Source organism: Drosophila suzukii, chromosome X (genome assembly GCF_043229965.1).
Source record: "Drosophila suzukii chromosome X, CBGP_Dsuzu_IsoJpt1.0, whole genome shotgun sequence".
In the NCBI taxonomy this organism is placed as follows: Eukaryota; Metazoa; Arthropoda; class Insecta; order Diptera; family Drosophilidae; genus Drosophila; species Drosophila suzukii.
The window spans coordinates 18,490,051-18,562,139 of NC_092084.1; the positions used below are offsets into that span (position 1 = coordinate 18,490,051).

Consider the following 72,089-nt stretch of genomic DNA (forward strand, 5'->3'; position numbering starts at 1 on the left):
TTGCAATTAAAGTGGATTTAATATATCCGTATTAATAGGTGTACGAGAGTGAAATTTAATGCATGTCATTGCCCTCGGGGTCAAGATTTGGGGGCATCTGTTGTAAATATCCGCTGGAATATTTACTTTGCCCAAAACTGATTGATCGCAACATTGACATGACGTATAAACAACATTCCAGCTTTACAAAAGCACAATTGCGGTAAAAATAACAGCACAGCATACATATGAGTAAAATAATATGTGAAAATTTAATTTCGATAGGAGTATAATCTAAAGAAAATTCTATTAGGTATAATGTCTTTTTAAAGAAATAAAATTTTAATTTATTAATTTCAAAGTACTTTTACAAAAGAAAATATTTATTTATTAATATTATTCCAGAATTTTGCATCTTAATCTTACAAACTGTGTATATTTTTTTGTTAGCTTGGAATCTTTTTAAAAAGGTATTATTCGGGTTATTTTAAGGGTTAGGAACTAGATTTTTTCGAGTGTATTTACTATATTGTTTTAGAAGACATATTTGGGCAAACATTATTTAATATTTGCTTGTTAAAATCGAGTTCCTTCTGGGATTATACCATCTGGATTGGGCTTAAAAGTATCGCAGGAGTGCGCGGCTAGTGCCAGCTGTTCTGTTGTGGTCATTAGCAGATGTTCCACTGGTTGCGTGTTGCCAATTTGGTTCATTTCGTTTTTTGTCCTTTTTTTTGTTGACCATTTCGAGCAGTTGCCGTCGCGCTTTTCGTGACTAATTAGCAAATTCGCGACACCCGTTTGGGGAGCATTTTTTTTTGCGTCTGTCGTTTAGCGTTTGGGGTCATGGGTTAAAACCCCCTTTTTAGCCACCGATTAACGGTTAATAGAAGCAGCTGATTGTCATGCCTGCGGCTCATCAGCGGGCTCATAACGGTGCTTTTGGAGTGGAGGGCTCTGATTTGAGTGCTCCCCCAATGGGCCACTCTCATGCGAGAGAGAGCGAGCGAGAGCACACTTCGCCCGCGAGCCGCCAAACTCCCCAATAAGTGCTCCACTTACGCGTCACTCTCTCCTATTCCTTTTCAATTTCCTTTTCTCCACTCGAGAGTGTGTGAGTCACGCACCCAACGAAGAAGAGAGAGCTGCACTGTGGGCCAGGTGGCATATATGTATGTGTGGGTAAAAAATTAAAGGACAAAAAGGATATAAATTCAATTTTTATACTCTTTAAAAAATCTTCGCATTGGAATAAAATCCAAAGAACTTAGGCCTTAAGTAGGCGCAGCAATATGCAGAAATGTTATAAAGTCAAAATATTAAAAAAAAATCGTGTGTTTTATATAATTCCAAGGTACTGTATTTATAATTATGAAACTTATTTATCGGCAGCCTTTGTATTACAAAATATGATGTGCAAATCAAAAGGCAGAAGCATATTAAATAACTGCTAATGGACATTTTCTCTTCCGCATGTTGAATTAAAAGTTGGTTTTAAACTACAAATTCCCTTACGTTTTCTGAGTTTAAGACCTATTTCTAGTTTAACATGCGGATAGGAAAACGGCCGATGAAGTTATATTTTACCACAGCTTATTAAAAAAATTATATTTTATATTTTAAATAGTTTATTACCAACTATAGTCCAGCTCTATACATGCATTTTAAAGGAATATAAAAATAGTAAACATAATAGTCTATATTCCAAATTATTTTATTTTTCAATATATTTAGTTTTTGTTTTCTTTTGCAGAAATACATATCTTAAACAGAACAGCTTATGGGATGAAATGTTCTAGTCAATTAGAGAAGCACACCCACTGTGCGGCGCCCAGAAATTCTTGGAGAGCAGAGCGTGCGCCCTGTCGTCCGCCGGGAGGGGGCAGTGGAAGGGGGTGGCGTGGCGCTCTCGCGGCGAGAGAAAGAGCGAGCGGGACTGGCGGCAAGATCGCTCATTGTGCAATTTCGGGCCGTATTCCGCGGACGTGCGCGCATCGTTCAGGTTCAGTCGCATCGCAGTCGCCGTCGCAGGCGTTCAGTTTCTGAATATCTGAATATCTGAATTTCCCAATTTCAATCGGAAGGCGAATTTATTTTGAAATTCCCCATCGCTTTCGAACCGTGCACTTATTTTTTTTATTTTTATTAATCTTTTTTTTGCTGTGAAAATGCCAAATTTGCCATGAGTGTTGAAAAATCGTAGAGATCGCGTTTTCCCCATTTCTTTGGGAAGTGGCAGAGAAGAAAACTCAAAATGAAACTGTGGAAATCGAAGAAGCCCATTGTGGGCTGTGTGCCCGGAAAGTCGGCGGCCCTCAAACAGGACCAGCAGCAGCAGCAACAACAACAGCAACAGGATTCCTTCAACGGACACCATCATCCGCCGACGGACACCGCCTTGGCGCCCATGTTATCCGGTAAGTGTTTGGGGGGCTTTTCCCATTTTTCCAAGATTTTCCAACATTTTCCCCCCAGCCCATTCACTTCCTATACCAGCGATAGTCAGCCGCATTGAAAATCTACCAAAGGCGCCCAACATGTGCGCTCCCATTTTCCGCTTTTCCGACTTTCCGCTTTTCCCCGCCCACTCAGGGTTATCGCATTTCCGCCCAAGGTGCTTGCGTACGGCCCTCAAGTGCCCGACTTTAGATATAGATTTGTATACAAATATCCGTCGGCGTATTTGTATCTTTATATCCAAGTATCGGCTAGCTGGGGCACTGCTGAAAGTTTTCTCTTCTTTAAAATAAATAATGCTAATTTTTTTAATGGTTTCCTGATACAATCCTGCGAGTTCTAGCTTAAAAGCACTATATCTTAAGTTTAGCTTTTTATAGACTTGATCTTTAAGAACAACTTATAGTTTTAAATGATATATCTATAAATAATATAAAATATAACAAGTTTTGTAATTCACTCTTTATTGGAAACTCCATAATTTAATTTCTAGATATAATAGTTTTTTTTCTCAGTGTACACTTGCGGGCCAAGACAATGTTTGACATTTTCAATTGAAAGTAATTGCTCGCATTTCGTTTCCATTTTCCGATCGCTCGAAATTTGTCAATTGCAACGCCCCTTCTCCCCCCCATGGAGCCAATGGAGCTGGTTGACCTGACCCCTGATTTCCCAGCGATCGGTTCATTGGGATCAGTAGGCAGTTTGATGGATTACCCGGCCCTCGAATGGCAATCGAATTGAATTGCCAAATCAGTGGAGTTCAACGGATCGAGCTATATAGATATATATATATATATATGTATCATGGCTAATTGGAGCTGATCAGATAAGCAGATGATCAGATGCATTTGCCATCAATTGAGACGTAATTGAATGGATTGCGCAATCTGAAAAAGGAATACAGAGAATTTCAGTTATTTCAACTCAAGCCAATAAATCTAGCTACAAGAAAGGAAAGAAAATATATTTCAAACAGAATTTCCCACTAAGCTTCTGTTTCAACTTTGACCTATCAAAAGTGTAGATCTAGATGGGATCCAAAGAAGGTTATACCCCTTTTAAGAGGATCTTAAAGGCCGTTCCGCGAACGCTGTTCTGTTCTGCTCTTTTGCCGATCTTTAGCCGATCTTCCATGGATTAATGATCTAAAAGTGCCGCCAGGACGGCTGGGATTTATGTCAGTTAAGGATAAGAGGGGTAAAATTATGGCCCAACTCCAATTGCAACTGCAGTTGAACTGGACTTTCCAATGAATGAAAAGCAGAGAACAAGATACACCGATACGGAATGGTTAAAGTAGAGAGCCCAAAGAAGATACAAAAAAGTATCTGCATCTGTTCGTGTGCGCGGGCTTAAATTGCATTTGATGAATTTATGGCATGGCAAGCGTAATTAAGCATTTAATTAAATATTTCTGATGTTGTTGTTGTTGTTGTTGTTGTTGGTATTGTTGGGTCTGCCTGCCCCTTTCATTGCTTAATTTTCTTGCGCGGAATGCCACAGATTGTATCTGGTAGATAAGGCCAAGTGCCTAGCCAGAATGCAGCTTCTGCTGGTGGAAAAGTTGGTGGATGTGGCTGCTTACTGGGCCAGACAATCGCCCATTGATGCCAAACGCCTAGAAAGAGACGAACAGTTGTGGTCAATACAATAGCACTGTACTTTTTTTTGGGAATAATCCTAATCCAACAAGGAAATAGATAGTATTCATTCATTAATATTTAAGATGTTTTAATAAGTCCAAAAGTCTTCTTGTAACGTATTGTATCCTTTTAAGCATTTATTGTATCTTTAACTAATACAAGCTTCAAATGTCCTTAATTTAATTTTGGAGATCTCCTATAAATGGGATTTTTATAAGTAGCTAAAAGCAGATACATCTTAAAGGTGTATCTTTCTGCCTAACATATACGTTTAAGTAATTTTTAAAGCACTTTATGTGTACAAAACATCCAATTTATTTGCACAGCCTGATAAGAAAACACATAACATTTGATCTGCTATTGTTTTGACCCCCTCCGTAAAGCACATACAATGCATTTGAGATGCATCTGCAATTGCTGACTGTCTATCCCATCCAAAGGCAAACAGAGGCGTGCACTCATCCATGGATGGGGGATCAAAAAGGGGGGAGGATGACCAGATGTCACTTGTTTACACAGTAATGACAGCTACAACAGCAAAAACAACAACTGAAGCGATTGATTTGACTGCTCTTTTGACTCCCCCGAAATGCAAACAAATGCCTGAGAACAACGAAAGGTGTTCAATGTCAATGCATCCAAATCAGACCCAAAAACTGAAACCAACGAAATCAAACAGATGACAACTCCCCCCAAAACCAAAAAAAAAATAGAAACCCTCAATTCGAAAGCCCCCTCTCTCTGTTGTCCACTTTTATGGCACATTAAAGGCCCATAAAATCAACGACAAAACATTGGAAATCGTAAAAAGAGTTGGAACTACTCGAAATATGTCGGAACGAAATAATAGATCAGCAGATAAAACTATAGGCGTTGACAGGCGATGGGAATATGATCTAAATTTGCAGGGCTTCCTCTTTTTTTTCTGCTATTTTGATACACTAGAACTGGGAAAAAGGATAGGAGCATTTAAGAAATTTATTAGATAATGTTATGCGGACTTATACGAGTTCTTAATTCAAGTATTGTCATATAAAAATTACATTGAGGTCAAAATGGTTCGGTTTTTTTTGTGCTGTCAAATCGAAAAAAGATCACGTTTGACATAGAAAAATAGGTGAACTTATGAGGCGCTTAAATTTATGGAATTTTCATGATTATAATAAAGGCCATTGACAAAATTTGGAGTAAATCGATAGTAGATAATTCCATTTATGCTCTATATTTTGTATTTTGTTTTTCATTCAAACATTTTATGTTATTTTCGGTTGCATATGTCGACTTTTTACGAGTTGCATTGAGTACATCGAATAAATGTTTGAAAGACAAGTAAAACACCAAATGGAAATGGGTCGGGTACTATCTATTTGAGTATCGCTTTTGTTGCTCACTTTCCAGTTTTGTTCTCCTTTTTTTATGACCAGTAAATTGAAGTGTTTGAAGTTTACAACTGATTTGAAAGCAATTGTGATTTAACCATTTGTTGAGCGTATGTAAATTTGTTTTTTATGAACGGAGGGGGATTTCATGACAGGGAAAGCATAGATGCATTTTTTTATTCCTTCGCCTGCAATTGTACATGTTTCTAAAATCCAAATACATGGAAAAAATATTAGGAGAATACTTTTTTTAAGACCACACTTTTCTGTTTCTTTTTTATTATAATATGTATCCTAATTTTTGTTTAAGTACTTCTTATTTTGGTGTAATAACATATTTTCCTTTGTGTAGCTTCTGTTTCGATGCAATTTCTGTATCGTTGGCGACATTTCATTGTTGTTGATGGGTTTATTTCCCTCCCTGGAGACCCACACTTCTCCTCCGATTCCCAACACCCCCTCTCCGGGGATTCTATGCCATGCAGAAACAATAAAAATCATTAGTGGGTTCGTTCATCCAGGGATTTCCATAATTCCCGGTCTATTTCACTATTTGTACTCCAAGGAATTGGGTGATATGTGATGGATAAAACGGGGGAAATTGGGAGTTTGGGGAAATGAGTAGATGGGTATGGGTGTTAAAGTAAAGGAGCGGGTTAACTCATTGCACTGTTGCAGACGACAAGAAGTCTGTGCCTAAGGGTAAATATTTAAATTTTTGTCTTTACACCTAGAAAAAAGGTTTATTGTTTAAAAAATGCAAACTTAAAGTTTACACTTAAATTGATAATACGGGAAAAACCCTAGGGAAGTATATAGTCTTGAGAACCCTCTAAAAATATAATACCAACACATGAAAGGTTATTTCATTTACTAATAAATATATCTTAAAGATGTTCTTGATTTAAAAATAGATGTTTTAAAATCTTTTATTATTTAGAAAAATTAATAAAAATTTTTTTGAATGCTTGACAGACTTGTATTATTTTTTGTTGAGTGTAGGACAGCTAGAAACTGTTGCCATTGTCGCGCGGCACTTCCACGTTCGTCCCCCCACCCCCTTTGGACCCATCCAGCTGCACTTCCCCATTCGTTTTTGGGCAATCGAAAACAAATCTCCCCTTCCCCGGATTTTCCCACTTTTCCAATTTTCATGCCATGTGCGTAAGAGTTTTCTCCGCGTGTGTGCCCGTGTGCGAGTGTGTGTGTTTATTTTTCGCCACATTGCGGCCATCGAGTGTAAACAAAAAAGCAACAACGATGCGGCACGAACATGGGCGGGTGGCGAAGGGAGTCGTCTTCGAATGGGGGGGCGTGGCAGGGGATTCTGAAGAGAGTCGAAGAGAACTCAACAATTTGACGCAATTAAAACGAAATGAGCACAGGGCGAGTGGGATTCCTCGGTCCGTCCAACAGTTGGTATTGCTTATCACAGGGGCGTGCGCAGGGGGGTGGAGAAAACCCCCGAATGCCTCTTAACTTTTTTTCAAAATTTTTTCTACAGAAATTGAAATAATTTGTAGTTTTAAGGTTTTAATGATAATTTCTGAGAGCTCGCCAATAACGATTATCTCCTAACCATGGGCCAATATCTTCCATTTATAATGAAGATATGACATAGTACATCCATAGATATATCATTCAACAAAAAATATATTTGAAATAGTAGCTTCCAATGATCCCCTTTAATAAAATTCTGCCTATGCCACTGATTTTTGAGTGTTTTGTTTTCGAGTGCCAAAGAAGAGTACTTCTTTTGTTTTGGGAGGCGTGAAAATCCTTTGGGGCCTCCACATCATAAAGCTGCCAAATCAAACGGAAGCGACGACGAAGAAGCAGCACGTAAACAAAGCAGCACAGCGGGCAAATGACATTTGTGCCTGTTACCCCTTTTTTCCAACCCCACCGTGCACAGTGGGCCGCATGGGCACAATAGCTGCAGTGGAATAGAGTGGGTTTGGGGCATGAGGTGGAGCGGCAGCTGCTGCCAACTGATAACGCAAATAAAGTTCCGTCACAATAACTGAATAAAAGTTCACTGCACTTCCGTTGAACTCCGGCCGGTAAATGAAAACACACAAAACAGGGTTCACTCTAGTGAAATGATTTCATATGCATTTAATATTTATGTTCAAGGGTTTTTATAGAGGATTTGTACTTAAGTACAGCAATTGTTTTCCATTATCCTAAATCATTGAAATATAATATTTGAGGTTATTAAGTTATTTTATTTGTTTCATATTCTAATCAAAAAATGTAAGAGTATTTATTATAGAAACTTTTTTCTTTGACGTTTTAAGTAATTTGCGAAATGCAATTTTCCATTTTCCGGCATACTCTATTAAATTTTTCTTAACAAAAATATCTTTTGGCAATTTCCTGAAAAAATATATTTATTCTCAAGACACTTTCCTTTTGAAGTTTCTCAACTTTCGCTTCTTTTTGGCAATTACTTTTGTGCCTCCGTAGAACCAATTTCAAACCAATTTTTATGGTCACTTTTCCTTTGTGTGGTCTCCATGGTTGTTGTTGTAAACAAATTGCTTATGCATTTGTTGTTGCTGCTGCAGTAGCATGTTGCAAACATTTTGCTACCATGCCATTTATTTTTGTTTAATTTTCCTATTGCTGCCGCGAAATCTGCCACAACGACGTCACTCAGCAGCAAACATAAACAGAGACAGAGACATAGAAAGAGAAAGAGAAAGGGGGCAGAAATGGAGATGCAGACAGCAAGGGAATCACACATTTTATATACACAAACTGATATCTACAGTAAAGGTTCTTAACTTCACACCATCCTAAAAAATATGTGCAGTTTTAAATAAAATATAAGTATTCCAACCATTTATCTATTTATTTTTATTTATTAAGTGGAATTTCAATAATAAAATAAATTTTACAAGTATAAAAAAATATATAAATCACTCTTAAAGGATTTTAAATAGGTTTTTTTTAAATAGGTTTTAAGTAGACAGAACCTTCAATGTCAATGCAATATATTCAAAAATCATTACAAAACAGCAATCAATCTGTGAAAAAAATAATGAGAATAATTTTAAGTAATTTGCATTTTCAAGATATCTTATATAATTCTTTAACTGAGCTAAGAAAATTTCAAGTAAAGTATTTTCCTCCTTAAAGTAAATTGATTTTTTCGAATTTTTTAAAAGATCTAACGAAAAAGCGTGAAATTGAGAAATTAATGATATCTGTTTATCTTAGAGAAGTAACACTTTGGAATTGAAAATACATTTATTTTCCACGAGACGCTGTCCTTTGTGTGAGACAGTCCACAATGCGCACGATCCACACCCCCCTTTCACCGCTTTTCCATTTTCCCCATTTTCCTACTGCATCCAGAAATATGCGTAGAGAGGGAAAATGTCACAATTTCAACGGCTGATGGTGCAGCGCAGTGTAAAAATAGCAACAAAAACAGAAAACAAGAACAACAACAGTCATGGAGGCAGAGGTGTATACCAGAGGGATAAAGGGGGGGCTCAGAATGCCTTTAGTTTTTATTTTAAAAGCTGCATTCCATGTTCTCCCCTTATCTAAATACCAAAACGTGTTCAAAAAGTGTCTGTAGACTAAGCCCCCTATTTTCTATATCCCATCTACGCCACTGTTAGCAGCACACGTTTAATATAATTTGTTGTTGTTATTGTTTGTGTTTTGCTCCTTTTGTCGCGTCTACCACTTGAATTTTGGATTAATTTGTAAAGTCTGCTGTTGGATGACAACTCTCCTGTCTCATTTTCACTCCACTTCCCATCTCTTTTCTACTTACAGGGCAGTTGCCATAATTATTTGTTGTCTGTCTACTCCTCTACGCCCCCAAACCAAATTTCCACCTCCTGTTTTTCTCTCAACACAAATTATCAGGCATTCAAACTCGCGATTTTCCGTACTCCTCCATATTTCCATGCTGCGCTTTTTCTCTGTTAATTATGAATCAAACAAAAAACCTCTTAATAACTATCGCGAAATCAACATAGAAAAGTTCTGATATCAATTTTTATAATGAAAAATGCTTGTACATTCGAATATATGACTCTATGATTTGATATTATGATTCGACTCTATGATTCGACTTTATGATTGGACTATATGAATCGACTATATGATTTGATTCTATGATTAGACTCTATGATTCGATTTTATAATTCGATTCTATGATTAGACTCTATGATTCGACTCTATGATTCGATTCTATGATTCGATTCTATGATTCGACTCTATGATTCGATCAAACAAAAACACCTCTTAACGAGGGAAATAAAGAAATTCTCAAACAACTGATGATAGCATAAAATAGGCAATCCTATTTTAAAACTCTTAATATGGTTTTTTAAATTTTTAAAGACGATTTTATAAATTAACGTCGTTAACTATTTCCAATTTTCCTAATTTTGACCACCATAAAAAACATAATTTACCCTAAGTGAGCACACAAGATAAAATATTTACCATTACAAAAACTCTTTAGGGATAAAGTGTTATTTTTCAGCAAGATAACTCCCTTAACCAGCAATCAATCAAATTTCATAACGATCGAATTACTTTTATGAGGCGAAATAACAATAAAATGGGTGGTTGTGTACCCTGGTGGATGATGATGATGCTGTTCACTTCATGGGAAATTCACTTTAATTTCCAATAAGGGATTTGATTAAGCTGGCGTTCAGTTTTTGGGAAATTAGATTCCGCCCATCCAGTGATCTGTCACAGTCTCATTATGGGCGGCATAACACTTCATTACTTCTCATAACCGCCAGCATTTGCCCTTTCCGTCTATATCTCTCTATATGGAATATACATATATCTTTTTACTGGTGGCTCTTTAATTGAATTTTGAGCGTCATGAGATGTTAAAAATTTGTTTGCATCCTCCCCGAAACAAATTTAATGATGGTTCAGTTCGGCTGTTTCTTTTCTATTTTTTTCCAATCGCCCACTTGACAATCTGCCTGAAGTACTAACCCCAGCTCCTGCTCTACAAATCGGGGTGTTATCGGGGGCAAAAACGCCTTTCGGTTTGTCAACGGTAAAATATCAATAAAGATATCCGAAGTGAACCTTTTTTCGAGAACTGTATCCCGTCTTATCATCAATGGGAGATTTGTTCTGTGCGTGAGTTGTTGCAGCGGTCGGGGATTGGTTACGGGTAATTAACATTTGGGGGCATAAATCTGAGGCCCCTTACCGATACGCCAGAATATTGGGCAACTGGTGGAATTGTCGCACATGGCGAGCGATATGAGAAGTGCTGCTGAAATTGTCAAATGTTCTGTTTTCATTTGCTGATGTGCAAACGAAATGTTCTGTACAAAATTATGACTCTATATGCACTGAAAGTAATACTTTTAAGTGTTATTAATAAAGAGAATGGCAAATTCTTCAGATTTATTGGATCAATTTTTAATTTTTTGTGAAATTAAATATTATTTCATTTGTAAAAAGTTTAAAATGATGATATTTTATGAAATGATATTAATATTTCTTGAGTGTAATTCCCTCAGTTTTTGCTCCGGCATACTGTTCCTCCCCCTTTAAAAAGGCATAAAAAATACCGAAATGGTCGTAAATCAATTTTGATGCAAAGTTCCTCGACTGCAGTGCGACTTGGTGGCGGCTCCCCGCCCCTTTTCTCTCACCGCCCCCTTTTTAGCTATATCATCTGCGCCTTGAAGTATTTTAGCGAAAGGGTGTTTTTTTCGCATTGAGAAGGAGACACATAGAGCTGGAGAAGTAGCGACGGCTACATTTGTTACGATGTGCGATGTGCGAGCAGCCATGAACTGGCTTGACTGTCGTTCCAGGGATACAGCTCACAGGGAACACAGGGATCTGGATCCTTGGGTGTGGTAGGGTCTCCCAGGGAATGAGTTCTTAAATGCACATGCACAACATTGTATTTTTTTATTATATCAAGAATACCAAGGTTAACCTGATAGTATGGGCTTAAAATGGTCTGATTTTTATACTTATTCCAATTACGTTTTATGGGGATCTTATACTGAAAGTCTTTACCCACCTACCTATTTTATAAGAAAAGTTTTTTGGTTTATGTTTCTTTCAAGTTAGGAGTTATTTGATAATTAAACTTGAATTAAATATTATTTTTTAACACAACATAACAAAAATTGAATTTGAAACCTTTTCTTTAATTAAATAAAAATGTGCATCCCTGGCTGTTTTTTATTATTATTTTTTTGGTGTTGTGGCTCAGCCATCAAATGAATGTCAACATTTTGCTAAATACCCGAGGATCTCAATGGAGTGGCTGCGTTTTTCCCCTCTTTCCCTAGAGTTTTCCCCTACATCACTTTCCTTTTTCTTGCAGCCAAGGGTCGCCCTTTTTTTCGCCAAGTTCGGTTCATTTAAGTTGAGTTCGTTGCGGCTGTTGCACTTTGGCTGCAGGGCCTGACCCCCCTGGCAACAGAAACCCCCCCAAGCCAACGCCGCCCATGCAGGGCTGTCCTCGGAAATTCGCTTTTGTTGCGGCTTTATCAGATGTTGACATTTTTGCGGAACCACACTCGAGTTCATTTGCAATAATTGGTTTTTCTTGTTGTCTTCGGTCGGTGAGGGAGGGGGGAAAATAAAGGACGGGGGCGTAGAAGGGAGCCTTGTGCTAAATAGATTCCATTGTGAAATTTTTGACATACTCGCATTTTCACGCCCTGTTCTGCATGTCCATTAATAAATAAGTCTTTAGCACTTGGACAAAAGCAAAGCTAAAATACAGAACAACAGGAAAATAGTTTTTTTTAATGGTAAAAAAATTTTATTTAGACAGGAATTTAAGTTTTTTAAGTGCTATATGAAAAAACTGAAAATGCTAGATCTTGCAATTTAAATACTTAGGATAAATAATTTAAAAGCCAATGTACAATAAAAGAGCTAAGTATTTAATTATGCATATATATATGGTATTAAAACATTGCAAATAATATTTGGCTTATAATGTCTTAAATTATAATGAGTTTTAGCCGAAAAAATCTTACATATCACAATAATATCATTTGGAAAAAAGCCTTTTAGACTTTTCCAGGGCAATATTTCTTGTAGTGCAGACAAAGTCAGCGTTTTGTGGGTTAATGGATACATGGGCACTCACTCGGACGTAAAAACTACGCAGTTTCAGGTTCTGTTCCCGGTCCCCTTAACCCCTTACCCCATTAACCCCCTGGTGGCCGATTGTCCCCCCTTTTTGCCACAACACTTTCTCAGCCAAACACCCATTCCCTTTTTTGTGGCCAGAAAAATAAACTGGAAATTGCGTGGAGAGAAGCGCTGCTAAATGCAAACAATAACAGAGCGTCAAGTTGCCAATAGATTGGCATGTCAATCAATCAATACTCATCGCACAGTCAGTCAGTTGGACATTCACACACTCAATCAGTCAATTAGTCGGCTGCTTGGCCCACATCCACATCAAATGGATCTTCCAGCACCTGTCAATTGGATATATATATGTATCTCCAGGAACAACTCAATCAAATAGACGGATCTGATCAAAGGAGACTGACAGAGATATAGAAAAATAAAGAAGTGAATTGTAGGATCAACAGTTTATTATAGGGGTAGATATTAAAAACACAATCTAAGAAAGAGTATGGATTAAATAGGGAATAGTTTTAATTAATCTAATATTATATCTAAATATATATTATTATATTTATTATTATTACCAAAAAGAAGTCATTATTTAGTTATATGCCACAATGGTTAGGGAGTGGCAGAAGAATCTTAAGATCTCGAATTCTTCGAGAAGATTGGAATGCCAGTTTTCCCCTTTCTCCCTCTTTATAATGAAGAGATCGCGTTGGGCAGATTTCCCTTGAATGATGTCTATTTTGCAAGTAAATGTGGCAAATCGCTGGGGAATTCCATGCGGCAAATGAACCATTCCAGAAGACAACATAATCTACAATACCCATAAGTGCCAGAAAATCAGGGAGTAGGGGAGTTGGGCAGTAGGGGAATACGATGAGTACAAAGCTGGGAAACTCTGACGTTGACGACCCCCAGCGATGGAGGAGCTGTCTGTCTAGATCGGCACTTGTGCAATTTTCCAACCCCGAGTGGATCATCGCCTGGGGTCTATTTCAATCACGGAGCACACTATCTGTGCTCTGTCTAATTGCCAGGATGACTTCAGGAAGTACTCTGAATAACGGGTGGCACTGCCACTCCCCCTCGCTTTCACCCACCGAAATTTCTTCGGATGAGCGCAATTTCCGCTAGAGAAGGAATTGGCAACTGTCGCCGATAAATTTCCCTGCAACTTTTCCGCCAGTGGCCATAAAAACGAACGCACGACAAGCGGCAAAGGCAAAAATAGCTTTAACTGCCCCACCAATCTGGAGATCCGAGAGATTCAAATCCATTTCATCTTCTCCAGAACGGAACTGCAAATGGCAATGCGAATTTGTTAGCGTCCATAAGTTAATTTGGACCTAATGTTATGACACTTTCCATATCGTCGGGCTCTTCCCGGAAACACTTAATAGCTGCGGATCCATAAAGTAGAGTAATTATATTTATAAGTCAATTATCGTAGGAAGTCAGCATATTACCGAAATTTATAGATAGTATGAGTTTGATGATCACAAGAACATAAAAACATTTGCTTATCGATAGATAACTAAGTTAAAGGTGTGTTTTCTAAATCTATCGTTCAGTTCTGTTTAAGCTGATATGTTAACGAAATTGTCAATAAATATATAGATACTATAAGTTTGTTAGACTCATAAACAAAACCATCGATAACTAAGGTATAGGTGTGTGTATTTAAAATTAATCATTACATTCTTTTTAAGTCGATTACCAAAATTAGGCAATTATATATAGATAGTATGAGTTTGATGATCACAGGAACATAAGAACATTTGTTTATCGATAGATAACTAAGGTAAAGGTGTGGTTCTTGTAGTCTATCGATCAATTATGTTTGAGCTGATAGGTTAACGAAATGAACAACAAGTTATGCATAACATAACCATTTTCTTATCGATAGCTAACTAAGGTAAAGTTGTGTGTTTTTTTCATTAATCAATACATTCTATTTAAGCCGGAATATTACCGAAATTGGGCAATTATATATAGATAGAATGAGTTTGATGATCACAAGAACATAAGAACTTTTGCTGATCGATAGATAACCAAAGTAAAGGTGTGTTTTTCTAATCTATCGATAATTTCAGTTTGAATAAATTTCCTCATTGGTAAATAAATTTCCCCTAATCCAAAGCTTCCCCCCACTTGTAAACATTCAATGTTGAATTTGGGGAATGTGTAAATCAGTTCCGGAATCAAATCGGAACATATGTACATACGTATGTGTATGTTTCCAGCACATGTATGCATATTCGTATATAGTATTTCATAAATCCATACGCACTCCATCACATTAGTTGGCTATTTTATGGGCTCTTTTCGATTTCATTTAGCGCTTGGCTCATTTCGACTTGTTTTTCCCCCATTTTTTTTTGACCGAGGGGGAAATGGAAGGAAAATGTCGAGCACTTCCAGGGCATCTCGTGTTCGCCTTGTTTTTCCCGCTTTTCGCTTAATTCTGATTACATTTATTTATGAAAACGGGCGTACATATAATTTCCGCTCGCCGGCCCCAACGGCTCCACTGAATTATGTAAAAAAAAAGCACAAAAACAAAAAGAAAAGCACCGAAGAAAAATCAAACTACCAGAAAAAATAAAAAAACAACAAATCGAAAAAAACTAATAGCGCCTTTGCCTGCCAGTGGAAATCAAAATGAAAATGAAAAGCGCGCATGTAAAAATAGCAAATGAAAAGCGCATCCAAAAAAACACACAAGCCGAGGAGAGAAATGTGAACACTTCAAAGCGAATGCGAATCAAAGTGGAGACGGAAAGAAAGAATAAAGGAAAACGAGGGGGGAGGGAAAAGGTGAGAGATAGGCAGAAAAAATTACTATTTTACACCTGATATAGGTATATATATAGGTTTGATTCTATCAACATTTTTACTTTCATTTTCCTTTTTTCAAATTTTCCTCTTTGATAATCCTGAAAATAAAAACGTATTATCATATCTCTTATCTCTTAGTTTAGAAAAAGTGTTAGTTAGGGGGTGTCACTTTAAAATTCATATAAAGAATTTAAGAAAATATAAATTTTTAGTATATATACCTTTTTTTTATTCTTGCCAAAGGTATAATTGGTATATTTTTATAATTTCCTTTATCCTGTAGAAATAGTATTTTTAATGTATTGCATATCTTTTAAGGATTTAGAATTATTGTGTAAGTATTGTTATTATTATAGTATTGTTATTGATGTTAAATGGTTTTGTTGGATAATATAAAATTACCTAAATTACAAATTCTACACGACAAAGTGTGAAAAAAGCTGAAAATTGTTTCCAGTGTGGCCAAAGGTGCAACTGAACCAATTTGGCACACCTTTCCTTTGCCGAAGAAGAAGAAGAAGTAGGGGAGGAGAAGCCGAAACCGAAGAAAACAAATTAAATGAAAATAAATTATAGCGAATCAGCTCTCTATACATACATATATGAAAATTTCGTGTGTGTGTCGGACAAATGAAGCGAAACGTTACGTTTTTTAGCAGCTCACTGCCCCTGTTAGTTTTTCCCGTATTTCCATTTTCTTTCGGTGGGCTTTTGCCTAATTATTGTTGCTGCTTTTCATAGTCGGGCGGGCGCATTAAGAAAAACTTTATGCGCCATTGAAGCGTTCGAAAATAAAAGTCGCGTCCGCTTGCGTCAAACGTTGCCACGTGTGTTCTTATTTTTTTTTTTTTGATTTTTGTTTTTAGTTTTAATTTTTTTTGTGTATTTTTGCCAGTGTGTGTGTGTGTGGGGGGGGGGGGGGGGGGAATTCACTCGTTACGCACACACGGCGTAATTGTAGCAGATCGCGTATACGCCGCATGGTCCCCCCAAAAGAAAAACAAAAAGTGTTGCCACACAGAACACCAAAAAAAAAAAAACAAAAAATACTGAATGAAGTAGGGGTAGGAAATGGTTGAGAGGTATGTAGATACATTGTATGCGGTACAGTAGATTATCTTTTTTTTGCCACCCAAAACATTTGTGATTTAATTGCAAACAATCTTGAAAGAGTCGTATGTTCGTATTGTTCTTATTCATCAATTCTTTTTTTTCATTGCTCTCTGTAAAACAATTAACACCACAATTAAGTTTTGAGCGAACTGAATAATTTAATTTTGATAGTGTATTTTACTTGATTCGATTAAAAATATTTTGAAACTAGAGATTTGTTAGTAATGCTCGTACTCTCCTGGAAATATTATAAGCAAAGAAATACTTCCTTCTTAGATATCTCCTAAATTTCTTTACTTCCATATTTTGTAAGTATTTCAAAATTGTTTTTACTGTTCCTAACATTTTCTGACTATATATTTTACCAAATTTCCAGGGCTGTCCGTCAGTTCGAGTGGCCAAAGATGCGGCTCAAGTTGATTGAGTTTTTGGTCTCTATTGCAAAATTGGCCATTTCACAGGCATTTGTCTTTTATCAAGCCATTCGATTTGATTTCCCCATTTTCCAGAGTGATCTGCCACTTCTGCCCGTGGCTTCGTGTTTTTGTTTGTTATTGTGCCATATGTTTGGGGGCATCATACAAGATTAATTGAGTTCACATTTTATATGTATGTAAAAACATACTTGTACATGTCTGTTTTTGTGGTTTTATAATTCCTCGAGTGAGATTCATTCGCTGGCGGAATTTTAATTGAAGCTTTTTTGGCGACGTCGAAGGTCGTCGATTTGTATTGGGAATTCTCCGAATCGAATTGGATACTTTTTTTTTGGTGGAGAGGGGGTCTAGATGGTATGATGGGCGTGGAAGAGGTAGTGCCTCCTTTGAAGTCTTTTGGTGTGGCAGAATAGATTAAGAAAAGGCAAAGAAGAAGTTGGTCAACGAACGAACGAACGACTCTCCTTTGATGTGTGATCATCTCCCATGTTTACCCGTACTCTAATTTTCCCTATATTCTCTTTTTCATTCCGTTTCAGTGGACCGGGCGATGAGTCCGGCGCAATCGGAGGACTCCGGACTGGCACCGGAAAGGGGAACCACCTACGCCACCATCACTCTGCCACGGAATGCCCTGCATTTGGCCATCACATTCGCAGGTGAGAAGGGGGTCCATCCCACCACATCCCACATCCACTAATGCATCTCAAGTGGAATGAAAAAGGGTTGGGGATCTATGGGGTAAGTCGATATCTTTATGGCGGTTTTGGGTGGAAGCATGGAAAATCTTCTGACAGCTGTCATAGGAAATCAGCATTGATTATATAATTGTGTTAGACACAAATTGAGCCACGAATCAATCAAATCAATTGGCAGCGCACTCTATGCGGGTCGCTAATAATGATTGCTTCACCCATGGAAATCTCTGATCTAATCCGATTTTTTATTGATGGAAATTGAAGTTGTCAGATTAAAGTTGAGATACAAAATGGGTACTTGTAATGATTATTATAAAGTCTCCCTTTTAAAATATTATATCATATTTAATACCAAATGACCCAAACGTTCGGTATTAAATATGATATACCAAATTACCCAAACATTCGGTATTAAATATGATATGATATGATAAACTGATCAAATAAATATCATATTTGTATGTATCGCATTTTCTAACAACTAGGTTTTTAATATCTAAAACCATATAGATGGTTAGGGAGGCATATATCAGATGGCTGTACTAATTTCTGGGGCTCAGCATTGATTTATCGTATTGTCGATGGGGTCGGGTCCATGATGGGCTGCCCTATGATTTCGTTTGCAATGGGATGGGATTTGGTATAAGTTGGCATGGACAACATTTCGGGGTGGTTTCTTGTCTGCGGCTATATGTAGCTCTATATAGCTGTTGCCATATAACGGTATTGCTATTGCCGTATTCCGCCGATCGCCAGACAAAGTGGGCCGGCCCCGAATCATTCGATTTGAATGCGGAACGCGTCTCCGTCTCCGTCGATTCGATAATGCCGTTGCTCCGTATTCTCCGTCTGCCGTTGTCGCTGCCAAAATAAATCATCGTTCCAATCTAGAGAGAATACCCACCCCCAGGGGCAAGTTGAGGGGGCGGGACGAGGAGCCGATGCCAGACATAATAATGAGTATGTACACGTAGGCACAGTGACATTCAGAGCTATAGTTACCATCCCCAAAAAATATTAACCCTATTTAAAACCGTTTTGTTGATAAAGAATGAAGTATAGCAAATAGAAATAGTAAACTGATATTGGCTACAATTATTCAATTTTTATGTTTCAATCATCAACGGATTTTTAAAAAATATTACCTAAGTCTACAACATTCAATATTAGTTAAAAATTGTAAATGGAACATTTTACAACCATTATATAATATTGGAAGAATAAAAAAAAACAAGAGTGTACGTAAACTTATTTCGGCTCTAATAGTTTTTTTTTTAAACTCAATTATATATCTAAAGAAATAGGTTACCTATATAGTTGCAACCCTAATTTTATGAAATGGTTATAATTTGATTCACTTTAAATTTGTCTACTTGATGATAAATATATAATCCTAACCCCAAGTAATGTTTTTGAAATATCTAAATAGAAAATATATTGATTTAGGGTTCTGTTTTAAAAGTATATTAGTTTAATGTTGAATTTAGACATAGGCTTTGGCAAATATTTTTAATACTTAAAATACTTTATTAAATATTTAAAAACCTAGTAACTCGCCTCGTGCTGTAGCTGTGACTGATTTCGTCTGAATCAGAATGTAAAGTCCACCCATTCGGATTTTGTACTCTTGACTAATCTGCCGCGTTGGGGATTTGGCGAGTGTGTGAAGTGGGCAAGGGTCGGCTGTTTCTTTTGGGGGGCGTGTTAACCTTAGACTTAGACCTCGGGTACTTCTGCTGTTCTTTCCTGACGTAAGCAGCGCCTCCATAAAGCCCCAACCCAATCCCCAACCCAATCCCCGACATTAATATCATCTTCTCCGTGGTCGCCAGTCTGCAATGTATGTTGTCATAAAGCGTCGCGTCGGTTTTTCCCCCTCATTTTCTTGCAATTTTTTGGTTTTCTTTTTTGTATTTTTCGGCGGCTAGTTTTTCAGTGTTTTTTTTTGGCAATTTGCCAGTTGTGCTCCCATTGCGGCTGGCCCCAAACTACTGGCCGCCGTATTTTTTGTACTTTTTACCCGATTTCTTTATTTACGCCCCGCTGTACGAGTATCTTGTGCTTTCCCTCCCCGGTTTTCATGCGTTTTTCCTCTGTGTTGGCTGACGAGTCGCTGACAGAGTCGCCACAGGAAATCCAAATGGTGGATTGTGGGGAGGGGGCTCTGGTAGCCATATACCATCTCCAGAAACCTCAGTCATCGGTAGGAAAATTAATTAATTCAGCAAGGTGTTGGCCAGTTAGGAGGGATTGATCTCTGATATATTGGTTATCAGATGTCTTTGACATCGTTGATAACAAATTTAAGTATCTGAAAGTAGTCTACAAAATATATACCTTAGCAATTTCTTGGGAAATGTTTTTAGGAAATCAGTAGCTGAATCTTAATGCAAATAAAAATATAAGTCTGATAAACTCCTTTATAAATGATTTTCGAAAATTAAAAATCTAGTTGGAAAAAAAAAGGAATAGATAAATAAAAACAATCAGGCGAAAATATTTGTTATGAATATATATATATGATTATATATTATGAATGTATATATTTATATATATTTCAAGCATTTATATTATGTCAATATAGAGAAGAATTTTATATTAAAATCAAAGTCGAAATATTCAAAATTAACTATAATCATTTTATTTAATATTTAGTATTTTATATTATTAAAATCAGTAATGGATTGAAAAAATATTGAATATAAAATTAGAGGGTTTATTACTCTTTTCTATAAGTGTATACATATAATAAAAAATACAAATTAACTTATAGAGATTTTCAGATAAAAATATTATAATGTATAATAGTTTTGAGTCCGTCATTTATATGGTTTAACATTTAAAGTAATTTACGAACTTGGTTGAATACTCAATCTAGTGATTTCACTAAGATGTCAAGTTACCATACATTTTTGTGCCCCAGAACGCAACGATCTGTCATATCCGCCGGTTGTGGGTTCCCTGAGTCCGGTGGGTCATGCGGCGGATTTCCTGGCGCCCGGCGATCGTCTCCATCAGATCGACGGGATCTCGACGATTGGCTTGAGCAATCAGAAGGTGATGAATATGCTCTGCGCTGGAGGATCGGATGCGGGTCCTGCCATCGTGGAAATCGAGTACTCGCTGCCTGAATACAGTAAGTGAGCCTATAAGATTTCGCCTACTTATAGGAATTTCAGGTCACCTCTATTAAACTTATCACTTTACCAATTCCCGCGGCGCAGCAGTTTCCCAGAACAGCCTTTGTGTGACCTCGAAGCTGGCGCAGATCACCGTGGAGCGGGAAAGTGGATGCCTGGGTCTGACGTTGAGGGGCGGGGCCGACTATCCGCTGATCGTCACCCATGTGAGGCCCCATGGACCTGTCTATAAGACCGGTCGCATAAAGCCCGGCGATCGGTTGTTGCGCGTCGATAATGTGAGTGAATTTTGATCTGGAGTGACACTTCCGTTTCCGTTTTAGCTTTCTTTTTTTTTGGCTTGGAGCGTATTTTCCTCCAGTTTCTCCAGAATTTTGCAATACCGAAAGATATTTGACTTTTTCTTAAAATATATTTTAAGTCCCTAAAGGAGTCTTTGTATTTTGGAGAACAAATTTAACAAGCAACTGTTTAGTAACTTTCGAAACAGTTTTTCGAACTTAGAAATTGTTTTTTTCTTGAGATATTGTAAATCCTTAGTCTTTTTATTTTGGACTAACTATTTGAAAAAGTGTTTTTAAACATTAAATTTAAAGGAATATTTTCAATACTAACCTAATTATGAGACTTTTTTTCTTCTTTAATAATAATTTTGTAACATTGCAATGAACAAAGAACTGGGATACTTTCAATAAAACTCGACATAAAATATTTATATTCTTCATGTATAATTTTAAAGGTTTCACTTATTGGCAAAACTTTGGCGGAGGCGCAGCAGATCATCAAGTGCGGCGGTCATGTTTCCGGCTATACCAACCTAACCATCGAATATGATGTTTCGGTTGTGCAGAGCGTTGAGTTCTCGATGGGACCGCTGCTCATTGAGATCGAGCGGCCGATGAACGATAAGTTGGGCCTGGTACTTTGCAACTATACGGCGGCGGTGCCCGCTTCCGGTTCCGGTTCCAGTACACCTTCCAGTGGGGAGAAGATCGAGGAATCGACGGGCGTCTTTATAGCCAGTATCCTGCCCGCTAGCATTGCAGATCGGTAGGTTTTATTTTTTGGGGGCTCTACCAAATCCATTCTCATGTCCCCGTTTTTTCCGTTTGTGTTCCAGTTGCGGCGCCTTATCCGTCGGCGATCAGGTGCTCTCCATCGACGACACCATGATCGAGCACACCGCCTTCAGTCCCGACGAGGTGATGACCATATTGGACACCAGCACGGGTCGCGGCTACACGCAGATGCAGATCATGCCCGCTCACGCGTTGGCCCGTCGCGGTGAGTTTTGCTTTTGGATTGGTTTGGTTTTGGTTTGGGAGACCCCCTCCCAGATCTCAGCCCCCCTGCTATATTTATTCGGCTATCTGGCAGTCGAAATCTGCAAGGCCAAATCAGCCAGGCTCCCAAGCGACGCGACGAAGGTCTGGCGTGGGCGTCACGGCTAATGAACAGCAAAAAAAAGAGCAGCGGCGGCTGAAACAATAGAGACGCCAGGCCTTATAAAGTATGAAGCGAGGAGAGATCCAGGGGTTCCAGCTGAAGTTCTATAATATATCACAGGAAACTCAGAAAGGAATAGGGTTAAAATAACATTTTTTGCAAAGGGCTTGTAAGTTATATTGTTTCAGGTAACGATTCGAATTTTGATATTTGGTTAGCATAGAGTGAGAAGAGATCTAGGGGTTCCAACTAAAATTCTATAATATACCACAGGAAACTCAGAAAGCAACATGGTTAAAATAACATTTCGTGCTAAGTATATGTAAATTATTTGGCTTCAGTTAACAAATATAATTTTGTTATTCTGCTAACAATTTTGTTAGCATAGAGGGAGAAAAGATTTAGGGGTTCCATATGAAGTTCTATAATATATCATTTTTTTTGCAAAGGATTTGTAAATTTTATAGTGTCAGTTAATAAATAGAATTTTGTTTGTTTTGGTAGCATAAAAATAATGAGCCTTAAGCTAAACATTTAAAAAGTAACACTATAATTAGAAACTTATAAACGTAAATAGTTTATTTTCAAAAATTGCACTCATTAAAAAAAAGAAATATGTTCTTAACATACAACTTTAAAGTTATATTGAAAATAGCCTAAAATAAATCACATTTTCACTTGATAACTGGTTCCCATCTTTCAAGCAACACATTTCGTTTAGAGAACTCCCCCAAGAACCGATCGAACCACCCTCGCTGCAGCCAATCAATTGTTTTTCCAAGTTTTTCCCTCCATTTGCTAAGCAAACACGCAGAGACGCAGTCCAAAAAAAAAAATCGAGTTCTCCCCAAGAGGAGAGAAGCAGCAGTCTTTTTGACAATCGATCGAAACCAAATCGGAAATACCAAATGGAATAGAAAATAATAGAGGAGAGTGGAGGTCATAAATAGTGGTCTGGGCAGAGGACACGCAGCTGGCTAAGCTGCGGATCAGTCTCCCCAGAAGAGTCTTCGGCAAAAGGTCTTAAAAGCTTCCATAAGTTGGCATTGGGGGAGGTGTGATTGAATGTACTAGATATCAAAAGGGCAGGGGAAAACTACTTAAACAACTTGGAGGAGGGAAAAATGGGAGGAGAAGGCACCAAGTCCATTCCTGTTCTAATGGGGGATCTATAGAACTTTAGCTGATTTTTTGGTGCATGCAATAACACCCAGGTTTAATTTTATTAGTGAAATAACACTAGGCATGTACCCGTTTTTTACAGAGAGTTTGGATCAGAAAACCCAAGAAACTAGTAAAACCTTCCCCTATACCCCCTATATTTTGTAAATTTTTATCTTATCTTAATTATTTTTACCATCCCCAGGACACACAGCACTGGGCAGTCCCAAGTACAGCTTTAGCACCCTGGAGTCCCGCAAATCCTCGACGGCGGGTCGTCAGCGCCAGCGTTTTGCCCGGAAGAGTTCCCTGCCGCTGGAGAATCCAGCCAGTACTCCGGGAACCACTGGAGGATCGAGTGGTGGCGCTGGCCTCCATGGCAGTAGCAGTTTGGGCATGGGACTGGGTCTTTGCCGCGCAGAGAGCTTTCCCGTGCTCCTCGATTGCAGCCAAGGAGCAGGGATTATCCTGGCCGAATCCGGAGGTGGAACTGGAGGAACTGGTGGATCTGGCGGAGGAGGAGGAGCTGTGGCCATTGCCCAGATACTGGCGGATTCGGTGGCCGATCGCAGTGGCTGCATTCAGGCAGGAGATCGCATCGTGGCCATCAACAAGATGTACAGTTTGGATGCGGCGGCCATGAGGCAACTGCTCGAGGGAGGATCCAGTCGCAGTGGCGGGAATGTGGGAACGCCGGCCAATTGGCTGGAGCTGGAGATTGAGTTCGATATGCCGGATGCCGTGGTGCCCTCCAGTGGAGTCTTCAGTGTCAAGCTGCTGAGGGCAGGTAAATGTGGACTGGGACTGAGTGTGAGTGGCTCCAGTCATGGAGGCCTGGTCATTTCGGACGTGAAAATGGGAAGTCCAGCGCATCGCAGTGGTTCCCTGCGATCGGGCGATATCCTCCTGGCCGTTGACCAGCATCCAGTGCAGCATTTCAATGTGGACGCACTGCTCAAGGAGGAGGGCAGATCGCCGAATCCCAACCACAGCTCCTCGGACTTCACCACGCTGACAATCAAGCGGATCGTCCTGCCCGACTTCCTACCCATGTCCAGTCCCATCTACAGCAATTGCCCACCCAGTGGCATCAACTTGGGCATGGGCATGGGTGTGTCCTCCAGCAGCACGGATCACGATCTTTATAGCAGCGCCTATGTGACGGCGGGCAAGTATGCGGATTGCGTGTCCCTGAAGTCGAGGACTCCGCAACCGGATTACTTTCGTGTGCCCAGCATGGACGACGCCAGTCTGCAGTCGGTGCAACTGCGATCTGGATCGGGTTCGAATGGAGGCGGTCAGGGTAACGGCTGGTCCACCGCCGTCAACAGCCGATCCTTTGTGGCCCCGCCCAACACGCAGAGCCTGACCACCGAGCTGCCCGAGGAGGAGGACGAGCAGGAGCAGATGTATCCTGGATACGAACTCAATCGATATGCCAGGTGAGCCACCAATATTATGATTATTAATTATGCTACATTCCCTAAAAAGCTAAACACTTAATGGTTTGTTTTAAAGTGCCTTAGGCCTTATGACACTAGCTTGATTTTTGACTTAAAAAGTCATAGTAACTAAAACATGATTTAAAATACATTTATGTAAATTCATAAAAGGTTTAAGCTGTAGAACATGTTTTCCCTAGGTTGCCAAGACTTTTTAAAATAAATCCAGTCAGTCAAAAATGAAACAAGTATCATAAGACCTTTGTAAAATTATGATACAATCCCTTAAGCAACTACATGCTTCTAAAGGATAACCATCTCTTTCTGAACTCTTTTATATATACTTTAATGAAACCAAGCTACAAATTTGAATATTACTTAAGCTAGCACCTTTCCTTAATATACCACATTTCTTCGATTTGGTTTAAATTGTAACTTAGTATCTATGGTTTTAGGAACCCAAAAGCTAAATAACAAAGTTTACCAATTAACTTTCTTATTTTAATGCTCTTTAAAATACCAATTTACCATATATTTGTATTACTTTTATTTTTTCTAAATGAAATCTAAAATGTTCCTATTCATTTTCCCCAGTGTTGACTGCACCGCCTTGCCGCCACCCATGGAGAACAAGGTCTATGGATCGGCGGCCAGTTCGAGCAGCAAGAGCAGCGGGAGTAGCCTGCACCAGATCATCTTCACGGTGCGCTTGGAACCCAAGGGAGGACTGCTGGGGATTACACTGGCTGGCAGCGAGGATATCACCAAGCCCATCACGATCAGCGGTCTCGTAGAGGGTAAGTCTACATGACTTTATGATTAAATACAAGTTCAAAACTAATATATGATCTTCAAAATAGGTGGCATTGCCCACAAGAATGGCCAGATCCATGTGGGTGACCAGCTGCTGGCCATCGATGAGCACTCTGTGCAGGGAATGCCCCTTTCGCATGCCACCAGTCTGCTGCAGAACCTCGGTGACCTCGTGGACCTGAAGATCCTCCGAAGTCACGACCTGGCCAATGGCACCCATCTGCCGCAGACGCAGGCCATCTATGCCAAGGTCCAAAGGCGTCCTCGAAGTCCCTCGGCGAATACGGAGGCCAGCAAGGAGTCGGGCAATGGGAATGCCAGCGGAAGTGGTGGCGCCAATGGAAATGGCAACGGAAAGCCCCGGGTCTTCCATGTCACACTCTACAAGGACAAGGTGTACGACGACTATGGTTTCTCGGTTTCCGATGGACTCTACGAGCGAGGCGTCTTTATCAACAGGATTCGCAGCGGTGGTCCCGCCGACATGTGCGGTCTGCTTAAGCCCTTCGATCGCATTATGCAGGTGGGTTCTAAATTGTCCTTTAACTATGATTGTGATTAAATATATTCAAATATTTATCTTTAGGTTAATGAAATGAAGACGCAGGACTTCGATTGCTGCCTTACTGTTCCGTTGATCGCCGCCGCTGGCGATAAAATCGAGATGATCATGCAGCGCACCGAGTGATCCCTAATGTGCGAGATCCTTATGTTTAACTAGTTGTACGCTAAGCTAATCCTAAGTGCCATTGCTAGCCCATAATCTTATATACTATATCCTTCTATTCTGTATTCTTTACCGAACGAAACAAACAATACACAAACAAAAATGTGCAAAATTACCAACCTTCAAGGACAATAAGCGCTAATCAGTCTGCCATAACCAAATAATGTCCTCTTTAAAATAGATCTGCCATAATTTTACTTTAATTCTACGCTAAATTTGTTTTCTAGCAAATAAATAATCATACCAAAAGTTTGTTTCAAACTAAACAATCAACCACTGTGAGTAATTTTATTGCCTTCAAAGATTAAGTAATTACAGGTCTGGTATTTCGTTTTATGACCTAGATTCTTGAGAAATTAAATGCCAAATAATAAGATTAGAATATGGCTATGGAATACTACCTCAACAGGTTTTTTATAATACACAAATATACCTTGATAATATTTACTTCAAAATTTTGTAAAGTCCCGAAGATGGAAAATTTATTATAAAACATCTAAATTGGTATTTTAATGCGACTAGAACCTTGTTATTACATTTTTTTGTTTTTCTTCATTTGTTTCGTAATACCCTTGGTTCTTTAGTTCTAGACCCTTAACGTTTTGACCGTACTTTACACTTTGTACCATCTGAAACTGACCTGGCACTGGTCTATGTAAACAATAATCCCCTTGGGGGCTCGTGTCACTAAGAGCGATTGCAGCGATTGTTATTCAATATTTCGTATTCTGGATGGGCTATTTTCATTCTATATGTAACTCTTGTAATTCCAGATGTAAACAAAATATTTGTACACTTGCTAGTGACAAGTGGGCGTGGCAGCGACCCTACGATGACGTTGGACCCTGTCAAAACGAAAATAGCAAAACCCACATATATGTACGTAAGTATATAATGAAACCTGTGTTGATTTGCAATGCAAGTGGATTTTTGAACCGGAATCGATTTTCGGAATCAAAGTTCGATGCTTATCGGTAACCGGGGGCATTAGCTGCTGATTTACACGGAAGTATTACCCACTGAGTCACAATCATCTAAATATAGATTGTATAAGTAATTAGGATTTTTTAGAGTTATCCTAGAGATCTTATGTCTTTTTACAAGGCTATTCAGTTGTTTTATATTTTTTAAGAAAGGGATGCCTGCAGCGCGTGAAGAAAGTCGTAAACAAAAACAAGAAAAAAGCAGAAAACAGACTACAGACTTTAAGACGTGATAACGCTTTGAAAGGCCGCCTCTTGACGTCAATGGGCAATATTCGAGATCCTGGTGGAATGTCGAGCGATCGAAAACCCGTAAACACCTTCTTCGGACTTTGGACGCCTCGAAAGCGAAACGGGATTCTGCGAGAATTGCTTCCAGCTGATAACGCGTGCCAATGGGCAATAAATATGAAACATAGTACCACCAACCAGACATTGACACCACCTGTCAGGGGCGGCGGACTGTGGGACGGGGGTGAGGAAGAGGCCCGTCGATTGACACAGTTTCTGAACGAATTCACTTGGCCCCTATACACAGGAAAATAATGACCCATATAAGTCGGGGAGAAGGTATTTCTTCAGTACAGAAAGGCGGGGTATTGCAAATATAAACAAAAAGTCAAGGTGATTCAGAATATACAAAAAAAAGTAATATCATTTTTGAATTAAAAGGCAGAAACATTTTGACAAACAAAGATCAATAGCTAATAAAAATATAATAATATTTTATGGACCTCTTAAAAAGGTTATAATGAACATATATTTCTGAAAAGTAATTATTGTTTGGTTAAAGAATAATTTCTTCAACCTTTCTTATGGGGAAACCCAAGAAATTTAAAGGAACGTGATATGTATTTTAGTTTAATTGTATTAGGTATATTTGGTATTATATATACTACAAGTAATAATCCCTAAATTTATAAGTTCCTTGAGTTAAGTCTTTGTATTTCTCACTGTGCCGAATGGTTTGTGGGGAACAGCTGCTGATACCCCAAGGGGGCTGTCTCATCCTCTATTTCTGACCCTACATGGATCCTCCTTTCTGACGCCCGCTTTCGAGAAGATTGCTCAACGCCTCCATGGCGGTCACTTTGTTGTCGTCGCTCTTATCAAGAAGGTGCATCCAACAAAGAGCAACCCCGCCAGCTGGTGTACTTTGCATCTACACTGAGCGAAACGTTCGGCTTTCGCATTATCAGCAGCTCAGGGCCTTCTCCTCTCCTCTCTTTTCCGAACTCTCTGCTCTACTGGAAGTCGCGTGCCGAAGCTCTGAGATCAGTGATGGCTTTATAGCGAAAATCGCACTTGGTTTTATATAAATATATACGAACTATGATGGAACTTTTAAGGAACTTCGATATAAACTAATTACTCTACTATAATCAATAATATAAGTCCCTCGTTAAAATATTTATAGTTGATATGATATATGTTAAGTAATATTCGTACCATAGAGTAGCCTATTGAAAATGGGTTTAAAAAGTATGCTTCATATTCTTTCCCTTAGGTATTATTTCAAGTAACTTTACTGAGAATAGAAAGTTACACAAAATTAAGGAATATGTATTATTCTGCCTTAGGAAAAATGTTCCTAAAAATATTCTTGGCCTGAACACTAGTTTTAGGGCAGGGTAATGGACTTAGGATATAACTGCTAATGCTTGATGGTTAATAATTTTTGGGTGATCCATGGCCCTTTTTGGTGTATTCGACTTTTTCCTACAGTTGGTTATACTTGACCTTTGGAAGGTAGTCGTAAAAACAATATATTGTAACATATGTGTCGGGAAATCGGCGGACTGGACAGCACTATCGGCTCAACGTCATCGGCCGGCGGCTTCGGATGCAGCTTTCCGCCTCGTTTTTGGTTTCGATTTGGATTTCGATTTCTCGCGTCGTCTTCGTCTTGGGCAGTAGGCATAAAAATTGCGTGGGGCGCAGCTGATCGGCTCAGTGCTGCGACGGTTCCCAAGCGACTCAGATCGGCGGAGATATAGCGGCACACGTATATAGCCAAGTAACCAGAGATAGTCAAAGTCGAAACTCGAGGGCCGCAAAAAGAACTAACGGCACACTCGAGACAGAAAGACAGTCGATAAGATTAACGTCAACTTAATTAAAACTAACGAAAAGCCAGGCACCAAACAAAAGATTGATCAATCGATCGCAATTCGATCGTAACTCGAATATATAGTCTTAGCCTTAGATAATATAAAGAACAGGCCAACTCAAGTGGCGCTCGTTCAAGTGATTTGTGATTGTGGTTCAGTTAATAGCTGAAAAGTTTGTGATCTAATTTTTTGGGAACTTACAAGATCCTGAGGAACCCAAAAGGATCGGATCCCTAAAAAGATGTACGTGGCCAACACCACCGGCGGCTTGATGCTGCAGACCATGTTGTACCTGGCCAATCAGACCAGTCGGGCGGCCGTCAACACCCTGGTCGATCTGCCACCGGCCCCTAAAAGCGGTAAGTAATCCGATCCACGGGCTCCACACTTGGGCACCGATTGTGATTGCACCACCCAGTGTAACTAGAACGTGTCCGCCCAAAAGTGGCCCAAAAGTATCTTTAATCTGGACCGCAGTGGCAGTTGAGATAGAAGCAGCTAGGGGATTTTTAGTATTTTAACGTAATCCTGAATTTAATAGGTAGAAATCACTCTAGAATTTGTCCTTATTAAGATATATATATATAAATTAAAGAATTAATACAAATATTCCCATATTAATTTATTTATTATTGTTGTTTATTTTTTTCATTTGTATTTGAGACTGATAAACTAATTATTTTATTCTAAAAATAACTACATAAAATATAATTTGAATTAATATCACCTTCATATGATTAAGAAAAATATTTAAAAAAAAAAATGTTATAGATTTGTTTCCCTTCCATTATTGCCTTAATATGTATAACCACACGAAATCCAAAAGATAAAGGAGCTTTATAGACTCTTTAAATATTGCTAAATACTTTTTGTATTCCCCATAGACATGGATTTAGGCTGGTAGGTTACAAAATATCCGCGGCTCAAAGAACTCAGTCATTATAGCTATTATTTTGGCCACAGCTGTGCTTTTTGGGCCCAGTTAGGTGCCAGCAATTTGAGATTTCCTTCGCTTTAAGTGGTTTCGTGTTGGCTGTGTGTCGATCAAACAGTTTTTGGGTCTTAAGTGGGTCTAAACGGCACAAGATGCTGAGTGGGGAAAGCTCTTTCAAGAAACCCGCGGCGTTCTCGATCACCTGCGATCAGGTGTTTCGCGATGGCAACACAGGTGGCAACTCAGCATGCGTCGATTTGGTTTGGAAATCAGGGTCCCAGAGGCTAATGACGTGACTCGTCCGGTGCGGTTTGATATACATATCATATATGGTATGTAGAGTCGGGGGACGCGGAAAACGCCTATCTAATCGAAAACTTCCGATACAAACGGAAAGCCAAAGAAGACCACGATAAAAGAGACGATCATCTATGCACCAGTGGCCAAATGAATGGGGAGTCTTCAGGCCAATATCGATTTCCCGCCAACGGTCATCACGGCTCGTTGAAATACTTAATGGATCACAGCTGTCTGTGTTCAAGGAAGATTAAAATTAGGCTCCAATAGAGTCGTCTTGCAATTTCGTCTTAAGATTTTCATGGATCGTTAGGCTTCCAACCAGACCAAAACAGTTCTAGTTGAGATCTTGCAAAATTGTCAAGGAATATCAGTTACAGGTTTCGTAGTTAATGTTATGATAGTTCAAATTACGACTTCAGCCTAATCGATTTTGCCTGGCTATAAAATCACACAACACTAGCTTATCTGGGTTCAGGTGTTCGCCACGCTGATTTATAGACCAAGTGCCTAACTAATCACCCACTGATTGCTCTAATCCCCCCCAGACATCAACGAGGTGAAGTGCTTTGGGGTCTACGGCTGCTTCCCAATCAATGGGCCATGGAATACTGTGACGCGTTCGATAAATGTGCATCCGCAGAAACCCTCGGAGATCGAGCCCCATTTCACGTTGCACTTGCGAAAGGAACTGGATCAACCAAAGTATCTGGACCTCAACGATCCGGACGCCATTCAGAGCATGGGAATGGATCCGAAGGGCAAGATCTTCCTGATAGTCCACGGATATCTGGAGTCCGGTGAGATTCCCTGGATGTGGGACATGGCCAAGGTCCTGCTGGCCCACGAACCGGAGGGTCATGCAGCAGTGTTCCTGATCGATTGGGGCGGTGGTGCCAGTCCGCCGTACGTCCAGGCGGTGGCCAATATCCGACTGGTGGGCGCCATCACCGCCCATGTGGTGCACATGCTGTACGAGGAGCTGCGTCTTCCGAATCTGGATAATGTTCACATTATTGGACACTCACTGGGTGCTCATCTGTCTGGTTATGCCGGGTATCACCTGCAGCACGACTTTGGCCTGAAGCCGGCCAGAATTACGGGTCTAGATCCGGCTGCTCCCCTTTTCACGGACACCGATCCCATCGTTCGGCTGGACAAGACCGATGCCCACTTCGTGGACGTTGTGCACACGGATGCCAATCCCCTGATGAAGGGTGGACTGGGCATTAATATGCGGCTGGGTCACGTCGACTTCTTTCCCAACGGCGGTTTCGATAATCCCGGCTGCAACAAGAAGTTCCAGGATGTGGTGAAAAAGAAGACGCTCTTCCTGACCATGCAGGAGTTCCTCGGCTGCAATCACATCCGCAGCCAGCAGTATTTCACGGAGAGCATCGGTTCGCAGTGCCCTTTCCTTGGAATAACTTGTGATTCCTTTGAGGTGAGTAGCTAAAAAAGCTGAAGGCTATTCATATTCCGCATAAACTGAATCCTGAAGAATTCGTGGTATCAAAGATTTTGTACTTAACCATCTTTATAAGTATCTGAAGAAAAATCTTTTAAATTTCTTACAAATAGTCAGAGTTAAAGAACACGCGTTATGCTATCTTCTAGCCAAATTCAAGTTTAAAGAAATCCATTTAATTTCTTATAAACATTAAGATCTCAAAAATTCGCGTTATGATACTTTCCTGTTTGATCAACCTTTATTTGGCTTATTTCTAATATATATTTTTCTCCTTTTTCAGAGCTTCAAGGACACGAAGTGCACGAGCTGCGAGGAGCCGGGCCACACGTGCTTGCGAATGGGTTACCATAGCCAGGAGGACTACCAGGAACAGGTAGAAATGGGTCAGCTGCAGCAGGGAGATTCACCAGGAGTCTTCTATCTTTGGACCGGCGATAGTAAGCCCTTCTGCCGGCTGCACTACAGGATTACGGTGCGGGTTTCCGGACACGATGAGAGTACTCTTCACGGCGGCGAGGTGGGCATTCTGTCCATTCAACTCCACGATGCCCTGCAAAAGAAGGGGGCCAAGAAAGAGCGAGCCGCCACGGAGATGATGAAGTTCTCCACGAAAGCTATGTACTTCGAGCCGGGCTATGAGTACAAAGCCCTTGTGGCCGGACGGAATCTCCAGGAGCCGGAATATGCCACCGTCAACTGGGAGTATCCCACAAACATACTGAATCCACTCACTTGGCGCATCCTTTCTGCGCCACGAATCTATTTGGAGTACATCCTCATCGAGGCCATGGAGTCCAGTGAGCTATACCTGAAATTGTGTCCCCAGCACGAAGGATCCATTCTCGCGGGCGCCGAAAACGTGCTGCGCTCCAGTTATTGCAAGGATTAACTATCCTAATCTATTTAATCGACAACCGATCAACTTTAGTAGCTTATAATCTAATTGATTATGATTTTGGTCTTAAAAGGCCAATAATTTACTAGCTAGTTTACCTACGAGGGTGAACCCCATTGTGTAAACTAACTAGTTAATTATGGTTTCACATTAATCATTTCATTTAATTAATTAATTATCTACTGAATTTTGAATTGCACGCAAGCTATTTATTAATTAGCTTTGATGATTACTTAGCTAATTAATTAATAATTTAGCTATTACTGCTTTATGTAAAATATAAAAGCAAGCAGTGCAGGTTCGCGCCAACGCTTAGTTGTGCTCACAACCAGAACGCAGCAAGTGGTGCAAGATCGAAAAGTGTTCCCACTTTGATTTGTATAGCAACTGGCAAAGGAGGAACAGTTTGTATTTTATTATAGTATTTAAATAGTTCGCAAAACGAAACAATCATTAAACCGTTATTTATTTTATAAACTAATTTTTTTCATTTTTTTTTGAGTGTATTAAATGTATTTTTAGTTGTAGTACATTGATGTAGTCTAATTTAATGTAAATAAAAACAAAACATATTTAAAGAAAGTCGTGGTCTTTTTGATGAAGGAAAAAGTATCCTTGGATTTTTAAAAACTTTGGCTTATCATTTAAGAAAGCCTTACAATCAAACTTATTTTTTAAATAACCAATCTATATGGGATACATATTTGCTAATTAAATGAGAAGCACAAAAATCCGATCTTTTAGGGAACTCGAAGTTAGATAATTGTGATAAAAAGGTTGAAGACAACACAACAAATCCCCAGATTCGGATCTGCCTGACTATAACTCAAATCAGCTGTGGATTCTAATGAATTATAAACACAAACACGAAACCCCAAAGTCGGGGGACATTCCATGACATGGATGGGGATATGGATCCCCAGTCGGTTGTTGATGTTAATATTTTAAATGCTTATCGGGGCAAATGTATCTATCGCATGCATGTGTATCTTTTACATATAATTGATATTATCTGCATTGATTCGACTCGTTTTCAACCTCGTTCGCTGCCGTCTCGATTTCGATTTCGATTTTGGTTTCGGTTTTTGTTTTTGTTTCTGATTCTGTCTCTGTTTCAGTTTAAGTTTCGGTTTCTGTTTCTGCGGCTGGGTCTTTGTTTTATGATCGAACATTTGGACATTCCAATGCTCTCCGGGCAGCCCCAAAGCCTCAGAGACTACACAGAAATAAATGTGATACGTATGTGACATAAAAAATAATTTAAGGTCAATATATCAGAAAGTAAAAGCTGAAAGATATTAGTATTAAATAGGGAAGATTAAACTCAAATATTGGTTTCCTAACTTATGGTACTCCATTCCAATTTATTTTATTTAAAAGTAGTCATATTACCTCATTTTAAATAGTAATTAGGTGCGCAATACATACTCAGAAAATAATAATAAATAATACTTAAAGTACTTAAGATTTTTAGTTTGTTTTTAAACAACTCTCTTAGAGTTTAAAGGTTACATGAATAGTTGTTAAATATAGTTCCAAAGCAAAGTAAAGTCTAAAATGATGTTTTTTTCAATGTATCTCGGCTTTAGTCGCAACCTCAAAATGAAGCTGGCCCATAAATATGTTGACAGAGACGGGCGAGAAGGTGAGAGGGAGACAGTTGATGATCATGTTGACAATGTTTCGCTGGAGTTCATTTCATTCGTTTCTGGGAATCGAAATTGTTTGAAAACCTTTTCATGTTTTGACTTTCGTTGCTCCAACTGTATCCCCCTGCTCCTCCTCCATGCCCCTCGATATGTGCCCACTTATTCCCATGATATGCATTCATTAATAATGTTAATCGATTTGGGATAACCCTGCGATCTCGGCCACCGAATGTCCCGAATGTCATGGGAATTACGGGCCAGCAAATGGCCAAGTGCCTCCCCTTTTTTTGTTTTTCGTCTTAAAGTGCAGCTGCAATCCGTTAGCCATCCGCCTCTTAATTAGTTCACCTTGGCCCCCAGGTTCCTTCTAAATTTTCCCTACTCCTTTTCACTATACTTTTCCCCCCGAACTTGTGGCATAAATCAGAAGAGTGCGCCGGCTGAGGGACATCAAATGGGCCTCGAGCTCAAATCAAAATGTCATAATTTCAGCGGGGCAACATCAGCGACAATACGTCAACATCCCCCTGCTCGGATTTTCCAGATATTTCACCCTTTCCCCATAGACTATATAGATCCACCCACCCACTCTGTCATTTCGCCGTTTAATTAGTTGGCCGCGCCGGCGTCGCAAACAAATCACATAATTATGATTGAGCGCAGGCAGCGCCAACTCTTTATTTTTATACCCGTTACTCGTAGAGTAAAAGGGTATACTAGATTCGTCGGAAAGTATGTAACAGGCAGAAGGAAGCGTTTCCGACCCCATAAAGTATATATATTCTTGATCAGGATCACTAGCCGAGTCGATCTAGCCATGTCCGTCTGTCCGTCTGTCCGTCTGTCCGTCTGACCGTCTGTCCGTCTGTCCGTCTGTCTGTCCGTCCGGATGAACGCTGAGATCTCGGAAACTATGAGAGCTAGGCTATTGAGATTTGGCGTACAGATTCCTGAGCTTCTTACGCAGCGCAAGTTTGTTTCAGTAGACTGCCACGCCCACTCTAACGCCCACAAACCGCCCAAAACTGTAACTCCTACAGTTTTGATGCTAGATAGAAAATTTTAACTGAAATGTATTGTTCTCATCAATACCTATCGATTGACCTAAAAAAAAGTTTGTCACGCCCACTTAAACGCCCACAAACCGCGAAAACCTGTGACGCCCACAATTTGCATGCTAGATAAAAAATTTTAACTGAAATGTATTGGTGTCGTCAATACCTATCGATTGATCCAAAAATAATTTTGCCACGCCCACTCTAACGCCCATAACGCTTAAATCTGTCTACCGCCGGTAGGTGGCGCATTTTAATTTCGCTTTGCTGCTTGCATATCTCCATTTCCCTTTGAGTAACGGGTATCTGATAGTCGAGGTACTCGACTATAGCGATCTTCCTTGTTTTTTTTTACATTTCTGATTTTACTTTTTTTTTAGAGAGATGGGGGAGAAAAAGGGGGAAAATCCCCCTGAGTTTTTCCCCCGCTGTGGCGCATTTTGGGGTTTCCTTTATGGGCCGTCAGAGACGCGTGCATAAATATAAATCAGGGCCGGCTCACAGCTGCCGTAATTGAATGCAAATGTCCATCCAAAAATACGATGATGCTCTAAAGTGTTCCCCCCGACGCCTCGCCGGGATATACTTTCTATATGGTATATGGGAGGCGACAATCTGCTCTAAATTATCACATGTAGGTGCCCCGACTTTCCCCCGCTTTTTTCCTGCGCTCCATTGTCTTTGCTGGCGATGCGTGGAAAACTAATTTCCCACTCCCATCCCGCTGGCATTTTCCTGTGCCATTCATCTTGTGCATTTTTCTGATATTCATAATTCGTGGCGTGTGCGCCGAGTTTTCCAGTTTCCACTTCTCCCTCAGCACTCTTGAACAATCCATTTACGAGCTCCGCAGGATTTTGTCAGCTTGGTAAATTGCACCACGTGTTTTTGATAATGACGACATAATTACGCCAAAAGTTGAATGGTGAAAAGATGAGAAGTAATATATAAATAGCCAGAGCATCTGACAATGATGTGATTAAAAAATGTAAATACTAATATTTATATGCACTATTATACATGCACTAACTAGCTCATTCGATTTCTTAAAAATAAATCTCTTAATGGATATTTCGAACTGAAATTATTTTTAAAAATAGTACAATCAAATAGATGGCTTACGTGTATTTAAAATAAATACAGCATTTATTTTGTTTAAAAAATGATGGAAAATATATATGATAATAATAAAACAAGATACTAATTTACTAAAAAATGTTATTAATAATTATTTATACTTATATACTATTTATTTTAGTTGCTTTTAAGTTAAGTATTTTATTTAATTCAATAATCAAAAATACATTTAAATAACTTTAGATAGATGCAAAAATTGCCACAAAGGCATCAGTTAAATTTACATTTTAAGGGTATTTTCCCTTTGCTTACCCCTAATAGTTTGTCAACCCTCGCCGAAGGATCTAAACAAATGAAATGTCAAAATGCAAACAACAAACAAAAACAAAAGGCGAAAAGGATAATGGATAATGGGGGAGGCGAAGGAGCGATGGCAGAAAACCGCCCGCGGTCACTTAGAGCACTAATTTAAATATCATTAGTGAACAATTAAAACAAAGAAATGCCATTCGAAAAGCCATGCGACAAAGCCAGAAAACAGAGCCCAGAAAACGGAACCCAGAAAACAGAAAACAGAAGCCCCCAGCAAAGGACGAAAAACCAGGACAATGTGACGCCATCGCCATCCTGTCACCGCCCACGAATCGCCTGGGGGCGTGGCTGGATTCGGCGGAAGGATTCAAAGTCAGGAGCTACGAAAAGTGAAGGGCGGGAGGGCGCATAAATGTCAACAGGAAAAACAAAAATACCTAAATATAAAACAATGAAAACAAAACAGCAAGAGTCGAATTTAAGATATCCTATCTATCAAATACAAATAGTAAAATAATCTACAAAGGGTTTCAAAAAACATATTTTTAAGTTCAACTTTCTAAAGAAATCTGTTTTTATGTGAAAAAGGGTTATCATATCATATCATACCATATTTTATTCTGTTCCCAAGATCAATTTATAAAATTAAAATATAATGTTGGGTTCTTAAGTTTTTTATATTATTTTAAGGAAATCTGAAACCAAATGTTATAATACAAATAGAGTTTGTTTATCTTAGGGATTCAGGGGTATAACCCATAAAACCAGGGTATCTGTGTAGAAGCCCAAATCAAAGGGCGAAAGGCGACAATATTTTTTGTGGCTTTGCCAAAGTTGTGACAGCCCAGCCAAATGAAAAGGCTTCTTTGGATTGGGTTTTGGTATAGGAATTGGTACTGGTATTGGTACTGGGATGATTCTGGTTATGGGAATGGCCCTGTGAATGGGCAGGTGTTGCGTCACGGATCCTGGTACTCAAGACTGGTCCCCCCATTTAATCGCATTTCAAATACCATTTGTCAGCAGGAAAATGGGAATCGTGCCTTATCGATGCGGGGCAACTGGCACATGGTTCTGGTTTCAGGTCCTGCTGTTTAACCACCCACCCATTAAAAAAATAGACGCTGCCACGTGTCCCTGCGCTGGCGGCCAAGTGCGCATCCTGGCAGAGGATACCCATTCGGATACGGATGCGGATGCGGATTCGGGCTGGGATTCGGTCACCTGATGATGCTTTTCCCAGGACCAAGGCAAAAGCCACCCACTCGAGGGTTGGCACAGGGGTTACTGGTGGTGATGGAGGGCCGCGTAACATGATCCCTGCGTGCCTCGGCATAATTTGTTATTTCGGCCAACGCATTATTCTATATCCTTGTGCTGACGCTGATTATTTCCCGTGCTCCGTACTCCGAACTCCGTACTCCCCATTTAGAGACACCTTTTGTCGACTTGGCCGTCGAAGAAAATATCGATTACATTCGCTGAAAGTTTTCGTTCCGCCAAAAATGAAGAAACAAAAAAAAACACAAGCAAAATAAATAAAAGGTGGAGAAGAGACAAAAGAACCGCAGAACAAAGCAGCCAAACCACTCGGTTTTTGGGTCCCGGCCCCCGCCAACCCAGAAAATAACCATAAATAAGGGTAATAAAAGTGATGCTCAGTTGTCGCTGCAGCAGCTGCATCTTCCCAGCTTCAGATCCCGATTCCGATTCCCATTGCGATTCCCATTCCGATCCCGATCCAGATACGTCGCCGATTGCGAATAAATATTCGGCACTGCCAATAATCATAACATTAACTCACTCGCTGAAGGGACTAATGAGATCCAAGAACATCCTTTCGCGAATTTGGGATTTTTCGTTCAGAGGATCTTCCATTCCGAACCCTAAAATCGGAAAAAAATATATAACCTTCGTTTATAAGCCTTGGTATATTACTACTTTATAAAAAACCTTTTCTATTCGAAATATTATACACCATTTAGTAACATATTTTGAATATTTCATTGAAAATATGAAGTGATAAGAAAAGTATTTGTATCTGATATCTTATAAGTATATCTAGCTGATAATCTTTTGATATATACATATATTTTTTTTTATTTTAATATAAAATATTCCCAAAATATTTAAACAATTTCAAATAAGAGTAGCTCTTGTTATCCCAAATATAATGCCATATATGTCATTCCGCTCTTGAAAAGTACAAAATGCCTGGAGTGTTGCCTTTGGCTAATCTTGAATTTATTCAAGCATTCCTTTTTTTTACTTAAGCAATCTAGGATTATGTTGTACTTAAAACAAACTGTGGATAATCGTGGTAAATGTTAGGCATCGCATAATAGACATCGACATATGTGTATATAAGTAGTAAAAAAAATGTAAAGTTGGAATTGGAACGATCAATGGAATCTCTCTCTCTGGATTTCTTCCTTTTTGCCATACATTTTTTTTGTGTTTCATATTGCTTTGATCTAGGATCTGCGAACTGTGAAACAATCGTATACGTTGAGTGCCCCCGTGTAAAAGGAGCCGCCTGGACAAATGCTCTTTTTTTGTTGTTTTTTGGTTTTTTTTTTCCATCCGGGACTTGGAAACTGGCGAATCCATTGTTCGCCGGGCAAACAAAGGATGCGTCGTGAGCGTCGAGGGGCGAGTTATTAAAAACAATATTTGAGGCTTAGCCGGAACGCCTGGATGGGCAGATATATATCTCGAATCGAGTAGAGTCGAGTTGAGTCGAATGGGGAGTGGACTTATCTCGCATCTCCGCATTAACACTTTCGCACACGCACACACATCAACATTACCACTACCATTGCGCTCACTCAGACAAACACAGGCACACGGACATGGCACAAAATGGCCGCCAAGGAGCTATATATATAAATTCGAATATATATCTCTCATCTCCGGCGGTCCTAGCACCCCACTTTTGGATGGGTCGATATTTGGAAGACTGCGAAAAACTCTGGATAATAAAATGCTGGGGGAAAGTCTCCTTCTGTGAACTGTGTTCATTGTAGTACTTTAAACATTCTACCAGAGAACACTTAGTTTTAAGAAATTTTAACACTCTTTCCGCCTAGCTTAATGAAATTAATGACAAACTTTGAAAGTATAACAATATCAGAAGTTAATATTATTAAAAAAAAAATTAAACAGAAAAATTATATATAAGATTTGTTAAAAATTATAAGTATTTTAAATAACATAAAAATCATTTACAAAATATGGTTTTAGTAGAAAAAACTTTAGATAAAATAAAGATAATAAAAGTTATAGTCAATTCATCTTTTTGTTAACATGACTATTCAAATTCGCAATCAAACAATTATAAACTCGCATGTTTTACCTATCGACCCATCTCTATACTGATCCATCGTGACCCCTGACCCACGACCCCTTACAACTTCTCAAAGGCGTTGGCATTTGTGAGGAGTTCTCGGGTTAATCGCCACACCTGCTTGGCAGCCTGTTCCAAAGCACTGGGGGATTTGCCCTTGAACATGTCCAATCCCGGCAGGAAATAGTGAGGACATCGGCGGTACTGCAGGCAGGATATCAGCTGCAGGAAGATCCCATTGATCCGGTCGGCAATGCAACTCTCGTCCCACTCAAAGTCCCGCGGATGTTTCTCGCATTCGTAGAGCAGCAGGTTCTTCAGGTGATACGCACTGATGGGATTGCCTGGTAGCTCCATATGCCTATCCCTCAGCGTCTTCAGCATGCTCAAACAACGCCGGCGACAGCCACCTGAAAGGATTATTAAATCGTGTATAATATAACAGCCAATTCCGGATTTTTAGTGCGAATTTTAAGTGTGAATTTTGTTATCTTTTACAATTTTCTTAAAATTCCCAAGGAAATGCCCAATAAAAACCCTTATAAAATAGGTAAGTGCCTTGAGGAGCTAAGTTGGCTGATAGTTTAGGGATAAAGTTACAAACAACCAATCAATCTTCATACAGAAAATATAAAATGGTTTTTGAAAATAATATCTATTAAAAATATTGTAACATTTTTTGCTGAGCTTTAAGAAATCTATATAAAAAGTGTTCTCCTGCTCAACTACGTTTTTTTATATCTATAAAAATCCCCAAAAAAAAAACCTATATATTTAGATCCTATGTTAATATATACATACTATAGTATAGCGGAAGCCATGTTTTCGTATTTGGTTTTATGAAATATTTATTGAAATAATTCAACTAGTGTTGTCGTTGATCTAAAGTGTGTAATTTTTTTTCTGATTCTTACCTTGTAAGAGACGGTTTTCAGCCTCGAAGAAACTAAGGACCCAGGCATCGCCCTCCATGCTGGCGGCATTGTTGTTCTTGTTCTGCATAACGACGCTCTCCTTGGACAAAAGGTCGAATCCCTCCGTCTTGACCTCCGCCACGATATTGGGATGTGGCCACGGGAGGTGGGGCACCGGCCAGTGGGCCGCCGATCTTGGCCAGATGCCGGAGCACTTAAAGGCGGGCGTGATCTGGACCACGAAACGCTCCCGAATCCTCAACTTCACCTCGCTGGTGTCGCCCACCATCTTGACCATGTCGCGATAGACACTCTTGTCGCAGGCCTGTGCCACCAGCGTTTGGAAACGGGCACGGATCTTCCGGGAGGACAGATAGCCACTGGCCGTGATGAACTCCACCCACAGGGACATGGACCTCTTTCGACCATCGCTCAGCTTTAGAACCGCACATCCTGGCAGAGTTCCATCATCCACAAAGTTGAAGACGCCCATTTGATTCAGATACAGGACTATCTCGAATTCATTCGGCGATATGACCTCTACACCCTCGAACCTGTAAAAGGATTATATTATCTTTATCATATCAATTGGGAGTTGAGTGTTCTGAATTTCATTTTGAAACTATATCTTAAAATGTTAGGCATCTTTATCTAAGGAGATATTATAATAATAATATATTTTAGATAGCTTTTTGTATATTAAATATTGATATCTATATACCTACATAAGTATCGATATACTGATAAATGACTTATCTATAAAATTATACTATATTTTAAGGGTTAGATAACATTTCAAACATATAGTTTCCTGCATAAACCCATCTAGTAAGAGGCTTTATATATTTTATATATCTAATTTAAAATTGTATCATATCTCAGTTAGATTTTCTTGTTGAAACCAATCTAATAAGAGGCGATTCCACCTCGTTTGAAGAGGAGAACCCCGATGAGCATGACTTGACAGTTAATTGACAATGACGCTGCACTTTGATTGTAATGATCCCAATGAAGTGGATGGGATTGAAGTGGGTTTAGTGGAGCGAACAGGAGAGGCGATGACAGTCATCCGGACACTGGAATTACGCCGATATCTTGCTGAAGGGTCTGTGGTTTGGATCACTAAACAGATACGATCGATTCTTCCTAACGTCACATATTAACTAACTTATTTTTAAATTATTAAATATTGTCATGAAAGCATAAATATTAAATTTCTTATGGAAATAGGTATTTAAAATATGATTTTATATATTGAAAATGAAAACCTTTCTTTATCTTTAGGACAATTATTAATTCACAATAGATTTACCTGCCATTGCACTCGACGAGGCTGGAGATGAATCGCGGCTCCTGCAGCTCCACCTCCTTGAGGATATCCTGGACGATCTTGCAGATCTCGCGGATGGCAGTGGCCGTCCTGAACATCCTGGCCTGAACCCGCTCCGCGCAGAATCGATTCATCTGGTAGACCATGCGCGTCTGGGCGGCCATCATGTCCGGCGGCACCAGCATGGTCGTCTTGGCTTTTCCACACCAAGTTCCAAGTAGTAGTAGTATCTGTATCTTTTTCCGGCGACACTTGGTCTGGCGGCCAACTTGAAAGCCAGCGGCTTTGGCTTTGCCAGCCAATTATGCGAAATTCGGGAGCGGGCCTCTTTTTGTGGACGACGGGCAGTAACAGCAGAAACAGCAACAGCAGCAGCAGAACAAAGGAACAATTCAATTGTGAGTTACGGTGACAGCAGGGCAACAATGGGCACAAGTGGAGCACGACGTGCGAGGTGTATGTATATCGGGATTTTGGATTTTTGTACTTCAGTGCCTTGTATCTGGGTAGCTGCAGCCCGCAGATACAGTATCTGCATGGGCGAATCGCGGGCCGAATGATGCGTTGTGCCAAAACGCGATACCATACCCCCAGACTGGCGATGCCGATGCCAATGCCGATTCCGAGTACGAATCGGAGTGGAGTCCGCCAAGCGATACTGATACCGATACTCAAAGTCGCAGCTCGCAGCTCCCATCTCGCTTCTCGCATCTCGCCGTTCGCAGCTGGCGTTGTAAATCTCGCGGATATTTACAGCTTCGGCAGATAAAAAGCGCTGAAAGTGCAGTTTTAACCAGCTGCACGAGAGTATCTCAATATATCCCCGAGCCCAGTGCCTCAGTGTATCGCAGTATCTAACAAATCCGCCATCTCGGTGGCATGAATGGGATTCGGGGGCTCGGATACACTCAGATACAGATACATGTCGGGGCTGTCACGTGACAGGGGTCTCTGTCTCGTGCCACGCATTCCGACGCTTAAAAAATCGATGAGATACTCGCCGCAGCACCGCGTATCTGTCGTATCTGCCAGATACACTCGGAGAAAAACTCGACATCTTTGGATCTATAGAAGAAATGTATGTGGTACATGGTAGTACAAGTATTTTTAAAGGTTTTCGGGAATTGTGATTGATTATAACAAAGATTTTTTATTTAAATGGTTTATTTCATTATATAAAATATGGGTATCTTAATTTGTATCTTTATGGTAATTTCTTATGCGCTAGCACTAAGTATTTCTAATATAATCTAATCTAAATATATATAATACATAAATAACTATAAATTAATTCATACACTAATAAAATACGTAGTCTTATCTATTAATTTCATATTGAAGTATATATATTTTGCTATATATTATTTGTTATATATTTTGCTATAACTTGTATACATTAAAGTAATTATCTACTATATCTACTAAAGTAATTTTAAAGATATTAAACTTCGATTTTAATATGAGATTCCTTGTTTAAAACACTTAAAATGAATATGACTAACATCTATCTATTTTTCTAACACTTACGTTTTCTATCATATACAAAATTTTGAATTCAATTCAATTTTATATCAATATATTATACTAACTACCATAGATATTTAAACAAAATCCAATCTGATTAGAAATTAGTTACTAAATTCATTATTTCTTTATTTAATTTTCATTATAAATGCCTTAACAAATAGTTCAGCTTTTCTCTGTGTGCACGTTAAACAAATACTCTCGCTCTCTCAGTCTGCGGCTTGCATGCGTATGGGTGTATCTATGGGGTTGACTGGCTGTGTATCTGTGAGAGCGCCGCGATATCATTGGTCTGTCGTGGCCCCGCCCCTTTTGGTGGCCGTTACGCTGCGGCGCCCCCTTTGAAGTCCACTGCCTTGTCAGTGTGTGTATCTGTGTGCAAATTTAATTTGTTAAATACATTTCGGCCTGCCATCGCGTACAAGTTGTGTGCAATAATTTATCTGAAATGTGCACTCATTTAGCAAAGAGCAACGAGCAACCCTCGTCCATGTTCGTCGGCCGATATCTTTATATCTCGCATCTCGGCTACAGATACACTTACACAGATACATTTACACTCATAAATATGTCGCGTGGATTAATGTGCCAGTTGGCAATTTCTGACAGCCCTCGCAGTTCCAAGCGAGCAACTTCCTCCGTGTTCGAGCTCCCCTATATAGTAGGTATGTAAGTCTTATATACCATATATACATATATATATTTAGTATGTAGACGTAGTATACTTGATGGACATGTGGCAACATCAAAGCGCCCGTCGCCTCCTCCAATTAGACAAATCCCAGACGCAGCCACTAATTCGAGTGGAGGCAAAACACAAAGCGAACAGTATTTTTGCGAAAGGAAATGGAAATGGGGGTCAAGCATCCCATGGTGACGAAAGTGTCTAAAGACATAGAAATACTTGTTCTAAGAATTGCAGAAACACCACCAAAAACTAGAAACGAAGTCTATTAAGCTATATAACATATATTTTGAAACCAATCAAATCTGTTTTCAAACTTAAAGCAGAGTTTTACCGATATCATTTTAGGAGCTCTTTAAAAATGCTATAATGTTAAAGAGTTTTTTAGATCTAATATAAATAATCGCAAACCAAATTTAATTAAAATCGCAGTATGCTAAAAGCATTTTTCTTTTAATAGATTGAAAGGAATATATGGTATTTAATCAAAGCAGATACCATTTTTCACTTCCCATACTTGTATGGCCTTTATATTATACCCAATGCCCACTGTATCTTTTGGGGCCTGTTAAGTCTTTTGTTCGGCTTTATTGACATCAATCAGTGGCAGTTTGAGCAGATCTAGCCGTATCTAAATAGTATTCAGCCCATTCCAATTTGTTGGGGATGTGAATCGAAGCTGTCAGCTGAATTTTAATGGAGCCCCAATGAATGGGATGCGATTGGATTGGATTGGATGGGTCGCATGGAATGGAATGGATTGGAGTGGGATACGATGGTATATGGTATGGTTTCGCTGGATGGACGATGCCAGGTGCTCCATGGGGCCATGCCACTTGGCTGATTTTTGGCGCGCTGGATTTCCACGTAACCAGATAGTGGAGGTGGCAGCCGTACTCCTATCTAGATGGGCGCATATCTGCATAAATTTTTTTTAACAAAATAAGGAAAAATAAAGGGACAAAACATGGAGAACTACACTTTTTTCCTTGCTGTTGGTATTGTGGCTTCGGGTTGGAAATTTCTGAGAGACAGGATCGTCGGTCTCGGGGTCGCCGACCATTCATGTGCATGTGCCGTGTGTGTTTTTCCCGTATTTTATATATCTCTTAGATCTCGAAGAAATTTGAATATAATTTATGTGCAATCGTCGCTTTTTTTCGGTTGGTTCGGTTCGGTTAGGTTCGGTTTCGCTGACCGCCTGTTCTTGAAGTCCGGTTCGGTATAGTTCCCATTCTCGGTCCCCCGAAATGAAGAACGATCCATCCATCTAAACGTTTGTCACTTGCTCCGTTGTCGCCGCCACGTTTGTCTTCTCGCTGCTCCGCCAGCTCTGCTCCTTCGTCGTCGCGTCATCGTCTCTTTTGTCTTAGTTCTCTGGGTCTTAGTTCGCCGATCCCCTGTCCCTACACAACACCCATCCGATCTTATACCATCCCGATCCGAATCCGATTCCGATCCCATTCTCGTCCCGCCACCGACAACCATCATCGCAGTCGTTTATTCCGCCGGTACATATACATATATCAGGCTGTCCAGCTGAGTTGGGCCAACCAATTCTGGGAAAAAGAGACCAGCTAGAGTCAGTTTATAAGATCACGTATCTAGATCTAGGAAACCTATGGTGTAATCAGCCCAGCCAAGCAAATGCTAGATTATAACGTAGGTACATATATACTGAACTCTTGAATGGTGTATATTGCAATAGTAATACAAATATGGTTGGTAACATAATTAGTTGTATTATTATTATTAAGAGTGTTGTAAAACAAATTAGATATTTTATTTGATCTCTAACTAATATTATGGACATATTTTTGATATGATCCCTGAAACCATTTAAAGTTACCTCTGGAAAATTCATTATATTTTGTTTTACTATAGTTCGGAATATAAAACATTTATGTTTTTGGTTTTGGGTACTATGTAAGCCCATTTTGTTCTGAGGTTTTGTTCATAATTTGTATTATTATTGACAGTTCTCCAGATGGACAATCAAAAGTTATATTAATTGATCTGAAAATAATAAACACATCATTAATAAGTATTACAGGTGGAAAATGCATTATATTTCTGTTAACTGATACTTTAAAACGTATCTAAAAATTTCCAAATTCCTACCCTAAAGCACTTTGTAATACCTAATTTGTTCAGAGGCTTTGGTCATTCGGTCGCCGATGATATTCCCATCGCATGTCGCCGCAAAGCAGATACGTGTGATGAATTAATAAGCAGCCAATGCCGATCCCCTCCGGACTGCAAGTGGTTCTGGTTCCCCTCGATCCTCGATCTGATATTCTCGATCCTTCATCCTGGTGCAGTGCTAAGCGGATTTGCGTTTATGGCCATTAACCCGGCGCTGGTGCGTGTGTGGTGCTTCTTTTTGATCTGAGCTGGAGGATCCGCAGATATGGCAGACCGTAGATCGGGAATCGGGGGAACTTCAGATGACGACGGACCGCCGTTTTTTTTGCTTAAGTCCGTCTGACATTTGACTACTTTATTGAATTATGACAGCGAACAAATCAGCGACACGATCCGCGAGTGAAGAGTGCATCCTCTGATCATTCTCCATACTCCGTAAGACCCATTTGGTTCGGGTTTTTCCTTCACTCATTGCGCATGCGCCACCACCTCCCAAGGTTCGGATCTCAGTACTGCACTTTAAGAAATCTCTTAAGTGTATTTATACCACTGAGTATCAAAATAATGTTAAGTGTAAGTAATATAAACGAGATCTTAAATACTTCATTTATTTTACCCTGTTCAAAGATAGGTTAGTATGTATAGCAATAGGAAAAGTTAGGATTATATCTTTTATTATTTAAAAATTGTATAAAATTATTCTTACCAAAATAAGATAATTTAATTTAAACTTTACAATGTCCCCATTTTTTTTGAGTGTCCCATCCATTGCAACATGGACTGGGACATCGACATCGATATCGAGACGTCGCCTACTCGCGGACATGTGTTCCTTCATCATCTGATTGGAATATTAATTGTGACGAATGCAGCCGATATGTTGCGAGATCGTTTTTTTCCAGCCGTCCTACGATCTTGTCGACAAGTGCACGCCACTTGGGCCAACTGAAGGCCCACTGATGTCATTTTACTTAACATTAATTTCAAATAATATCATAATTTATCGTTACAAGAGGGCAGGGCTGGGCAATCGGCATTCGGAACTGGGCAACTTGGCCCTCCAGGCGAATTCTCATTTCAGACACGTACTTGGGAATCGATCTCAATTTCGTAGTTCAGATATCACGCGCACACAGAGGCCGAAAATGTGGACACGTTCCGGGGTCTCCTGCCTTTTCCAGGCCCTTTTCTTCTTGACCAGATTGGATGGATGTGATGGGGATGGGTGTGGGGATGGGCTGGCCAATATATGCGAGGCGGCGGCCCTTTTCAAGATGCCACGATCACGTTGACATTTTCGCCTGGACGCGGGAGTTTGCCGTTGCCCCACTAGATACCCCAGATCTCCATCTCCATTGCCGTTTCCATTTCCATCCACAGACCCCATCCCGATCCCCGATCCCCGATCACCGATCCCCAATCCCCGCGACTGTTGACATGTCGCCGGTTGTGATTGATTTAGGGCCGCTTTTTGTTTTCCGCTGAAGCGCAGCCGTTTGAACCCATTGTTTTTGGCCCCAAAAAAAAAAGAAAAACAAAAAAAAGGGCGTATGACGATGCCAACCCGACGACGTGAGCTGCCGTCTTCGAGAACTGGATAACTGGTAAATGGTATATGGTATAATGTTCCCTTTTCACTGTTTTTTTTTTTGGGGGGGACCCCTCTCATGTTAATTGATAGCGCTGGATTAGTTGGATCGATAAATGCAATGCATTTGATATGATTTCCTGGAAATTGTCGCTGGTAGCTCATTTGAATTATGAGAAAAAAGAGTGGGGTATTGAGTGGGGAATGGATTTCTTGGTGACTTTATAACTGTTTTTGAAAACTGTTCATTTGGAATCACGACATCAATAAACTATAGGGAAAAATGAGGTGTATTTATGTATGTAAATTGGTTTCAATAGAAAAAAATACACATTGCAAGCTGAAAAGTGTTAAATTGCTTAATTATAAATAGAAGGGTTTTCTATTTGAGATGTATTTATAATATTTTGGTAAGGGTTCTATCCATATTTTTTGCTGACCTCTTGAGTTTCTGTTTCTTCAAGGTCTTCCAATTCCATTTCCTATCACCTGTAAATGTAAGACACAAAGCTCAGGTGAAATTTATCAGGAGTCCCTGTGCTGGATCTGCAACTCCTCCAGTTCTTCCCGTTCAATCCGCCATACGATCTTCGAGCTGGGGAGGCTGCCTCGAGGCACTCACTCGCTCACTCGCTTCCTCGCTCCCTCGGACGCATTAAATTAATATTTACTTTTTGTCAAAAGGCTATAATCAAGCACGCTGGCGATGACAGGCTAAGAGGCTCTAATTACAGCTTGTTACCCTGATGCAGCGGCCACACAGGTCGTGGCTCACTTCGCCTTCGCCTTGGACTTGGACTGGGACTTGGACTGGGACTGGGACTGGATCGGGATCTGGATCGGGAAGTGGGACTGGTACTTCTACTTCTACTGGTACCCCTTCTTCCGTTTATGCTAAGTGGCAAGCGCCGTCGTCGCCCTCATCCCCATTCCCCATCCGCATCCGCATCCCGATCCTCATCCTCCCTCCGACCTTCACGCAACCCAACTTCGCGTGATCCTCGCTGCAGAAGCACAATTATGCACTGGAAACATTTTATTGAAAAAATATAAAAATAACTTAAGAACTTTATTTATATACTAACCTGTTGAGCAAAATAATGAAAGGTATTATTTATGCTTTAGTCAAACAAGTACAGAACTGTTTTTGGAAAGCTCAGAGAAGGTTATCAACCAGAAAATGTTTGGAGGTACATGTGTCCCTCCAGAAATTGATATGTTTTGCCTAAGTGATGGTCACCTTTTCGAAAATTGTTATTGAATTATTAGTTTTGCTTTTGAAAAACTAAAATAGAGATCAGAAAGTCTTTAAGAGGTATATCGAATATTTATGGTCGAAGTTAAGGACTAAAACGTTTAGGTCGGGGTCACCTTTTCAAAAATAATTATGATATTATTAGTTTTGTTTTTTGAAAACTAAAACATAATTCATTATACAAACAATTTTTAAAATTACACCTCTCAGAGAACGGATATTCATGGCCAAGTTATGGCCCACAAGGTGTAGGTCGGGGTCACCTTTTTCGAAAATGATTATTCAAAATGTTTGTAAGTGGTCCTCAACGTACCTTAGCTAAACTTTAAGGCATAATGAGTTATTTAAAATAATATATATTCTATTACTTATATTTTTTTCGAGTGTACCCATCGCATTTGCGGGTTTAATGCACTGCCTGCACCTCATCCTTCTGCTTTTTGCTGCAGTTTGATTGAAGCCAGCAAATTAAAATCCCCTGCCAGGTGCCCAAGAATCAAGAACCAAGAGCCACGACCCGAGATCCCTATTCCAAACCCGAACCCGAATCCAATCCACTTTGGTTGGTGGCATTCCAAATGCAATTCTCACGATTTGGCAGCCATTTGTGTACCTCGGGCCTCATCATCTCCTTGTAAGCTGCTCATTTGGCCATTGCCAACAAGCCGGCACAGATGCTCTGGCCCGATCAAATTAACCATTTAAATAAAACATTTGTTTTGATTTGCTTTGCCAGAAGGAAGGGGATTGCCCCAACATGCTGGCTGACAGGCGGTCAAAAAAAAAAAAAAAAAGAAGAAGTCCCGGGCAATTCCAGTGCAGAAGGGCCTTCAGATCAGCGCCAGATTTAACCGGTATATAAAGAGGCGTTTATATACCTCCGGTGTGAGTCTGTATTTTCCGCCGATTTGTCACGCAATGATGTGCGAAATGCCTTGCATGCACCAATTGATTCTTAAGGAAATAATAAAGGATCAGTCAAGCTGAAATAAGTTGCAGGTTCACAAGAATCTGGGCTTACAAAATATAAAAAACTATTTCATTTTTGTATTTAAATATTATAGTTTTTATAGGATCTACTTCGAAGTATCTTTTGATAAAAGAAGTATCTAAAAATGAAATATCTTCGCCTGGAAGCATTACTAATGCCTGCAAATTGGTGTGGAAATAATAATGAATATTTTTAATTACTTCGCCATATGCAGAATGGCATGGTTGATATTGTCAAGTGGGTGCATAACAAATTGTGTGTTTAAAATGCGATTATGAGTTGTTCATAAAATTTGCTTTTGCGGCCATTAAAATGGATATAAATTGCATGGAAATGGAATTCATTGGGCGACGATGACAGCAATCAGGAAGCTTCGGGTCCAGAGGGGCTGCTCATCCCACCAACCGATTGCCAAATTATCATTTATTAATTATGGTTTAATTTGTGTGGGAAGCGGCAGATCAAACAATTTCATGATTATCCCTCTCTGTCACTCAATGAAATAAGTAAATAATTTAAGGAAAAAAAAAACCGCAGTGTGCGGCTGCGTCAACAACAAATAATAAATTTAAGAAAAAGCCACATTAAAATGCAAATCAAATCCAATAAAACACAACTCATTAAAAGCGCAACTAGGCGGTTAACAACCCGATACGAGTTGCCCAAATAAAAACCATTTGAATCGAATTTAATCCGATCGAGTTGAACCGAAATCCACCGCCGGCATAAATGGCAATAACCAAATCGCCCACATGAATAAATAAGATTCATTCGATCTGGATTGGAAAAAAAATCAAGCTGAGGTGAATATAAATATGTTCGAAATCAAATATCAAAGAATGGCTTTTGTGCAGGAACTTATATTTCGGCACTTAAGATCATAACATAGTATATCTTTCGGTCACTTGTAAAAAATATATACTAATTTAAATCTTTTAATTTAAATACCCAAAATTATTTGAGTGTTATATTTCGATGGCTTGTTTTAATATTGTGACATCCTTATACTTCTCTTCTTTTTAACCCAATTAATCTTCCTTATAAGGGTATTCACTGGCGAGACTATCCCGTATTAGCATTATTTTCGTGTCGCCTCTGCAATTGTCATTTGCTGGGTAATTTACAACTATAAAATACAAAAGCCGCACATGCATAAATCAACTTGGCCGCAATAAAGTATAAATTAAGGCTTAAAATAATGGAAAGCCGCAAAAGTGGACAGTCGACTGCCAAAAGCTGAAACAGAAGAAGTAACATCAAAAAAAAGAAGTGGGGGGGGGGGTTAAAATGAAATTATTTAATTTATGAATGACATAAAGTTTAATTTGAATGTTATGTCTGTCGCTCGAAACCGAAACAGACACGTGACCAAAATGTTAGTTGAGGATATTTTAAATAAAATATATACCCATATATATCGCATTCTGAGTCACTTTTTCGAGGGGCGGCAGATGCGGTGGGCGTGGCAGATGCGTGAATTGGAAATTGGGAATTTCTGCCACACACATATTGTGTGTGTACTTTATTGCGATTGTTAGCTGTCCGCGGAATCGCTGTTAATTCGCAATTAAAATGCGCAACCTGTCGGCAGCGGACCAAATGTCAGTCTCTGACATTTTCCACGGCCCATCGTCGAAATCGAATTCGAAAATCGTGGCCTATCAATAATACCGGCGAGACATCAAAAGGCCAGCCGATGATCGACAGACGAGACCCTCGAGAAGTTGGCAGCTCTGACAGATATTCCGCATACCGAAAATCGCTATATAAAGACTATTCAATAACCAATAACTGGACACTGGGTGAATAATGGAACTGTTTGTGCGTTGAATTAAATTTAAATACACTTGGAAAATTCAAATTTATTATTAATAATATTATCAAAGGTGAGATTAAATTCCAAGAACCGTTTGATTAAACATTTTATAGGGATACAAGTTTAGAAACAGTAATTTCTTACACTATTAACTCTATTGATTGATCCTTGATTAATGTATTTTATTTAGCTTCGATTAAGTAACTCCTCGAAATTCAATAAATATATTATCATATGTGAGTGAAAAACCAAAGAACCATTTGATTGATCATTTTAAAAATATATATATTAAAATATAGAAACAGTCATCTGTTACACTCTTAAATCCATTCCTTGATATAGTATTTTACTTACCTCCAATAAAGTATCTCCCCCAAATTAACAAAACATAATTTTCATTGAAAAACTTACGTTTTATTGACTAAACTCACAAGAAGAAGGCAAAAACATAGAATAAATAATTTAGAACCGTCGGGGAAATATTCCTCCAAATCGGCTGTCTCAGTTTCATTGGACTTACGTCTAATTTAGCTAATTTTGCTCTGCGCTTTGCTGTCAGCAAATGGGCCAATAAAAAAAAAACGTTTATATCTAGATGGTAACTTTTGTGCGTTATGCGACGATGACGATCTAAATGGATAACACTAAGTATGCTCTAATTATAGGAAACTCTGTAAGCGGCGTATACTTTTCGAAAGCACCTAAACTTAAGTTACGATCTAGCGAAATATCAAATAGTATTTGGGTTACAATTTCACTGCTCTCTTTCTTCAAATCCCACCCCAATCGCCTCAGTGATCCCACCGATCCTTTGTCTTTAGTTCTAAAAAAAAAATTCGGTAAAAAACAAAAAGGCGAATAAAAAATTAAAACCCAGAGGCGGCACTGCCCCCCGCAGCCACCAAAAATCCAATGGGTTTTTGTGGTATCGTATATGGTATGGTGGTGCCCTTACAGCTCCTCCAGGCAACGGACATTGGTCAACATGATCCGGGTTAGCCGCCAGACTTGCTTGGCGGCATTCTCCAGGGCACCCGGCGACTTGCCCTTGAACAGATCCATATTGGGCAGGAAGTAGTGCGGACAGCGGCGGCACTGCAGGCAGGATATCAGCTGCAGGAAGATCCCGTTGATCCGGTCCGCGATGCAGTTCTCCTCCCACTCCATCTCGCGCGGATGCTTCTCGCACTCGTAGAGCAGCAGGGTCTTCAGGTGGTACGACGTGACCGGATTGCCGGGCAGGTCCAAGTGCCGATCTCGCAGGGTCTTCAGGATGCTCAGGCAGCGACGTCGACTGGCTCCTGGAATTGGGAAAAGATTAGGATGCTGTTATTAAAATATACTCATTCGATGGAATGTTTTAAGTAATTCTACAGTCTAAAGTATAGTTTTGTTAGAACATTTCGTATTATATGGGATACCATTAATGTAAATTGAAAAACGTTCAAAATTCTTAAAAACATACTAATTTATATGAAACTAAATGTTTAGATAATATTCTAACTACGCAAATCTTCTCTGTTGTCTTTATTATACAAATTGGCAGCAGTCCTGATTCTTAAGCCTAAGATTTTGATACTGTCAATATTTTTGGTATGGACCGTATTACTAGATTGATATAAGGTATAGCTAAACATAAATTAAATTTACCTGAACTTTGTTAATGAAATAGCTAAAAATAATACCTTATATATTAAAATTAGAAAGATTTTATATTAGTCTCAAATAAACTACAACAAATTATATTATTGATTGGTTAAGTGGGTAGAGCTTTCTGGTAAGGATAACAAGGGGTTTTTTAGAGCTTTTCAGATTGCCATTGGCTCAATGCATCATTATGTCCATCTGGTGCTATCAATACTTTTGAGGCGAAATGATTTTGACAGACCTATAGTTCGTTCGTTCTGTGTCAGATAGGCACTAACTGATCGATGGCTTTGGTCATTAGAACTCTTTCTATCTCAAGTACATCAGTCTATTTATTTCGCTAAGTGTTTTGCCTACTTCAGAAAGCTTTCAGATTTTTGTAAACTGACTCATGCCATTCGAACTGATATCAAATAAAGGTATTTAAAGCTTACAGATATGCAAAATGTTATTAAAATTAACTTTATTTGCAGATAATGTTTTTGTTTAGGTCTCAAGCAACATAATCCGGTCAGTGATTGAAAAATAAACTATTTTAAGTTGTGTCACACACTTCAGAATTACTTTAAGAAAAGATAAGAGTTCATTCATTGTGTAGATCTTACAATATGTAAACTTTATGAGGAAAGGGAATAAATAAACAGGAATCTTATAGTGTAAATTCTATAACGTATTATCAGCTTAAGAAAATAATTTTGAACCATATTAAAGGCGAACTTAAGAAATTTTTAGTTGGATAATATTTTATTTTAAATTATTCCAATCAGGTGTTAAAGGAAAGGTGTACAAAACAAGCAGTATAAGATAGATCTGGATGGTAATTTTTAAGATAGCCTCTAGTCTAGCCTATAAACCTCTTCCTGTTCTAAGCCCTCGACTTTGATTGATCAACCATATATTTTGCACTGGCGTTTTGGTTTCAATTTCTCCTCGAGAGGCGGGTGTACAGGTATATAGTGCGACCGATTCTTAATTTATTATGGCCCGAGTGCTTTGGAGCACATAAATCATGGCTACGTTGGCACGATGTCAGGCAGGCTAATCTCGGCTCCGGGTCCGATAATCACGTCTACGGCTTTTTTCCCGCTCCGGAGCGTCTTGCTCCGGGTTCCGCTTAACATTTCGGCTAATCAATATTGAATGATATTGCCACAATATTGGCACTCGAAGGGGGGCGAAAATCGGTTAAAAAATCGGGCAAAAACAAGTGCGATTCGGGGCACTCGAAACTCGGGCCTCGAAGTCCATGTCAAGTGGACGTTAATTTCGAGCTGTAAGTGACAGTGCTAATTATAGTCACGATCCGTATCTGCAATACCGATATCTGAACCTCATCCACAAAGAGTGAACCAAGGAAAGTTAGTCAGAGTCTGGGGATTCGGTTTCCGTTTCGGTTCGGTTCGGTTAGGAGCATTAAATTAAATGACAAACACGCGGGCGAACCAGCCGGATCAATATCGATCAGAGATCGTTGTCACGGGGCCTTAGAATTGATTTCGATTTGGTTTTTGGTATCTTTCTCTTTGTCGATTTTGGTTATGCCTTTGGTTTTTTTAGCTTGACGTTCGTTTTTTTGTTTCGCTTCAGCTCTTAGCTCTCAGCTCTCAGCTTTTTGCTCCCCCAAACCCAATCTTTTTACCTCTTTCGTATTATTTTTCTTTTTCTTCCATGTGTCATCTCATGCTTGGCCCGCTGTTGTTTTATTTATTTGTTGACTTTATCTAATCGCCGAGATTTAAAATATTTATAAAATCGTTTAGAAATTTATTTATGGCCCAGCCATTGGCATTGTTCATGTGGAAACCCGTTTCCCGTGGCTCCGTAGTCAGTGGTCTGTAGTCCGACCAACTAACCGTCTAACTGCCTTGGGACTACGACTACCGAGACTGCGCTTATCTCTCGGGGATCAGCAGATTTGTGTGCGTTGTCGCGTTGCGGCCAAAAAAAAACGAAAAACTAAGAAAACCGAGAAACTTAAAACCTGGAGAGCCGAAGACCCGGGTTAGGACTCCCCCCTTCGATCGAACAACAGATTTATGATCGTAGCCAACCGGGCGACGTTGGCTCGTATCTCATATCATATCTGGGCCCGATAATCGGATGTCTCGTTGGGCAGTCGTCGACTCATTGAGTGGGTCCCCACTAATCGCCAGCCATCTTATCGCCCTGCCTAATTGAATCTGCAGTGCAATTTTCTCCCCAACTATGCAGATTCGACGTGACATCGCTGCGAGGTGAGGGTAACGATCTTGTTTGCGGTTGCATAGATTTTTAACGATGCGCGACGATCGAAAGTCTTTCTCACACATCCATAAAACGAGAGGTAAAAGCCTTGCGGCTTGCTAGTCATTTTTTAAACGGTAATAACCAAGATCTTTTTAAGATGAGGTCAAGTGATTTCAACTGGCATTTAAAAGAGGTACAAATAATAATTTTAAAGATCTCATCTAACTTTAAGAAATAGTAACTAAGTGATGACAAGGGATCTTTTAAAATAATCTGCAAACTCTTGCAGTCATGATAACGGATCGTAAATAAAAAACTATATAACATCTTAATTGGTTTTTTAAATATTTCTCATTTGTATTTTTATGTGTAATATCTTTCACAATATGAGTTTAGCTAAAACTGAAGTTGGAGTTTTCCCATATCGTTAGCTACTAAGATTTTGTTTGACATTTTCTGTGTAAATTTCTAGAGTTATTATATAATCCAATTAGAGGGTCTTCTTAATCGTTGCGGGTCAGAAATCAGTGAGGGTTTGTTTATGATAAATCCCTTCGATGAGTTCCTTGAAAGCTATAGCCCAAAATGGAAGCTCCCTCTCCCCTCTTTCCTTTCTTTCCGATCTAACTGGACGATCTCCAAATTTATACGGTATACCCCAGTCCAATGCTTAATTTACAACCAATTACGGTCGTATCAAGACGAAGTCGCTGATTTGATGGGAATAAATCAATTCAGTTTAAGTGTGTCACTGATTACTGATTGGAGGACACTGGGAGCACTACGAAAACATGCCCGAAATACGGTAGCCATTCACGCGGCACTGAGAAAAAAAGTTTTTAAATATTTTGTCTGCTTCTAGTTTTAGAATGATACTATCTTAGAAGAATTGTTCTTATTATAACAAATTTTATCTGTACTCCAAATTCTAAATCTCTTTTTTTAAAATAGCCTCCATTAAGATTATATAGTACATATAGTACATTTTTAAAAAGGCTGAGGAGAAAAGCATATGGATTGGGTTAAGGAAAAGTTTATTATTTCAATATTGCATTTGGTACTCCTCATTTCAGATACCCGACAAACATGTACATGAACATGAATATATCATATGAGAGCATATAATTCATATAGTTGGAGATAGCTAAATAACTTCTAAACTGGGTGTATAATGTTAGATGAGAACTATATAAGAATTATACAAAAAATTGTATATGAAAAGCTCCTTGGAGGGACTCAAAGGACAGTTTTACCCTGCGTAATTTCCCTATAAGTATACACCACCTAGATCTAGAAGCCCGACGGCAACTCACCTTGCAGCAGCCGGTTCTCGGCGTCGGTGAAGCTGAGCACCCAGGCGTCGCCCTCCATGGCGGAGTTCTTGCCCTGCAGGGCGATGCACTCCTTGGAGAGCATGTCGAATCCCTCCGTCTTGACCTCGGCCACGATATTGGGATGCGGCCAGGGAATACCCGGCAGCGGCCAGTGGGAGGCGGATCTGGGCCAGAGGCCGGCGCACTTGAAGGCGGGCGTGATCTGGACTATGATGCGCTCCCGGATGCGCAGCTTCACCTCCGTGGTGTCGGCGATCATCTTGACGATGTCGCGATAGGCGCACTTGTCGCACGCCTGGGCCACCAGGGTCTGGAACCTGGATCGTATCTTCCGGGCCGACAGATAGCCACTGGCCGTGATGAACTCCACCCACAGGGACATCGAACGTTTCCGGCCATCACTCAGCTTTAGTACGGCACATCCTGGCAGTGTTCCATCGTCCACAAAGTTGAGCACACCCATTTGATTCAGATAGATGATGATCTCGAATTCAGTGGGCGATATCACCTCCAGACCCTCGAACCGTCCGTTGTAGTCGTTCAGGGAGGAGATGAACCGCGGCTCTTGGACCTCCACCTCCTTGAGCACATCCTGGACGATCCGACACACCTCCTGTATCTGCTTGTGGATCTGCGCCTTGCGCACCTGGACGCGATCCGCACAATACTTGTTCATCTGGTAGACCATCTTGGACTGCGCCGCAATCATGTCCGACGGCACCAGCATTCTCCACACGGCGGGGCTCCTTTTGGCGCCCAAAGTCTTTAGTCTCTGCAGTTGGAAACACTGCCAACTTCACTCATTACCTAGGAGGCACACATGTAATCAGTCACACACAAAAAACAATAAGTAATATAACGGCACAGCGACGGCTTTGGTTCTTAAAATCTGTTTCTTTTTCTTTGCGATTCTTTGAATTTCGATTCTTAGATTCTGATTCTGCGATTCTTCGACTCTTAAACTCTCCAATACGGCACAGCGACGGGACTTGGGTTCTTTTCGTTCTGATTCTTGAGTTCGGAGTGTTTGATTCTTGGTCTCTTTGGATCCCCAATTCTCCGCTCTCTTTCTCCCGCGTCTTCTCGCGCCGTCAACTCAACATTGACTGATTTCGAATGGCGGGCGCACCGCAAGAAAAGTCCCGCTGCCGCTGCCGGCGTCGATGCCGCGGTCAACGCCTCTGCCTGGATGGGCTCCCCTTTTCAAGTGCGAGCAAGACAGCCCTAGCCACTCGCTCTTCGAACGAGTGCGCGCTCTCTCTCTCTCTCTCTCCCTCTCTTGTGCGCCCCAACATGGCTGTGCCTCTCTCTGCCTTTATAACTATAATTACAAAAACAAACAAAACACAAACTAATATAAAACAAAAACACTGCAGAGATCTTTGGCTATAGTTTATTCTATAGTTATATCCCCGTAGATAAACCCGGCTTTCAAGCCACCCTTCGTTTAGCTCCGCCCCATTCGGCACTCTCTCACTCACACATTCGCATCTAAGCATTACCTCTCACACAGATACTCACCCATACTGGGAGTTTCTTATATTTGTTTGTTTGTTTTTGGCTCTGGGGGTTGTTGTTGCTTTTGGTGGGTGGGTGGAAACGGAGGTCTGAATGAGTTATTGGAGGATTGTTGGGGTTTTTCGAGAGGGTGGGGGGAGTACTTTCGGTTCAGTCCAATATTCCAGACAGTCCAAGCCATATAAATTAACTTAAGTGTGGGGACTATAAATATTGATTTGTTTGTTTCCAAAATGGGATACCAAACTTATAAGGAAAAGTTATTATATAATTAAAGCTAAAAAGTAATAATACCAGTTAATAATAGTTTCTGGTCACTAGATAAAACTTCACCAAAAATAATCTATCGGTATTATACATATATCTTCCGCTAGTCAGCCAGTAGAAATACTATTCTTCTAGAATGAATAATATAATCTGGCATTAAATACAGGATTTTGAATGTGTTATAAAGTTTTTAAAAATGTCTATAAATAGTTAAATGGACTAAAGGATATAGCCTTTAAATAAAATGTTAGATAATTGAATCACAATCTTTAAGGTACATGTCTTTTTAAAATCGGAGTCTGATTGGCCCTATTATGGGTTTCAGAAGTAATATTTAGGGTAACCTTTCAGTAGAGCTAAAGATACTATTGGGCTTACCATCAAACAATTGAACTAACAAGCTCCCTTTTTAGAACTCCACAAGCTCTTAGAAAATATGGTTGTGTACTGGAATTCTAAGTTATAAATTTTCCGAAGCTTATCCTACAAAAAATGGTTCCTTCTTTCCCGCCACAGAGGTATCTATTTATCTCCCTCCCCCAACTGTCGCCGTCTCGCTCTCGTCTACACGCCATTGAATTCCTTACCGAATTAATGCATATCTAATGTGATTAATGAGCGCTTAACACGAGCTTGGTGGACCCCAGTCCACTCCACTCCACCATATTTGCGGTTCATTCAGGGTGGGGTCACCACTTACCCCTCGGGAGACCGAAGTCCACACTCCGAAACTCCTCGAGATGGAGATGGCCTGTCCACTCGAACATTAAGTTGCACTTTAAAGAGCGGCAGACAAATTATTATGTATAATTCAATTTGAACTGTGTGCCGGAACGTGCATTAAGATAATGCTAATTAACACCTCGGGGTTGGACTATAGGCATAGGCCTATACCAAAACCTATACCAACATATACTATATTCCCAATTCCCCTAGATGCTTTTCCCATCTCTCCGCCTCTCTTTCTTCACTTCGCGATAAGCGTAGAATGGAGCCTGTCTGTGCTATGGAATGGAAATGGAAATGAGGCGACCTGATAGGAGGGTCTGAAAAATGCGTTGGGAATCATTTTAATGGCCGCGTAAATGTGGAAAATTATCAAAGGAACACGAACTTAATTGCGGCCATTATCGCTTTTATGGCGTATAAATTGGAAATGAATTATGCAACAGCCGCAGGAGCAGCGTCGGTTCGAGATCTTCATTAGTGGCCAAGGTCAGATCGAGAGAGGTCCGTAAAAGGTCCCGTCCCCATCTCGATATCGGCGATCTATAGCATCGATGTGCAGGATTTATGCGTGTCAGCGATCGGCGATCGATTGCCGATAGTTTTTGATCCGATCGAATCCCAGATCCGGTAGTCGCGTCTTTAATTAAATTGTGTATGTTGCCAGTGTGTCGTCGATTCTCGGGTCTCAAAAAAACGACTTCATCGGGAGGCTACGTTTATCAGCTGCACGAGATCTCCACCTTCAATCCCTCCCTGCATCTGCACAGGGAGAAATGTTGTTGATCTCCTGAAACTCGGTTGTTTTCTATATCTTGATGATGTGGTATTGCTTGAGATGAATAAAAAATCGATATCATAGTAGAAGGATTTTCACTTAAACAAGAATATTATATATATCCTTTTAAAGCAACGATATTTTCATGATGATTATAAGTTGATATTGAATATTGCTATGTTTTTTTCTTTATCTGTATGGCACATACGCTTTGTGGTTCGGCACCAAATGAGCAAATGGCGGAAAATTAAGGAGAATCGGGAGGAAAAGGAGGCTCTGGAGGAAGAGGAGGAGCACCAGAGACCGAAAAACAGAAACAGAAGCGACAACTGCAGCACAGAGATTGCAATCGCTGGCAGCAACAACATCCCTTCCCTGGCGATCTCCCCCAGCTTTTGTGCCCGGCATTCCCGTGCTGGGAAACGATGTCCAGCAGCTGCTGTTCCTACACGACACCCTGACCCCCATCCTCTTGCCCTTCCTCAACCGCTTCCTTTCTCCCTAACTTAAGTTAACCCCTTCCTTATCCCCTTCCGTTTACCCCCTTCGTGGCGCTTTCGCACGGGCGACACTTTGACGCGGACATGTTCATTTATCCGGAGTTGGAGATTCAGTCCAGCAGATGGAAGAAGAAGATATAACCATGTCGATATCTATTTACTGGTAAAGTTGATTATTTTTACGGAATTTTTAAGGCTCCCAAGCCCCTTTAAAGAGTATTAAACTTTGAAAGTCTATTCAAGCAGGTTAGATATTTATTTATTTATTTACAAACCGCTTGCTTAAAGTTAAAACTAAAGCAACAGGGGTAGGCAGCCATAGCTACTTAGAGGTTAGATATTATTCGTATACTTTGTTAGATATCCTCTCATCTAATAGTTGAAAGTTCAGTTAGTCAAATACAATCTATGTAAATCCACTATAAGATTACTTATCCAAAAATCTCTAACCAAAACAGAAGGTTAATAGATAGGGATGAATCGTCAGTTCCAGTTAAGCCCACACGATTCATAGATTTGAAATGATATATGAGAGTATCAATCATTTATTGATACGAATTTGTTATATAATATCACAGATAAGATACAGATATCAAATAAAAGATATCAAGCCGAAAGCTTTCAAAGAATCATTCCTAGAAGCCACACACGATCGTGGGTTGGATTTCCTTAGTTTTCAACGAGTATATCATCGTGTTACCTCAATGGAACCTTTCGACCAGTGACATTTTCCCCGAACTCGTGGCTCCATAATGAATGGAGAGTGAAGAGAGGATGGGCAGCCAACCCATATAACTCGGCTTAATTAGGCCAAACAAAGATGCACCTTGCCACGATCGCTCATCGATCATTTTCCGATTGAGCTGGCCGGAGCTCTGATAATCCCGGGATATATAACCTTTTCTTTACCTTTCTTTGTGTACCTCTTTTCTTCGTTCTTCATTCTTCTCCCCTGTCTTCTTGCTTCTCTGGACGGTTAAGTCTTGAGCCTTTCTTATTGTGCACTCGAGTTTGTCATTCGATATGATGGCCCCGTTGACAGGCGTTTTTTGATGAAGACAACCGATGGCGCTTGTCCCGGGTTTATATAGCATATACGCTCCTGATTCCGTTGATTGTTCCCCTGTCTTAACCCTTTCGGAATCGGAATCGGTGGCATGTGCAAAGGTCAGCTGGTTGCAGTGAGGGCAATGGCATTCCGCGGTTAACATTTACCTGGCATTAGCCCCCTCTGAACTGCACCTACTGCCCGGTATCGAAGACCCCCAGAGACCCCGGGAACCCGTCGTAACCCCCTGATCTTAGCAACTGACTCTGTTTGCTGGCCAAGTGGCGCCTGCATCCCGTCGTGCGTCGTCTGCATATGCGGAATATGCGTGAGCGTCGCCACGAAATGAGACTGGAGAACAAGAACTCAAGACCCCCGATTTCCCCCCCTCCTCCCTCAATTCAAATCGTAACCCTCTATAGGTATATATATGTGCAACATATACTGCTCTCTCCCAGCCGCGCCATTAAAATCAGCGACATGCGGTTAAATATGCTTAAGTTTTTCCGCGGACAACTTGAAATTAAGTAGATGCCAAGATGCAAGCGGAGGCAAAGAGGCAAGATCATGCAAATTGTTAGCCCCATTCCCCGTCCCCCCGATCCTTCCCCGTTGGAGGCCCCCATCTTTGGGACAGGTCCCCATGTAGTTGGCTCGATTTATATTTTGTTTGGTCAGAGGAAATATCAACGCGTTTGCGTAAATGCTGGCTTAATCCATTCATTATGGCCATTAGGCTTTGTACGGCCTGATGGGTTCCTGTTACTGGTCCTGCTTTCCCCCCTCCGAAGCTCCAGACCCCCGATAATTGCAGAGCAATTGATTAATCCCAACTCTGGTGCCTTGTCAACGGGCTGTAATCTTCTCCTTCTTATTTCTCAGCCGGATCCACTGACACGTTCCTTAAACTTAAGAAAAGGGAAGGTTTTGGGCCGAGAGGTACTTCAGTAATTGGGTAGTAGCAGTCGTAATTGCATGGGCCACAATCTGGCGTAAAGGAAGTACCTAATGCCAGGGAGTGATCATCACATGGAATGATTAGTGTTTGTCGATTATTTCTGTTTGTAATCGTGCATTCTGAAATAGAGCATCCTTTTATCGATAACCAAAAAATCAGTAGGATTTATTTCTAGCTACCCAGTAATAGAAAAGCGTAAGCCTTTATGTTTTAAATTATATGTGATAAACCAATAATCGATAATTGATCGATTATTAATATGATCGTGCATATCACCTGTTTTTGATATTCACAACTTAATCGTTTAGTTATCGAGTAATTAGCGTATCATGGCTCAAAAGATGACAAGCCGGAAATAAAAAATCGATAACTGATCGATTAAATAGAATATCACCGTTTGGAGAACGACACCATAATTTTTGACAATAATAAAATCGTGATTCCTATACCGATTGCAAACTAGCTTATTACACAGCGTAAAGTGATCCCCATTTGATCAGTTCTCCTGCCAAGTTTCGCAGCATGATCACTTTCAGGATGGCCAAGAGTAGATCTTCCCACAGCATTCGGTTTCGAAAACGAGACGGGAATGAGATCATTTAGCGATCGTTCTCATTTAAATTATAACCAAAAACACATGCAGCGCTGACCGTCAGTCGGGAATCTGAGATCTGGAGTCTGGAGTCTGGGAAGAAGAGTCGAACTGGTTGGGATTTACTATATGTATAAGCATATATAGTGGGCAACTTGGAACGCAGGCTGTCTTATCGCTCGCCTTCATTTAAATTATGGCAACGAATTTCGAGTGGCAGTCGTTCTCCTTTGCTCTTTTTTTTTGTTTTGGTTTGCATTTAATGCAATTCCTGCAGACCGCGCAACATGCGCTGATGAGCCATTAGGCCATTAGTCGCCTCTAAACGAGCCACCATTGAATCGGGGGGAATCGAGAGTTGGGATGCGAATCCCGGAGAATCTGCTGGCAGAAGGCGAAGACAGAGAGACATTGGCAGAGATAAGGGACCTGAAACTGGCGCCCATAAACATGAAATTGCTATTATGGCCCAGAAACGGGCTACCAAGGGCCACTTTGCATTATCGGAACTGGAACTGGATCTTCAGGATGGGTAATTCATGGGACATACTCATCTGTTGTTCCCCACAAACCATCGATCACCACTCGCTCTCTCTCTGGATCCCCCCTCATCGATCCCTCCTCCTGGTGGCATTTCCCATTGTAAAGTTGACAAATTTATGGCGCAAACACGTCGCAATCCCAGTTGGCTCGTATTGTACAAGTGTTTATTTTGATGGCCATCACAGCCAGTCGCTAATTAGGATGTCCCCCCGTCCAGTCCCTGGAACTTGCACGCCTGGTATCTCTGGCATCTGGTATCTGGCATCTCTTGGTCGTATCCGAGTATCTGGTAACCGAGGCATCATCTGTGGCATCATTAAAATCAAAATCATGCAAACGTTTAACTGCGCCACAAAAGTTGTCGCAACAAACCCACGACCACGACGACGAGATCTTCTGGGCAGGATCATTAAAACGAGGCAGTTACAAGGCTGTTGGCCATTTCGAGATGCCCAAATCCCGCCATAAACTCGGCAAACTGATGAGGCTGGAGAGCGAGTCTTGTCTCTGATGGTTCACAATTTGTAATTGAATGCATGTAAATTGATTTCATCTACCAGCGGTCATAATTCCCCCAGTTTTATGGCCTCTATCTCGGTTTGGAGAGCTAAGGAGACGGCTATCTCTCGTTTGGCGGACAGCGGACAAATGGCAGTTGGAACTTTATAAATTTCGCCGGGGCGGCTAAGTGATGCACATGTGCTTAATATTATCGGCAAGTACACTTTAGGCCATTAGCAGGCCATTTAGCTGCTGTCCGTTGTCCTTTCGTCCATTTGTCCGTTCCTTGTCCGTTTGTCCGGCAAAACTCCTCGCCATCCACTGGCTGTCAAGGCGATTGTGATAATTCTGTGAGAGCTGATCACGCTGTTATCTTGAATTATGTCAGTTTTGTAATTTTATGCGAATCTTGTTAATTGCACATAAACCTGCAGACTATATCCCTCCCTCTCTTTCTCTTGCGTTCTCATTTTTCATCATGGCACGCACGCTACGAAAGACTTAGGCAACGAACTTGATCGGCAGCTGCGTATGCAAAAATGTTTGGAGGTAAAAAAGAGAGGGGCGGTACGGGACCAAACAACATGCTAATGAGAGCTCGCAAATCCAAAATGAAATAAATGAAGTGAAACACAACACGAAATGTGTATTTTCCCAAAGGAAATCCACACTTAGCAGAGCGTCAGGAACTGTCACTATCCACTGGACGTTTCCATTGTGGGAACTATGGAACAATCGAGAAAATCGTGTCGTTTCAATTGATAGATTTGCATTTGCCGAACTTATCTTTTGATCAATTGGAGATAGTGATATGAACACAATATTATACTAGCAAATATATATATATATGTATATAATATTATGGACATACCTTACACTGATTATAAAATAAGCTTTTGACTAAGTTATAATCACTTTGCATACATGTATTAACCTAACAAACCTAATTGATTTGTTTATTTAAATTTAAATTTCAAAACAAGGTATTACCTAAAGTGTAACCCTCATTGATCGATCATGTGGTTTAAAATATTTTATTTGTATATACCCGATTTAAAGCTTATTCTACAATGATTAAAGAAACATGCAGCTTTGTATTATATCAAACTTTATTAAGCGCATTATTCGAAATATACTCCGAATATTTGACAGATCAAAATGGTATCATATGGGTTAAGGATCCCCTGATACCCCTCTGCAACCACACAGTTCCCCTATATTCGCGCGATATAATGGATGTTCGAAATCAATTTGGCCGGAGAAAGGAGCCGGGAATCGGAATCGAATCCAGCAGAGTGGGTTCCCCAGCCCAGAAGAAGCACCGCTGGCGCCGCATTCGCAGTTGCAGTCAGAAACCAAGTCGGAGTTACTCTCTTCAAAATCGCATAAATTGTGGTTAATAACGCGCGCTTAGGCCACAACTCACGTCAGAATGCATCAAGGGGCACCGTATGGCGAATATTTATATTTCGATGCGTCGGCTTTCGACGCTCGGCCCAATGAGAAGTGGAAACAACAGCCCAATAGCCACGCAAAACCAATAAAGGCTCCAACTCCAGCTCCGATTCCAGTTGGAGCTTCGGGCAGTCGCAGAAAGGTACACAGGAAACAATTGCCATCTAGTTGGATTTTATGTGAGTTTACGATCCTTATAAATACAATCTTAAGAGGGTTTAGAAACTTTAAGATCGCAAAAGAATATAAAATAGGTTGAGATCCTGATAATATATATGTATATCTAATAAGTAGACATCATAAGATTAAATATTATTAAAGATCCCAAGGATAAGGATGAAAAAAAAGAAAATCATCAGGATCGAAACCTATTTGAATATTTTAATTAGAAGTTTTTATACCACAACTACTTTTAACTAAAACCCTAGTTTTTCTCTGTGTAGAGAAGAACAGAGGGTTTGGAGCAGCGTGACTGCGGCTGGGATAAATTATTTTGGGACAAGCAAAATATCACTTCGATTAATTCAAACAAAGACCAACGCTCAGAAAAAAAAGAAAAACCCAAACTGAGCGCCTTCGGTTAAGCGCCCCTCTCGCTCCCTCCAGCCCCCGCCATCTCCCTCCCACTCAGGGTTACTTTGCAAATAGAGTTGGCAGGAAGAATCGAAAATCGACATCGCCCCCTCCCACTCACCACACAGTCACAAAAGGATCAAGAGCATGGGAGTAGGCAAAAAAAATTAGTTATATTAAGGGGTATATAGGATATTATTACATTAGAACATTAAGCATAGGAAGGTAAAATATATAGATTGATTGTTTAAGTTGTAAAACCTAATTAAATAAGAATTACTGAAAGATAGTCAAATGGGTTCCTTAGCATTAAAACAAATACTCGTCTTATAAAACCAACTTGTAGTTCCCCTCAAAATAAGTCAAACTACGCCCATGTCCCTGGTTACTGGAGCTGTTATTGTTTCTCCATATTCCCTCATTGCAATGCCTGTTGTTGCTGGGCTTGTTTATTTGGGATTGAACTTAATTTGGACATGATAAGTTGCTCTCTGTCGGCAGGACGTCGGTCCCCTTTCAAGTTCGTTTTCAGATCGTTTGGGTTATGGTGCGGCAGGCCATAAGAATATTGATGTTTTACTTGCAAATGGCGAAATGCAAAACCAGTGTCCCCTCGATCGATAAGGTTATTATCGGTTATTATTGAACTGGAAGAGGGGAGAACTTATAAGACTTATGTAGCTCACTATCAACATTTTTAAAAAAGTAGTACTTAAAAAACAAGATGTCTAACGGAAGTATTATGTTTAAATAGTGAATCGAAGAATATCTAGGAAAGGAATCTCTAGCATTAAAAATAGTAACCACTTATGATTGCAATTTCTACCCCTATTCTTCCTTCTCCCAACTTTATCAATTCTCCTCTCGCTCTTACTTTTTGTCCACTCCTCTCTTGTTAGCCACACGCAGTTGTGTTCACAGCAAAAGTGTCTTAAATGGCATACCCGAGCACATGAAAAACAAGCAATTTAGGGCAATTTCGATTAAAATCAATATTTACAAGGCTCAGCACGGAGAAGAAAGACCGTAGAATCGGTCGAGGTGGGGCGAAGAAAGACGGCAAGGTGAAGAGTAGCTCCAGTCACGAGATTCTTCTGAGACGTTAAAAGGGAACGGGGATATGTTGCAGTGCGCCAAAATTACAAATTTAAACATGAAAAGTTATAAATAATGCGACGATGATGGGCAGTGCTAAGGAGAAGGGGATACACTGCGAGAAAGAGTGGCAAAACAATATGCAGATCAAACTCTTAATTTTTACAAATATCAAGATAGTTTAACACTTTTAATTCAATTTTAGTCTGTACTCCTCCATATATATATATATCTTTGTCTAAGCTTTATAACATTTTAATACATATTTATCAGTTAACTAACAAACTATTTGCCCTCTCTTCCAAAACAAGATACGTTTCCCATATTCTTTAAAAAACAATTCTGATAATACTATAGTTTAAGATAATATTAGTTATTATTTTCTTGCCGTGCAGAACTGGGGAACCTGGACTGGAGACTCCTCTTCCACCGGCTACCCAAGTCAAAGTCAGGGTTTTGGCCCAGACTGAAGACTCGAGAGCCCCGAAGGCGGAAGACGCGATCCAAAGACCCGATCCCTCTGCTAAAGAGCCGCTGATGTGGCCCGATCTCAATCCCATCTACCCATAACCATACCCATATATCCATACCCCATACCCATACCATATACCCATTCCAGAACCCAGTTCCACTGCACTGGAGACTTGGTGTTGTTGGTTTGCTTTGGTAATCACCTTTTGTTATAAAGACTGTAATTAGGGCTTCATTAAAAGGGTGGTCCGAGCTTGTCTTCGCCTGGCAGCCCCGGGAACGAACGTTGATTGAAAACGCTCGCAAGGGGCGGTGGCCGAAGGGGGAGGCAGCGGGGGCGGTACAAGGGGGCCTGGAATGTAGCGCCGATCAACAAGCGGGCCACGCCCACAGCGCACGCCTCATAAATAAAGTGAAATGTGCGTGCGTGCGATCGTCGCGATCGATGTACAGTGGTACTTCCATAATTGAGTTAAAAATAGAAAATTTAAACAAATAATTATACACTTTTAAAGGTAAATTACCAAATATTACAATGTATTCTTGATAAAATGTATGTTATTTTAAAAACATTAAGTGGAAAAAATCATTTCCTTTTTTTACTAATCAACTTTTCTTAGGATTAAGGGAAAAAAGTTGTGTTGAGTTTATTTTTATAAAAATGTAATAATATAACAATATTATACCGTGATCCCATAAATTTTCCCTTAAAAAAATCGCATATGGTAAGGATTTTGGACCCACTGTCTTGCCATTCAAGCAGCGAACAAAACAAATAGCGAACCCCACATAATTACAGTCCTCGCAAAGTGTTCCTTTATGGAGGGGCGGACACTTGGAGCGCAGTTTGTTCACCTGCCACGGATCCCGACTCCGATTTCGATTCCGATCTCCGGGTGCCCACTGTACGGGTGGACCCACCGCATTGGGGAAATTTCACGCCTCGCAGCTATATTTGCAAGTCGTACTTGGACTCCAACTCGAACTCGAAGTCGGACTCCAAAGACGCGTCTCAAGAGCCCAAAGATCCATCTTTGGTCGTTGTTTAGGTTGTTTGCTTGGATAAACGTCGGAACGGGCGCAATAATTAAAATGCCATCAATGCACCTGTACCTGTTTTCCTCGCTCCTTTTATTTTTTGTTTTTTACTTTTCCTACCTGTGCCTGTTGGATTGATCGCTTGATCCAGACCGATAAAAGGTAGTGGAATAAAAAGCGGGCTTGCAAAGAGTATACACACATATGCCTACATATATAGAGGAGGAAAATGTCACCAAGAAGGCAGCGGGTAAAATTTAGGGAGTGGGGGGCGTGGGCTCAATGAACATATGATTTATAGGACGGCCATGTCCGCTGACAGGCCGCAGTTCCATCGCCAACTGTTTTAACATGGAGATGAGACCCCGATCCGAGGCGAGGCGATCCGCTTCCCCCGCCTCTCGTCCACCTGGCTCTCCTCCACTGACATCGTCCTTATCGCATTGGACATTAGATAAAAAGGCCATCAGTCTTCGTAGACTTCGTGGACCTTGGCGTATCCTCGTCCATACCATTCCTATTTTTGTCCCTTGAAAATACGTATTTTTTTCAGGTTGTCAACGTACTGCCTTTAATTTGATCAATGCCTTTGGTCATATGGGTAAAGGAAGAATTAAGAAAAACTTAAGAGCTGGAACCAGCACAAAATGAGGACTTAGATCTTCAATCTTCTAGAATAAAACGGTCGGTCCTTAAACAGTACTACTTAATTTGAAAAACTGGGTAGGAAAATCGTATTTTTGACTAAAATGTGAATCTCGTATTTTTGACCAAAATCTGAATCCCATTTTTTTGCCCTAAATATTTAGTTTTTTTGGCTGCTATAGCAAAAATAATCGCCAGATCAAACCTGAAAAAATTTCAATTTCGCAAAAAAACACGATGCACCCCCTGTAAAAAATGCGAAAATGGGTAAAAAATACATTTTACTTTAAATGGTTGGGATCGTTGGCATAGGAAGCAAGCTGCTCAAAACAGTTCGTCTTTTTGCTGTACGCCTTAATTTGACTAAACTACGATTGAAAAACTGGGTAGAAAAATCGAATTTTTGACTAAAATGTGAATCTCGTATTTTTGACCAAAATCTGAATCCCATTTTTTCGCCCTAAAAATTTAGTTTTTTGGCTGCTATAACAAAACTAATCGTCAGATCGAAGAATGCCATACCTCGTTGAACTCGTTGTTTAATTTCCAATCTACTGGCATTTAAACCTGAAAATTTTTAACTTTTGACATTTTTTGCCAAAAGAACACGATGCACCCGCTGTAAAAAATGCGAAAATGGGTCAAAAAATAAATTTTACTTTAAATGATTGGGATCGTTAGCATAGGAAGCAAGCTGCTCAAAACAGTCGGTCTTTTTGCTCTACGCCTTAATTTGGCCAAACTACGACTGAAAAACTGTGTAGAAAAATCGTATTTTTGAATAAAATGTGAATGTCGTATTTTTGACCAAAATCTGAATCCCATTTTTTCGCCCTAAGTATTTAGTTTTTTGGCTGCTATAACAAAACTAATCGTCAGATCGAAGAATGGCATACCTCGTTGAACTCGTTGTTTAATATCCAATCCATTGGCATTCAAACCTGAAAATTTTTAACTTTTGACATTTTTCTCAAAAAAACACCCCCTGTAAAAATGCGAAAATGGGTCAAAAAATAAATTTTCCTTAAAATAATTGGGATGGTTGGCATTGGAAGCAAGCTGCTAAAAACAGCCGGTCTTTTTGCTGTACGTCTTAATTTGGCTAAACTACTATTGGAAAACTGGGTAGAAAAATAGTATTTTTGACTTTAATGTGAATCTCGTATTTTTGACCAAAATCTGAATCCCATTTTTTCGACTTAAGAATTCACTTTTTTGGCTACTATAACAAAACTAATCGTCAGATCGAAGAATGCCATACCTCGTTGAACTCGTTGTTTAATTTCCAATCCATTGGCATTCAAACCTGGAAATTTTTAACTTTTGACATTTTTCTCAAAAAAACACGATGCGCCCCCTGTGAAAAGTGCGAAAATGGGTTAAAATGATTGGGATCGT

The 72,089-nt window shown here is 40.0% G+C and overlaps 4 protein-coding genes across 6 annotated transcripts; 2 read left to right on the plus strand and 2 right to left on the minus strand.

Annotated features, from left to right (window-relative positions):
• The first annotated feature begins 1,941 nt into the window (after window positions 1-1,941).
• Grip (Glutamate receptor interacting protein) lies at window positions 1,942-26,671 on the plus strand. 3 transcript variants are annotated; one of them, XM_017076260.4, is made up of 10 exons: window positions 1,942-2,396; window positions 17,511-17,630; window positions 20,593-20,805; window positions 20,894-21,087; window positions 21,549-21,859; window positions 21,930-22,093; window positions 23,622-24,858; window positions 25,453-25,655; window positions 25,719-26,194; window positions 26,258-26,671. In XM_017076260.4, the coding sequence occupies exons 1-10, from the start codon at window positions 2,234-2,236 to the stop codon at window positions 26,357-26,359; spliced, it is 3,183 nt and encodes a 1,060-aa protein (XP_016931749.2). In that variant the 5' UTR covers window positions 1,942-2,233; the 3' UTR covers window positions 26,360-26,671. The 3 variants fall into 3 exon arrangements, with proteins under 3 accessions (XP_016931749.2, XP_016931750.2, XP_070853934.1); XM_017076261.4 differs by having other exon boundaries at window positions 20,897-21,087; XM_070997833.1 differs by lacking the exons at window positions 1,942-2,396; window positions 17,511-17,630 and adding an exon at window positions 19,314-19,420.
• A 2,649-nt stretch (window positions 26,672-29,320) lies between these two features.
• Window positions 29,321-33,671, plus strand: LOC108011169 (pancreatic triacylglycerol lipase). The gene is made up of 3 exons (XM_017076258.4): window positions 29,321-29,851; window positions 31,272-32,167; window positions 32,475-33,671. Exons 1-3 carry the CDS (start codon window positions 29,734-29,736, stop codon window positions 33,081-33,083), a joined length of 1,623 nt encoding a protein of 540 aa, XP_016931747.2. The 5' UTR covers window positions 29,321-29,733; the 3' UTR covers window positions 33,084-33,671.
• Window positions 33,672-39,404: 5,733 nt separating this feature from the next.
• On the minus strand, window positions 39,405-43,530 carry LOC108011118 (protein mab-21-like). The gene is made up of 3 exons (XM_017076190.4): window positions 42,755-43,530; window positions 41,443-41,996; window positions 39,405-40,938 (listed from the first exon to the last, which is right to left on the minus strand). The coding sequence occupies exons 1-3, from the start codon at window positions 42,955-42,957 to the stop codon at window positions 40,589-40,591; spliced, it is 1,107 nt and encodes a 368-aa protein (XP_016931679.2). The 5' UTR covers window positions 42,958-43,530; the 3' UTR covers window positions 39,405-40,588.
• Window positions 43,531-53,168: 9,638 nt separating this feature from the next.
• On the minus strand, window positions 53,169-59,100 carry mab-21 (nucleotidyltransferase mab-21). The gene is made up of 2 exons (XM_017076187.4): window positions 57,963-59,100; window positions 53,169-54,077 (listed from the first exon to the last, which is right to left on the minus strand). The coding sequence occupies exons 1-2, from the start codon at window positions 58,708-58,710 to the stop codon at window positions 53,728-53,730; spliced, it is 1,098 nt and encodes a 365-aa protein (XP_016931676.1). The 5' UTR covers window positions 58,711-59,100; the 3' UTR covers window positions 53,169-53,727.
• Window positions 59,101-72,089: the final 12,989 nt, after the last annotated feature.

Coding starts and splice junctions, on each gene's coding strand:
- Grip (XM_017076260.4), top strand. CDS start 2,234: ATGAAACTGTGGAAATCGAAGAAGCCCATTGTGGGCTGTGTGCCCGGA. Junction 21,088..21,548: donor GGTTGTTGCGCGTCGATAAT/GTGAGTGAATTT, acceptor ATAATTTTAAAG/GTTTCACTTATTGGCAAAAC. Junction 25,656..25,718: donor GATCAGCGGTCTCGTAGAGG/GTAAGTCTACAT, acceptor TCTTCAAAATAG/GTGGCATTGCCCACAAGAAT.
- LOC108011169 (XM_017076258.4), top strand. CDS start 29,734: ATGTACGTGGCCAACACCACCGGCGGCTTGATGCTGCAGACCATGTTG. Junction 29,852..31,271: donor GCCACCGGCCCCTAAAAGCG/GTAAGTAATCCG, acceptor AATCCCCCCCAG/ACATCAACGAGGTGAAGTGC. Junction 32,168..32,474: donor TAACTTGTGATTCCTTTGAG/GTGAGTAGCTAA, acceptor CTCCTTTTTCAG/AGCTTCAAGGACACGAAGTG.
- LOC108011118 (XM_017076190.4), bottom strand. CDS start 42,957: ATGCTGGTGCCGCCGGACATGATGGCCGCCCAGACGCGCATGGTCTAC. Junction 41,997..42,754: donor CTCGTCGAGTGCAATGGCAG/GTAAATCTATTG, acceptor ATCCTTTTACAG/GTTCGAGGGTGTAGAGGTCA. Junction 40,939..41,442: donor TGAAAACCGTCTCTTACAAG/GTAAGAATCAGA, acceptor TAATCCTTTCAG/GTGGCTGTCGCCGGCGTTGT.
- mab-21 (XM_017076187.4), bottom strand. CDS start 58,710: ATGCTGGTGCCGTCGGACATGATTGCGGCGCAGTCCAAGATGGTCTAC. Junction 54,078..57,962: donor CGAGAACCGGCTGCTGCAAG/GTGAGTTGCCGT, acceptor TCCCAATTCCAG/GAGCCAGTCGACGTCGCTGC.